At 39.1% G+C, this 72,089-nt stretch overlaps 3 pseudogenes; all 3 read left to right on the top strand.

Moving 5' to 3' along the window:
- Vmn2r-ps37 (vomeronasal 2, receptor, pseudogene 37) lies at positions 18,300 to 21,518 on the top strand (annotated as a pseudogene).
- On the top strand, positions 48,685 to 54,992 carry Gm7651 (predicted gene 7651; annotated as a pseudogene).
- The window catches only part of Gm7648 (predicted gene 7648), an 11,130-nt pseudogene continuing 6,266 nt past the window's right edge, over positions 67,226 to 72,089 (top strand).

Here is a 72,089-nt window from a genome sequence, read left to right as displayed (position 1 = left end):
CAGAAACCAAGCCCAGTCACCATCATCAGAACCCAGCACTCCCAACTTGCACAGTCCTGGGGATCCCAAAACACCTGAAAAGCTAGACCTGGATTTAAAAGCGTATCCCATGATGATGGTAGAGTACATCTAGAAAGACTTTAATAACTCACTAAAGAAATACAGGAGAACACTGCTAAAGAGTTACAAATCCTTAAAGAAAAACAGGAAAACACAACCAAACAGGTGATGGATTTGAACAAAACCAAACTAGACCTAAAAAGGGAACTAGACATAATAAAGAAAACCCAAAGTGAGGCAACGCTGGAGATAGAAACCCTAGGAAAGAGATCTGGAACCATAGATGCAAGCATCAGTAACAGAATACAAGAGAAGGAAGAGAGAATCTCAGGTGCAAAAGATTCCATAGAGAACATCGGCACAACAATCAAAGAAATTACAAAATGCAAAAAGATCCTAACTCAAAACATCCAGGAAATCCAGGACACAATGAGAAGACCAAACCTACGGATAATAGGAGTAGATGAGAATGAAGATTTTCAATTTAAAGGGCCAGCAAATATCTTCAACATAATTATAGAAGAGAACTTCACAAACCAAAAGAAAGAGATGACCATGAAAATACAAGAAGCCTACAAAACTCCAAATAGACTGGACCAGAAAAGAAATTCCTCCCGACACATAATAATCAGAACAACAAATGCACTAAATAAAGATATAATCTTAAAAGCAGTAAGGGGAAAAGGTGAAGTAACATATAAAGGCAAGCCTATCAGAATTATACCAGAATTTTCACCAGAGACTATGAAAGCCAGAAGACCCTGGACAGATGTTATACGGACACTAAGAGAACACAAAAGCCACCCCAGACTACTATACCCAGCCAAACTTTCAATTACCATAGATGGATAAACCAAAGTATTCCACTAGAAAACCAAATTCACATATTCTTTCCACGAATCCAGCCCTTCAAAGAATAATAACAGAAAAAAAAAATAAGGATGAAAGCCAAGCCCTAGAAAAGCAAGAAAGTAATCCTTCAACAAACCTAAAAGAAGACAGCCACAAGAAAAGAATGCCAACTCTAAAAAAAAAATAATACGAAGCAACATTTACTTTTCTTTAATATCTCCTAATATCAATGCACTCAATTCCCCAATAAAAAGACATAGACTAACAGACTTATCCCGAGCTTTTGTCCCCGCCGACAAGAACACACTCAGGACAACCGGAATCTTCTGCTGCAAAGCTTTTATTGCTTACTTATTAGGAGGGAAGACCCCGAACCGGGAAAATGGCGCTGCTTATATAGCCCGCAGCATGACGTTTCAGCACCTGATGTGGCGTGACAGCTCCTGATTCGTTGCTCACCCATCAACCCATTACTAGCCGCGAGATGGGCAGTGACTAGGCGTGATTTCACTCTTGCACTTGCGCATAAGGCTTATTTACTAGTTAGGCACAGTGGAAGCCAGCACCATCTTATAATGGTGATTGCTCACAGCATGCACGCAATTGCTCAAGGCACAGCTCTCCACACAGACTGACTAAACAAACAGGACCCAAAATTTTGCTGCTTACAGGAAACCCATCTCAGGGAAAAAGACAGAAACTACATCAGAATGAAAGGCTGGAAAACAAATTTGCAAGCAAATGGTCTGAAGAAACAAGCTGGAGTAGCCATTCTAATATCTAAAAATAACAACTTCCAACCCAAAGTTATCAAAAAAGACAAGGAGGGGCACTTCATACACATCAAAGATAAAATCTTACAAAAGGAACTATCAATTCTGAATATTTATGCTCCAAATGCAAAGGCAGCCACATTCATTAAAGAAACTTTAGTAAAGCTCAAAGCACACATTGCACCTCACACAATAATATTGAGAGACTTCAGCACACCACTTTCATCACTGGACAGATTGTGGAAACAGAAACTAAACAGGGACACAGTGAAACTAACAGAAGTTATGAAACAAATGGATTTAACTGATACCTACAGAACATTTTGTCCTAAAACAAAATGATATACCTTCTTCTTAGCACCTCATGGTACCTTCTCCAAAACTCACCACATAATTGGTCACAAAAAAGGCCTCAACAGTTACAAAAATATTGAAATGGCCCCATGCATCCTATCAGATCACCATGGACTAAGGCTGATCTGCAATAACAACATAAATAATGGAAAGTCAATATTCACGTGTAAACCTAACAACACTCTTCTCAATGATAACTTGGTCAAGGAAGGAATAAAGAAAGAAATTAAAGACTTTTTAGAGTTTAATGAAAATGAGCCACAACATACCCAAACTTATGGGACAAAATGAAAGCATTTCTAAAAGGAAAACTCATAGTGTTGAGTGCCTCCAAAAAGAAACTAGAGTGAGCACACACTAAAGCTTAACAACACACCTAAAAGCTCTAGAACAAAAGAAAGCAAATTTACCCAAGAGGAGTAGATGGTAGGAAATAATCAAACTCAGGGGCGAAATCGACCAAGTGGAAACAAGAAGAACTACTCAAAGAATCAACCAAACCAGGAACTATTTCTTTGAGAAAAATAACAAGATAGATAAACCCTTAGCCAGACTCACTAGAGGGCACAGGGATAGCATCCTAATTAACAAAATCAGAAATGAAAAGGAAGACATAACAACAGATCCTGAAGAAACCCAAAACACCATCAGATCCTTCTACAAAAGGCTATACTCAACAAAACTGGAAAACCTGGACGAAATGGACAAATTTCTAGACAGATACCAGGTACCAAAGTTAAATCAGGATTAAATTAACGATCTAAACAGTCCCATATCCCCTAAAGAAATAGAAGCAGTCATTTACAAAAAAGCCAAAAAAAGTCCAGGACCAGATGGGTTAGTGCAGAGTTCTACCGGACCTTGAAAGGAGATCTAATTCCAGTTCTACACAAACTATTCCACAAAATAGAAATAGAAGGTACTCTACCCAACTCATTCTATGAAGCCACAATTACTCTGATACCTCAACCACAGAAATACCCAACAAAGATAGAGAATTTCAGACTAGTTTCCCTTATAAATATCAATGCAAAAATACTCAATAAAATCTCGCTACCTGAATCCAAGAACACATCAAAACAATCATCCATCCTGACCAAGTAGGTTTCATTTCAGGGATGCAGGAATGGTTTAATATATGGAAATCCATCAACGTAATCCATTATATGAACAAACTCAAAGACAAAAACCACATGATCATCTCCTTAGATGCTGAGAAAGCATTTGACAAAGTCCAATACACATTCATGATAAAAGTCTGGGAAAGATCAGGAATTCGAGGACCACACATAAACCTGATAAAAGCAATCTACAGCAAACCAGTAGCCAAAATCAAATAAATGGTGAGAAGCTGGAAGTAATCCTACTAAAATCAGGGACTACAAAAGGCTGCCCATTCTGACTGGTGTGAGGTGGAATCTCAGGGTTGTTTTGATTTGCATTTCCCTGATGATTAAGGATGTTGAACATTTTTTCAAGTGCTTCTCTGCCATTCGGTATTCCTCAGGTGAGAATTCTTTGTTCAGTTCTGAGCCCCATTTTTTAATGGGGTTATTTGATTTTCTGAAGTCCACCTTCTTGAGTTCTTTATATATGTTGGATATTAGTCCCCTATCTGATTTAGGATAGGTAAAGATCCTTTCCCAATCTGTTGGTGGTCTTTTTGTCTTATTGACGGTGTCTTTTGCCTTGCAGAAACTTTGGAGTTTCATTAGGTCCCATTTGTCGATTCTCGATCTTACAGCACAAGCCATTGCTGTTCTGTTCAGGAATTTTTCCCCTGTGCCCATATCTTCAAGGCTTTTCCCCACTTTCTCCTCTATAAGTTTCAGTGTCTCTGGTTTTATGTGAAGTTCCTTGATCCACTTAGATTTGACCTTAGTACAAGGAGATAAGTATGGATCGATTCCCATTCTTCTACACGATAACAACCAGTTGTGCCAGCACCAATTGTTGAAAATGCTGTCTTTCTTCCACTGGATGGTTTTAGCTCCCTTGTCGAAGATCAAGTGACCATAGGTGTGTGGGTTCATTTCTGGATCTTCAATTCTATTCCATTGGTCTACTTGTCTGTCTCTATACCAGTACCATGCAGTTTTTATTACAATTGCTCTGTAGTAAAGCTTTAGGTCTGGCATGGTGATTCCGCCAGAAGTTCTTTTATCCTTGAGAAGACTTTTTGCTATCCTAGGTTTTTTGTTATTCCAGACAAATTTGCAAATTGCTCCTTCCAATTCGTTGAAGAATTGAGTTGGAATTTTGATGGGGATTGCATTGAATCTGTAGATTGCTTTTGGCAAGATAGCCATTTTTACAATGTTGATCCTGCCAATCCATGAGCATGGGAGATCTTTCCATCTTCTGAGATCTTCTTTAATTTCTTTCTTCAGAGATTTGAAGTTTTTATCATACAGATCTTTCACCTCCTTAGTTAGAGTCACGCCAAGATATTTTATATTATTTGTGACTATTGAGAAGGGTGTTGTTTCCCTAATTTCTTTCTCAGCCTGTTTATTCTTTGTATAGAGAAAGGCCATTGACTTGTTTGAGTTTATTTTATATCCAGCTACTTCACCGAAGCTGTTTATCAGGTTTAGGAGTTCTCTGGTAGAATTTTTAGGGTCACTTATATATACTATCATATCATCTGCAAAAAGTGATATTTTGACTTCCTCTTTTCCAATTTGTATCCCCTTGATCTCCTTTTGTTGTCGAATTGCTCTGGCTAATACTTCAAGTACTATGTTGAAAAGGTAGGGAGAAAGTGGGCAGCCTTGTCTAGTCCCTGATTTTAGTGGGATTGCTTCCAGCTTCTCTCCATTTACTTTGATGTTGGCTACTGGTTTGCTGTAGATTGCTTTTATCATGTTTAGGTATGGGCCTTGAATTCCTGATCTTTCCAACACTTTTATCATGAATGGGTGTTGGATCTTGTCAAATGCTTTCTCAGCATCTAAGGAGATGATCATGTGGTTTTTGTCTTTGAGTTTGTTTATATAATGGATTACATTGATGGATTTTCGTATATTAAACCATCCCTGCATCCCTGGAATAAAACCTACTTGGTCAGGATGGATGATTGCTTTAATGTGTTCTTGGATTCGGTTAGCGAGAATTTTATTGAGGATTTTTGCATCGATATTCATAAGAGAAATTGGTCTGAAGTTCTCTATCTTTGTTGGATCTTTCTGTGGTTTAGGTATCAGAGTAATAGTGGCTTCATAAAATGAGTTGGGTAGAGTACCTTCTACTTCTATTTTGTGAAATAGTTTGTGCAGAATTGGAAGGAGTTACAGAGACGGAGTTTGGAGCTGAGATGAAAGGATGGACCATGTAGAGACTGCCATAGCCAGGGATCCACCCCGTAATCAGCATCCAAACGCTGACACCATTGCATACACTAGCAAGATTTTATTGAAAGGACGCAGATGTAGCTGTCTCTTGTGAGACTATGCCGGGGCCCAGCAAACACAGAAGTGGATGCTCACAGTCAGCTAATGGATGGATCATAGGGCTCCCAATGGAGGAGCTAGAGAAAGTAGCCAAGGAGCTAAAGGGATCTGCAACCCTATAGGTGGAACAACATTATGAGCTAACCAGTACTCCGGAGCTCTTGACTCCAGCTGCATATATATCTAAAGATGGCCTAGTCGGCCATCACTGGAAAGAGAGGCCCATTGGACTTGCAAACTTTATATGCCCCAGTACAGGGGAATACCAGGGCCAAAAAGGGGGAGTGGGTGGGCAGGGGAGTGGGGGTGGGTGGATATGGGGGACTTTTGGTATAGCATTGGAAATGTAAATGAGTTAAATACCTAATAAAAAATGGAAAAAAAAAAAAAAAGGCTGCCCACTTTCTCCCTACCTATTCAATATAGTACTTGAAGTCCTAGGCAGGGCAATTCGACAACAAAGGAGACCAAGGGGATACAAATTGCAAAGAAAGAAGTGAAAATATCACTTTTTGCAGAACATATGATAGTATATATAAATCACCCTAAAAATTCAACCAGGGGACTCCTAAGCCTGATAAACAGCTTCAGTGAAGTAGCTGGATATAAAATTAACTCAAACAAGTCTATGGCCTTTCTCTACACAAAGGAAAAACAGGCTGAAAAAGAATTTAGAGGCACAATACACTTCACAATAGTCAAATAATATAAAATACCTTGGTGTGATGCTAACTAAGGAAATGAAAGATCTGTATGATAACAACTTCAAGTCTCTAAAGAAAGAAATTAAAGAAGTTCTCAGAAGATAGAAAGATCTCCCATGCTCATGGATTGGCAGGATCAACATAGTAAAAATGGCTATCTTGCCAAAAGCAATCTACAGATTCAATGCAATCCCCATCAAAATTCCAACTCATTTCTTCAACGAATTAGAAAGGGCAATCTGCAAATTCATCTGGAATAACAAATAAACTAAGATAGCAAAAACTCTTCTCAATGATAAAAAAAAAAAAAACCCTCTGGTGGAATCACTATGCCTGACCTAACCTAAAGCTGTACTACAGAGCAATTGTGATAAAAACTGCATGACACTGGTATAGCGACAGACAAGTAGACCAAAGGAATAGAATTGAAGACCCAGAAATGAACCAACACACCTATGGTCACTTGATCTTTGAGAAGGAAGCTAAAACCATCCAATGGAAAAAAGACAGCATTGTCAACAAATGGTGCTGGCACAACTGGCAGTTATATTGTGGAAGAATACGGATTGATCCATTCCTATCTCCTCGTACTGATATCAAATATAAGTGGATCAAGGAACTCCACATAAAACCAGACACACAGAAACTTATAGAGGAGAAAGTAGGGAAAAGCCTCGAAGATATGGGTACAGGGGGAAAATTCCTGAATAGAACAGCAATGGCTTGTGCTGTAAGATTGAGAATCGATAAATGGGACCTCATAAAATTGCAAAGCTTCTGCAAGGCAAAAGACACCGTCAATAAGACAAAAAGACCACCAACAGATTGGGAAAGGATCTTTACCTACCCCAAATCAGATAGGGGACTAATATCCAATAAATATATATATATAAATAAAGAACTCAAGAAGGTAGACTCAATAAAATTAAATAACCCCATTAAAAAATGGGGATCAGAACTGAACAAAGATTTCTCACTCGAGGAATACCGAATGGCAGAGAAGCACCTGAAAACATGTTCAACATCCTTAAACATCAAGGAAATGCAAATCAAAACAACCCTGAGATTCCACCTCACACCAGTCAGAATGGCTAAGATGAAAAATTCAGGTGACAACAGATGCTGGTGAGGATGTGGAGAAAGAGGAATGCTCCTCCATTGTTGGTGTGATTGCAAGCTTATACAACCACTCTGGAAATCAGTCTGGCAGTTCCTCAGAAAATTGGACATAGTACTACCGGAGGATCCAGCAATACCTCTTCTGGGCATATATCCAGAAGATGTCCCAACCGGTAAGAAGGACACATGCTCCACTATGTTCATAGCAGCCTTATTTCTAATAGTCAGAAGCTGGAAAGAACCAGGTTGCCCCTCAACAGAGGAATGGATACAGAAAATGTGGTATATTTACACACTGGAGTACTACTCAGCTATTAAAAAGAATGAATTTATGAAATTCCTAGGCAAATGGATGGACCTGGAGGGCATCATCCTGAGTGAGGTAACCCAATCACAAAGGAACTCTCACAATATGTACTCACTGATAAGTGGATATTAGCCCAGAAACTTAGGATACCCAAGATATAAGATAAAATTTGCTAAACACATTAAACTCAAGAAGAACAAATACCAAAGTGTGGACACTTTGCCTCTTCTTAGAATATGAAACAAAACACCCATGGAAGGAGTTACAGAGACAAAATTTGGAAGTGTGACGAAAGGATGGACCATCTAGTGATTGCCATATCCAGAGATCCATCCCATGATCAGCTTCCAAACACTGACACCATTGAATACACTAGCAAGATTTTGCTGTCTCTTGTGAGACTATGCCAGGGCCTAGCAAACACAGAAGTGGATGCTCACAGTCAGCTATTGAATGGACCACAGGGTCCTCAATGGAGGAGCTAGAGAAAGCACCCAAGGAACTAAAGGGAACTGCAACCCTATAGGTGGAACAACAATATGAACTAACCAATACCCCGGAGCTCTTGTCTCTAGCTGCATATGTATCAAAAGATGGCCTAATAGGCCATCACTTGAAAGAGAGGCCCATTGGATTTGCAAACTTTATATGCCCTAGAACAGGGGAACGCCAGGGTCAAAAAGGTGGAGTGGGTGGGTAGGGGAGTGGGGGGGAGTGGGTATGGGGGAATTTTGGTATAGCGTTGGAAATGTAAATGAGCTAAATACCTAATGAAAATGGAAGAAAAAAAAAGAAATTGAGGGACCCAATAGACCCACCATCCCTGTGTACACCATCTTATTAGAATTACAAAACTTGTTGGAATAGGAAAAGTAAATTTTTTATCCAGCATATTCCGGTTCATTCTACTCTGCCAGGCCCTATGACTGAAAGGAATACCCTGGTAGATGCAAGTACTCATATGGAATTCATTTTTCATTTTACTCCATTAGAGCTTGCAAAAGGTTTTCATCAATTGTATAATGTCTCCACTGCAACATTGCAGCAAAAATTTAATATTTTCAGGGCCTCAGCCCGAACTGTTGTATTGCAATGCCCACAATTCGTGCACTTTCATCACCCTCCCCATGTTGGGATTAACCCTCGTGGATTGATACCTCTAAAAATACGGCAAATGGATGTTACACGTGTTCCAGCCTTTGGAAATTTTAAATATGTCCATGTTTCTATTGACACCTGTTCAGGTATCATGTATGCCTCCCCTATGTCTGGTGAAAAAACCTGCAATGTTATTAGCCATTGCATAGACGCATGGGCAGCTTGGGGAAAACCATCTAATTTAAAAACTGATAATGGACCTGCATATAAATCAACATCCTTCCAAGTCTTCTGCGAAACTATGGACGTTAGTCATACCACAGCCCTTCCCTATAACCCACAAGGCCAAGATATTGTGGAAAGAGCACATAGCACCTTGAAAGAACTGTTACAAAAACAAAAGGAGGGAATTGCCTATGGACGAGCACCCAAAGAACAATTATCTTTAGCTTTATTTACCTTAATTTTTTTAATTTTCTTTTTTTTTCCCAATTCTTTTATTTTTCCATTTTTTATTAGGTATTTAGCTCATTTACATTTCCAATGCTATACGAAAAGTTACCCATACCCACCCACCCCCACTCCGCTACCCACCCACTCCCCCATTTTGGCCCTGGCGTTCCCCTGTACTGGGGCATACAAAGTTTGCGTTTCCAATGGACCTCTCTTTCCAGTGATGGCCGACTAGGCCATCTTCTGATACATATGCAGCTAGAGTCAAGAGCTCCGGGGTACTGGTTAGTTCATAATGTTGTTCCACCTATAGGGTTGCAGATCCCTTTAGCTCCTTGGGTACTTTCTCTAGCTCCTCCATTGGGAGCCCTGTGATCCATCCACTAGCTGACTGTGAGCATCCACTTCTGTGTTTGCTAGGCCCTGGCATAGTCTCACAAGAGACAGCAAAATCTTGCTAGTGTATTCAATGGTGTCAGTGTTTGGAAGCTGATCATGGGATGGATCTCTGGATATGGCAATCACTAGATGGTCCATCCTTTCGTCACACTTCCAAATTTTGTCTCTGTAACTCCTTCCATGGGTGTTTTGTTTCCTATTCTAAGAAGAGGCAAAGTGTCCACACTTTGGTATTTGTTCTTCTTGAGTTTAATGTGTTTAGCAAATTTTATCTTATATCTTGGGTATCCTAAGTTTCTGGGCTAATATCCACTTATCAGTGAGTACATATTGTGTGAGTTCCTTTGTGAATGTGTTACCTCACTCAGGATGATGCCCTCCAGGTCCATCCATTTGGCTAGGAATTTCATAAATTCATTCTTTTTAATAGCTGAGTAGTACTCCATTGTGTAGATGTACCACATTTTCTGTATCCATTCCTCTGTTGAGGGGCATCTGGGTTCCCTCCAGCTTCTGGCTATTATAAATAAGGCTGCTATGAACATAGTGGAGCATGTGTCCTTCTTACCAGTTGGGGCATCTTCTGGATATATGCCCAGGAGAGGTATTGCTGGATCCTCCGGTAGTACTATGTCCAATTTTCTGAGGAACCGCCAGACTGATTTCCAGAGTGGTTGTACAAGCCTGCAATCCCACCAACAATGGAGGAGTGTTCCTCTTTCTCCACATCCACGCCAGCATCTGCTGTCACCTGAATTTTTGATCTTAGACATTCTGACTGGTGTGAGGTGGAATCTCAGGGTTGTTTTGATTTGCATTTCCCTGATGATTAAGGATGTTGAACATTATTTTCAGGTGCTTCTCTGCCATTCGGTATTCCTCAGGTGAGAATTCTTTGTTCAGTTCTCAGCCCCAGTTTTTAATGGGGTTGTTCGATTTTCTGAAGTCCACCTTCTTGAGTTCCTTATATATGTTGGATATTAGTCCCCTATCTGATTTAGGATAGGTAAAGATCCTTTCCCAATCTGTTGGTGGTCTTTTTGTCTTATTGACGGTGTCTTTTGCCTTGCAGAAACTTTGGAGTTTCATTAGGTTCCATTGTCAATTCTCGATCTTACAGCACATGCCATTGCTGTTCTGTTCAGGAATTTTTCCCCTGTGCCCATATATTCAAGGTTTTTCCCCACTTTCTCCTCTATAAGTTTCGGTGTCTCTGGTTTTATGTGAAGTTCCTTGATCCACTTAGATTTGACCTTAGTACAAGGAGATAAGTATGCATCGATTCGCATTCTTCTACATGGTAACAACCAGTTGTGCCAGCACCAATTGTTGAAAATGCTGTCTTTCTTCCACTGGATGGTTTTAGCTCCCTTGTCGAAGATCAAGTGACCATAGGTGTGTGGGTTCATTTCTGGGTCTTCAATTCTATTCCATTGGTCTACTTGTCTGTCTCTATACCAGTACCATGCAGTTTTTATCACAATTGCTCAGTAGTAAAGCGTTAGGTCAGGCATGGTGATTCCACCAGAGGTTTTTTATCCTTGAGAAGACTTTTTGCTATCCTAGGTTTTTTGTTATTTCAGATGAATTTGCAAATTGCTCCTTCTAATTCGTTGAAGAATTGAGTTGGAATTTTGATGGGGATTGCATTGAATCTGTAGATTCCTTTTAGCAAGATAGCCATTTTTACAATGTTGATCCTGCCAATCCATGAGCATGGGAGATCTTTCCATCTTCTGAGATCTTCTTTTATTTCTTTCTTCAGAGATTTGAAGTTTTTATCATACAGATCTTTCACCTCCTTAGTTAGAGTCACGCCAAGATATTTTATACTATTTGTGACTATTGAGAAGGGTGTTGTTTCCCTAAATTCTTTCTCAGCCTGTTTATTCTTTGTATAGAAAAAGGTCATTGACTTGTTTGAGTTTATTTTATATCCAGCTACTTCACCGAAGCTGTTTATCAGGTTTAGGAGTTCTCTGGTAGAATTTTTAGGGTCACTTATATATACTATCATATCATCTGCAAAAAGTGATATTTTGACTTCCTCTTTTCCAATTTGTATCCCCTTGATCTCCTTTTGTTGTCGAATTGCTCTGGCTAATACTTCAAGTACTATGTTGAAAAGGTAGGGAGAAAGTGGGCAGCCTTGTCTAGTCCCTGATTTTAGTGGGATTGCTTCCAGCTTCTCTCCATTTACTTTGATGTTGGCTACTGGCTTGCTGTAGATTGCTTTTATCATGTTTAGGTATGGGCCTTGAATTCCTGATCTTTCCAAAACTTTTATCATGAATGGGTGTTGAATCTTGTCAAATGCTTTTTCTGCATCTAACGAGATGATCATGTCGTTTTTGTCTTTGAGTTTGTTTATATAATGGATTACATTGATGGATTTTCGTATATTAAACCATCCCTGCATTCCTGGAATAAAACCTACTTGGTCAGGATGGATGATTGCTTTAATATGTTCTTGGATTCGGTTAGCAAGAATTTTATTGAGGATTTTTGCATCGATATTCATAAGAGAAATTGGTCTGAAGTTCTCTATCTTTGTTGAGTCTTTCTTTGGTTTAGGTATCAGAGTAATAGTGGCTTCATAAAATGAGTTGGGTAAAGTACCTTCTACTTCTATTTTGTGAAATAGTTTCTACAGAACTGGAATTAGATCTTCTTTGAAGGTCTGATAGAACTCTGCACTAAACCCGTCTGGTCTTGGGCTTTTTTTAGCTGGGAGACTATTAATAACTGCTTCTATTTCTTTAGGTGATATGGGACTGTTTAGATGGTCAACCTGATCCTGACTCAACTTTGGTACCTGGTATCTGTCCAGAAATTTGTCCATTTCGTCCAGGTTTTCCAGTTTTGTTGAGTATAACCTTTTGTAGAAGGATCTGATAGTGTTTTGGATTTCTTCAGGATCTGTTGTTATGTCTCCCTTTTCATTTCTGATTTTGTTAATTAGTATTTTGTCCCTGTGCCCTTTAGTGAGTCTAGCTATGGGTTTATCTATCTTGTTGATTTTCTCAAAGGACCAACTCCTCGTTTGGTTAATTCTTTGAATAGTTCTTCTTGTTTCCACTTGGTTGATTTCACACCTGAGTTTGATTATTTCCTGCCGTCTACTCCTCTTGGGTGAATTTGCTTCCTTTTTTTCTAGAGCTTTTAGATGTGTTGTCAAGCTGCTAATATGTACTCTCTCCCATTTCTTCTTGGAGGCACTCAGAGCTATGAGTTTCCCTCTTAGAAATGCTTTCATTGTGTCCCATAGGTTTGGGTACGTTGTGGCTTCATTTTCATTAAACTCTAAAAAGTTTTTAATTTCTTTCTTTATTCCTTCCTTGACCAAGGTATCATTGAGAAGAGTGTTGTTCAGTTTCCACGTGTATTTTGGCTTTCTATTATTTATGTTGTTATTGAAGATCAGTCTTTGCCCATGGTGGTCTGATAGGATACATGGGACAATTTCAATATTTTGGTATCTGTTGAGGCCTGTTTTGTGACCAATTATATGGTCAATTTTGGAGAAGGTCCCGTGAGGTGCTGAGAAGAAGGTATATCCTTTTGTTTTAGGATAAAATGTTCTGTAGATATCTGTCAGGTCCATTTGTTTCATAACTTCTGTTAGTTTCACTGTGTCCCTGTTTAGTTTCTGTTTCCACGATCTGTCCATTGATGAAAGTGGTGTGTTGAAGTCTCCCACTATTATTGTGTGAGGTGCAATGTATGCTTTGAGCTTTACTAAAGTGTCTTTAATGAATGTGGCTGCCCTTGCATTTGGAGTGTAGATATTCAGAATTGAGAGTTCCTCTTGGAGGATTTTACCTTTGATGAGTATGAAGTGTCCCTCCTTGTCTTTTTTGATAACTTTGGGTTGGAAGTCGATTTTATCCGATATTAGAATGAATACTCCAGCTTGTTTCTTCAGACCATTTGCTTGGAAAATTGTTTTCCAGCCTTTCACTCTGAGGTAGTGACTGTCTTTTTCCCTGAGATGGGTTTCCTGTAAGCAGCAGAATGTGGGTCCTGTTTGTGTAGCCAGTCTGTTAGTCTATGTCTTTTTATTGGGGAATTGAGTCCATTGATATTAAGAGATATTAAGGAAAAGTAATTGTTGCTTCCTTTTATTTTTGTTGTTTGAGTTGGCATTCTGTTCTTGTGGCAGTCTTCTTTTTGGTTTGTTGAGGGATTACTTTCTTGCTTGTTCTAGGGCTTGATTTCCGTCCTTGTATTGCTTCTTTTCTGTTATTATCCTTTGAAGGGCTGGATTCGTGGAAAGATATTGTGTGAATTTGGATTTGTCGTGGAATACTTTGGTTTCTCCATCTATGGTAATTGAGAGTTTGGCTGGGTATAGTAGCCTGTGCTGGAATTTGTGTTCTCTTAGTGTCTGTATAACATCTGTCCAGGCTCTTCTGGCTTTCATAGTCTCTGGTGAAAAATCTGGTGTAATTCTGATAGGCTTGTTTTTATATGTTACTTGACCTTTTTCCCTTACTGCTTTTAGTATTCTGTCTTTATTTAGTGCACTTGTTGTTCTGATTATTATGTGTCGGGAGGAATTTCTTTTCTGGTCCAGTCTATTTGGAGTTCTGTAGGCTTCTTGTATGTTCATGGGTATCTCTTTCTTTAGATTTGGGAAGTTTTCTTCAATAATCTTGTTGAAGATGTTTGCTGGTCCTTTGAGTTGAAAATCTTCATTCTCATCCACTCCTATTATCCGTAGGTTCGGTCTTCTCATTGTGTCCTGGATTTCCTGGATGTTTTGAGTTAGGATCTTTTTGCATTTTCCATTTTCTTTGATTGTTGTGCCGATGTTCTCTATGGAATCTTCTGCACCTGAGATTCTCTCTTCCATATCTTGTATTCTGTTGCTGATGCTTGCATCTATGGTTCCAGATTTCTTTCCTAGTGTTTCTATCTCCACTGTTGCCTCACTTTGGATTTTCTTTATTGTGTCTACTCCCCGTTTTAGGTCTTGGATGGTTTTATTCAATTCCATCACCTGTTTGGTTGTGTTTTCCTGCAATTCTTTAAGGGATTTTTGTGTTTCCTCTTTAATGTCTTCTACCTGTTTGGTTATGTTTTCCTGTAATTCTTTAAGGGATTTTTGTGTTTCCTCTTTAATGGTAGACAGGATTTTTGAGGTTTCTGAGATGAGACCAATTCTCCGTTTTGTTTGCTAATATATTAGAGTTAATATTCCTCAAAAACTGCTGATACTCGTGGATTGCTCATTCTTTCCCTACTTTGGATTTTTGTCAACTTCCTATCATTCACTCAGAAAATAATTATTTTTGGAGTTGTGCTTCTTATAACATATTTAGGAAGTACTACTTGACCATAAATGAGAGTTAGATACCCCTAATATGTGTCCATGTGTCACACTGCATGGACATATAAGCATCATTTATCAGAGTATACTTTAATATCTTATATGGAGAAACAGTAAGTAAATAGCAAGTTTAATATAGAGAAATTTATTATTTTTAACTTTGTGCCTGATATATAGTAGGACTTTTGTAAAAAAAAAAAAAATTGCATTTATATACCTAACATTCAACTGGTATACTTTTTAAAGAAGGCTAAAGGCAAAAACAAACCTAGTTTTATTATCAGGATTAATTTTCAAGTTTTATATCCTAACTCTTTCTTTATTTTGCACATTTAAAACATCATTGCATGACCTACTCCAGGCAATGTAGGAATGGGGAATTATCTTTTGACATCATTCTCCAGACATTCTGAGCTCTTATTCTGAGGTTTCTCTACCTGAATCATCACAAAGTTTTTATCAGGTCGTCTTAAGTGGTGCTTTATGCTTAAGTCTTACTTCCCTATTGGACTTTTTCCCTTCAAGGTCACATTATAGTAGAGTGGTGCTCTAAAGAATGGTGATCTTGAGTTTTGTTACAAACTTCTATGTTAATTGTCAGCAAATGAACACATTAAGATTCATGTTTAAATAAGAAAGTTATAAAAATTAGTATTTTATAGCTCTATTCATGATGTAAAATTAGGTTAACAATTTTCAATAAGCATGACAATAGTCTGAATATAATACTATAAACTAACATGTTTATAAGAGCATATAAACTGATTATCGTTTGGCTCTTAAAAAACATTGATGCCTTTTGTTTTGTTTTTTGGTTTTTGTTTTGGGTTTTTGTTTTGTTTTGATTTTTTTTTTTTTTTGAGACAGGGTTTCATTGTATAGTCCTGGCTGACCTGGAATTCAGTCTGTAGATCATGCTGGCCATAAAATATGAAATCTGCCTGCCTCTTCTTCCCAAATGCCTCGGTTAAAGGCATGAACCACCACTGCCCAGCTGCCTTTAGCTTAATACAAGTATGACAAGTAAAGCCTTACTAATTAAAACTGCTTTTATATTACAGTTGTTTATTATATTATTAGGGTTGAAGATTGAAATATACTCCCATTTTATGGTGATTTTGTATTTGTGGATTTTTTCAATTTTATAAATTGGAGATTTCACTTATTTACATTTCAAATTTTGTCCCCTTTCACTATTTCCCTTCTGCAAATCCACTATGCCATCCCCCCTTACCCTGCTTCTATGAGGGTGCTCCCCTACCCACATACCCACTCTTGCTTCAGCACCCAAGCATTCATCTACACTGGGTAATCAAGCCTTCAGAGGACCAAGGGACTCCCCTCCCATTGATGACAGATAGGGAGCTTTAACTACTTCAGTCCGTCCCCTAACACCTTCATTGCAGTCCCTGTGTTCAGTCCAATGGTTGACTGTGAACATCCACATCTGTATTGGTCAGGATCTGGCAGAGCCTCCTAGGAGACAGCTGTATCAGTCTCCTGTCCACAAGCACTTCTTGCCATCCACAATAGTGTCTGGGTTTGGTATCTGCATTTGTGATGGATCTTCAGGTGGGGTAGGCTGTGTGTGTCCTTTAATTCAGTCTCTGATCTTCTCTTTGTCCCATTATTTCCAATAGATACGAACAATTCTGAGTTAAAATTTTGTAGATGTGTGGGTGGTCCTATCCCTCAACTGGGAGCCATGCCTAACCTCTGGCTATTGTCTCGACAGATTCTCCTTCCCGATTCTGGGATATTTCAGCTAATATCATCTCTGTACATCCTGGGATGCTCTTGATTTCCTGGCATCTGGGACTTTCTGGTTGCTACAAACAGTTCCCCATCCCTAGTTGCTACACACCTCTGTTCAATTTCCTGACCTCTGTACAGATCTTCCACATTCTCTCATACCTGATTCTTCTCTTATTTTTCCCCTCCCACTATTCTCTTCCTCCAGGGAGAATTTATTCCAGGAATGCAAGTATAGTTCAATATCTGTAGATCCATTAAGAGTAGTACACCACAAAATGTGGAATTACATTATTTTACAAAAACCTTCAGAAATGACTCTTAACCAAGTCTAACATTCATTTAGAGATAAAGAAACAAAATAGTGATAGAACAGAAGGAACACTTATTGATATAAGAACACTTTCTTTCACAAAACTATTGACAATACTATAATACATGAAGAGAAAGTTATTATCCATGAAAATCAGAAATAATATCAGGTTGTTTTTGTGATTCATGTTTTATCCAAGCACTTTAGAGGCAGAGATCTGGAAATCTCTGTCTATTTCTTGACAGTCTGCCCTATATTGTGAGTACGAACCAGCCATGTGTGATATGAAACACTACCTTAAAATAAATTAACATAAAGTACAAACGTATGCCCACATTCCTTACTCTAACTCAAAATAGTCTTTCAAATATTACAAAGGGTTAACATACATTTAAAGAAAATGATGGGAGAAAAGAGAAAATGTGCCTTCATCTTCATTGGTAATGTTAGTGTACTTCATGGTAAGATCCTGTTTCAACAAAACCAAAGATATAGAAAGAATGCTTCAAATCTTCAATTAAACTTAAACAATCTAATTTTTATCTGGATTTTTCCAGCATTTGAAGCCACTGTAGAGCATTTTGACATCATGGAACACTGCATATTCAAAGTCATTACACATTAACATATCATTTCCAACCATATTAAACCAGTGTCTGCATAGTCCACTGTTTTTTATATACAGTTTCTCATGCTTTGCAATAGTAATTTATTTGATGCCATATTTGTTATCTGTGACTTAAGGACATGTTTTTCCTGTTTCAAATTTTTTCAAATACTAACTTGCTTCTCTGCTGCTTTAATCAAACTTTGATAATAAGCATAGTGAGAAGGAAGGTTTGATTTGAGATATGGCTTATAGTCCTAGAAAGACAAGTGTGGATATCTGGAAACGGGAACTAAATAATAGATCTTAAAAGAAGACTACTTACTGGCCCAACTGCCCACAGTGAGATGGGCACTCCTATATCAGTTACCAATTAAGAAAATGCTTCAAAGATATGAGGACAGGCTAGTGTTGGCTGAGAGAATATCTCAGTTGAGTTCCCTCTGTCTGTTCAGAGCACTTTGTACTAAAATGAACACAATTAACTAAAAAAAAAACAGGTTGCTACTTCTGTAGTTTTTACACACAGCTCAAAAATCAGCTGTTTTTCCTGAATTACTAGACACTCAGAAACTATACAACATTTCTTCAATGCATTTCCAATATTCATATCTGGCCATTAAATAATGGACATAGGGAAATGTCAATCAGATAGTGTGCAAAAAAGGAGCTTATTGAAATCTTAAAGTACTAATATAAAACATAAAAGAAATATATAAGACTCATTATCAGTATATGTCTAATTTTTTCTCAGATGCCATCCTCTGTGTGCAGTGCGGAATGTAGTCCTGGATTCAGAAGATTGTGGAAGGAGGGAATGGCAGCCTGCTGTTTTGTTTGCAGCCCCTGCCCTGAAAATGAAATTTCTAATGAGACAAGTGAGTTTTTGCTGCTCTGATAAATACTACAAATATGGATTTCTCTTGGTCCACACTGGGATAATGAAGTCAACTCAAAGGAAACTGCAGATATAAAATATATTAGTTATCAAATTTACTAGTTGTAGATATAAAAATCCTTAACAAAATCTTGCAAAAACAAACAAACATATCTTGTGGCTTAACCCTCATATTGACTTATTGCAAATTCATGGAAGATTATATCTCACAAAGAAATACTTTAGAAAATATAATTGCAATTTGCAGGAATTCTGCACAAGAATTTCCAAATAAATAATCTATTGTAAAACTACATTTACATTAGATTTTAGTCACAATAGGAGCCCATGAAGAACTGAATATAATATCTAATCTACTGGATTAGCTTATGAGACTGCTAGGGGCAAAGTCTATTTTCTCTGTAAGATTAATATAGAAGACAAAAAATTGCAAATATATGAGAAAATGCTAACTATGCACTATTAAGAGGACCATGAAGGATCTTTTAGCACAAAGTATCTACAGAGATAATTTTTTCCTTCTGTGCTAAAATTAGTGCATCTCATGAACAATAACCAGAACTTTGATTAATTATTGCCAGATGAGCAAACTTCTTAGGGCTTATTTCATTAACATTTCCTGCTATTCAAACATAAGCATTATATTTCCTCTCTATTCAAACTTCTTCACATGACTTGTTACAGGAATCACTTAAATTCAATAATGCAAGTGCTACTTTAGCATGAACACACACATATCAGTATTTACACATACACACAGCCGATCTGTTTAATTTAGTGTAGTTTCTATGTCAAGGAGTTTGAGCTTGTGAATTCTTGAGTAGCTATTATACTTGTCCCAGTAAAGGGCAGAGTTTCAATGTGTCACAGGGAATAAATTTATAAAATAGTCAGTGGTCTCAAAAAACAGTGAGTGTAGGGTTTTGAAGTTCTAAAATAGACCCGACCACATTGTGGTTTATGAATGTATCTTCTCTGAATTAAATAATCTACTTGATATCAAAATAGAAACAAAAATGGCTTAGGAAATTTTTGCTTTCTGATAACATTATTTTTTATTTTTTACATTCCATATTCTATTCCCCACGCTCCCATACCCCATCCAATATGTCACATTCCACACCTCTTCCCCACCCCAACTGTCTTCATGTTGATCCCCCCATCCTCCAACCCACCTGACCTCTAAACTCCCTGTGACCTCCAGGCTTTTGAGTATTAGGTGCATCATTTCAGTATGATCACAGACATGGAAGTCCTCTACTGTATATGAATTGAGGGACCCATATCAGCTGGTGTATGCTGTCTGTTTGATGCTCCTGTGTCTGAGAGATCTCTGCAGTCCAGATTAATTGAGAGAGCTGGTCTTTCTGCAAAATCGCCTTTCCCCTCAGCTACTTTCAGCCTTCCCTAATCCAGGGGTTAGTTGCTTCTCTCCATTATTTGGTTGCAAATAACTGTATTTAGGAGGGCAGTCATGATAGATCCTTTTTGTGAGTGCTCCATAGCCTCAGTAAAATGTGAGGCCATAGGACCTCCTCTTGACCTAGATCCCACTTTGGTCCTGTCATTGGACCTTCTTTTCCTGAGGCTCCTCTCCATTTCATCCTTGCATTCAGACAAGAATAAATATGGGTCAGAGATGTGACTATGGGATGGGAATCCCATCACTCACTTGATGTCCTGTCTTACCGCTGGAGGTGGGCTCTGTACATTCCCTCTATCTACTGTAGTACATTTCATCTAGGGTCTCTGACCTCCCAAGTCTCTGGTGCATTTTGGTGGGTCCACCCACCCTCCTATTACCTGAGGTTACCTGTTTATATTCTTTATGCTGGTCCTCAGGGCTTGGTTCCCCTGTCACGCCCCCACTCCACAAACCCTTTTCTAATAACATCATAAATGATACAAAATGTTAACTAGACAAAGAAAAAATTGCTTGGTTTTATTTCCTTTAAATCTTTATGGACATTATGGATTGAAAGCAATGCTCAGCAGCAATATCCTTCACATTACATTCTCAGCATCAAAGACAGCATTGCAAGGCTTCTCTCATTACCCTTACTTGAAATACCTTGTCAATAAAATTTCTAAATCAGACCTAACTAAGCTTTCCTTTGAAAATCAGATATGGATCAATGTGTGAATTGTCCAGAACACCAATATGCCAATACAGAACAGAACAAATGTATTCAGAAAGGTGTCACCTTCCTAAGCTATGAAGACCCTTTGGGGATGGCACTTGCCTTAATGGCCTTCTGTTTCTCTGCATTCACAGCTGTGGTACTTTGTGTCTTTGTGAAGCATCATGACACTCCTATTGTGAAGGCCAATAACAGAAGCCTCAGCTACCTATTACTCATGTCACTCATGTCCTGTTTTCTGTGCTCCTTTCTCTTCATTGGCCTTCCAAACAGAGCCATCTGTGTCTTACAGCAAATCACATTTGGAATTGTATTCACTGTGGCTGTTTCCACAGTTCTGGCCAAAACAGTCACTGTGGTTCTCGCTTTCAAAGTCACAGACCCAGGGAGAAGATTGAGAAACTTCCTGGTATCAGGGACACCCAACTACATTATTCCCATATGTTCCCTACTCCAGTGTATTCTATGTGCAATCTGGCTAGCAGTGTCTCCTCCCTTTGTTGATATTGATGAACATACTCTCCATGGCCATATCATCATTGTGTGCAACAAGGGCTCAGTTACTGCATTCTACTGTGTCCTTGAATACTTGGCCCGCCTGGCACTGGGAAGCTTCACTTTGGCTTTCTTGGCCAAGAATCTGCCTGACACATTCAATGAAGCCAAGTTCTTGACCTTCAGCATGCTAGTGTTCTTCAGTGTCTGGGTCACCTTCCTCTCTGTCTACCATAGCACCAAGGGCAAGGTCATGGTTGCTGTGGAGATCTTCTCCATCTTGGCATCCAGTGCAGGAATGCTTGGATGTATTTTTGCACCCAAGATTTGTATCATTTTAATGAGACCAGAGAGAAATTCTACCCAAAAGATCAAAGAGAGAAATTCTACCCAAAAGATCAAAGAAAAATCATATTTCTGAACGAATAATTCAGGAATTGTGTCAAATGTAAAATTGGTACATACCCACAAAATATTGGGTTATAGTGAATGTGCCTAGTTTTAGAATCACTCTCACTGGTTGCTCTAGTGATATCATGAAGTATCATATCTACTGAACTTCTGTATAGAGTCCACAAATCTTGCACTCATTCACTTGCTTCATTTCCTCTTACAGAACTAAACTCTCTAATTATTACAATTTTATTCATCATTTTGCTTTCATGGAGATTTCCCCATGGTAACTTCCAAAAAAAAGTTTGATAAGGCAGTTGAACTCATCACTTTGTGTAGAAAAATGAGATCCAAGACACACAGGGTTACACATGGAAACCATCTACCAAATCATATAATCAATTAGAAACACAGACTAACTAAATAATCAGCAAAGATGAAATCAGAATATATTTTCTGATTTCCAGTAGGAGCACACACATAACAACATACTGCCTATTTTTTCAGCTGTTCTTCAAGCTATTGGCCAATAGTCTAAGGAGGAAATGTTCCTTTTCTTCTGTCAAATACAAATATATTATATCCAACACTGGACATCAGCCAGGGGCCCCTGTGGATGAATTGGGAATAGTTGCAAGAAGCAGAGGAGGAGGACAACCCATAGATACACCAGCAGTCTCATCAAACCTGGACAAGCAAGATCTCTCAGACATTGAGCCTCTAACCAGAGATCATACACTAGCTGATGTGAAGCCCCCAACAAATATGCAGCATAAGACTGCCTGGTCTAGCATCAGTGGGAGAGACACACCTAACCCCAGTGAGACTTAAGTCCCCAGGGATTGGGAAGGGCTTGGCGTTGGGGAGGTAGAGATATCATCTTGGAGATGGGGGAGGAGTTGTTAGATGAGGAAGTGTCAGGGGGCAAACCAGGAGGGGGATAACCACTAGACTGTAAAAAAATATTGAGTAATAATAAATAAAAAATGAAATGAAATAAGCTTGTAGCTATGTCAACATGCTATTCATATTGTAGTTATGGAAGGGATAGGTAAAACTACTGACATTTGCATGAACCTAATTTCTTTCAGAGATTTCCCTCTGTGTGCAGTTCTGATTGAGGTCCTGGACTCAGAAAATTCTGGAAAACAGAATGAGAGCCAGGTGCTTTAATTATGCTGCTTTCTAGAAAACAACATTTTCAAAAGGACAATTGAGTGTTTGCAGCTACACTAAATATTTCACATTTATCAATTCTCTTCCCATAAAGGGAACCAAATGGGTCTAAAATGCATTACCAAAAACAGCCACTTCCCTCAGTCAGTCTTCATGGAAATATGATCATTAGCACTGTCCCTTTAAGGAACACATTCTTCATTAACATCCACATTTTACTTATTGAAAATTCGTGGAAGATGGCATTGTTTCAAAGAAAGATTTGATATTCACACTACAGTTTAATGGAATTCTTCACGAATTTATTCTTTTTTAATTTTTTATTTTTTAATTAGATATTTTCTTTATTTGCATTTCAAATGCTATCCCAAAAGTCCCCTGTACCCTCCCCCGCCCTGCTCCCCAACCCATCCACTCCTGCTTCCTGACCCTGGCATTTTCCTCTACTAGGGAATATAATCTTCATAAGACCAAGAGCCTCTCCTCCCAATGATGGTTGAGTAGCCCATCTTCTGCTAAATATGCAGCTAAAGACATGAGCTCTGCAGGTACTGGTTAGTTCATACAGTTGTTCCTCCTATAGAGTTGCAGACCCATTTAGTTCCTTGGGTACATTCTCTAGCTCCTCCATTGGGAGCCCTATGTTCCATCCAATAGATGACACTGAGCATCCACTTCTGGATTTGCCAGGCACTGGTAGAGCCTCACAAGAGACAGCTATATCAGGGTCCTGTCAGAAACTGTTGCTAGCATAGGCAATAGTGTCTTATTAAAATTTACTATCTTATATGATATACATAAATATTTAATATAAAAATTATATAAATATATACTTCTATAATTATATAATTATAATATATAATATATAAAATTATAATATACAAATAATATAAAATATATATTAATGTATAAAGTCATATATACAATATATATATATACTAAAGTCTTATATACTATATATACACATTTAATATAAAAATAATATGAATATATAATTACATAATATATAATATGTACCCTATTTAAAGTATGATATAGAAATAATATAAATATATAATATTAATATATAGTGTAAAATATATAAATATATGTTTATATATATAATAAATAGTGTCTTATAAAACCATAAAAAAACACTAAAACTTGTAGTGGAGAATGTGGGGAAAAACCTCGAAGATATGGGTCCAGGGGAAAAATTCCTGAACAGAACAGCGGTGGCTTATGCTGTAACATCAAGAATTGACAAATGAGACCTCATAAAACTGCAAAGCTTCTGTTAGGCAAAGTATGTTAGTAAGACAAAACAGCAACAAACAGATTGGGTGTCAGAGACCATCCCGTGAGAAAGTGAGCCCTTCACAATCTCCCTAACAGGCCAAATGGCCTTGTACTAAGAGCTGGAAGTGACTTAAGACTTCTTTCATGATTTGGACACCTCCATTTCTAAAATTCACATGACTTGATATCTAAAATTTGGGGATAATTTTTGATACATGACATATAGAATGTGATGAATGCTGTATTTGGTATTAATAAACACATCCAGTTTATTTCACTGCATTGTAATGGGTGGAAATATTATTGCACATTTATTCAAATTGTGTTGTAAACTACAAAACCAATATTACCCTAAAGATTTTTGTTTACCTTTGGCTACATATAAATGAGAGACTGATAGATTTAGCCTGTAATCATTTGTAATGAAATCAATGTCTTTAAAGGACATTTGTGGCCAGTATGATTGATAAGGTGTTAAATCCCTTAACATTAAATATGATGACCTGAGTCCTTCCTCAGGTTATTATACAACTGTTATAAAATTATTACATTTTTATTAGATATTTTCTTTATTTACATTTCAAATATTATCCCTATCCTAGCTTACACTCCAAAAATTCCCTATACACTCCTATCTCCCCCTGCTTCCCATCCCACCCATCCATACTTCCTGGCCCAGGCATTCCCCTACACTGGGGCAAAGAACCTTCCCAGGACCATGAGACTCTCCTCCCATGGATGACTGAACAGGACATCCTCTGCTACATATGCACACACGAATCCTTCCCTGTGTTTTCTTTCATTGGTGGTTTGTCCCAGGGAGCAGTGGGGTTACTGGTTAGTTCATATTGTTGTTCCTTCTAGGGGGCTGTAAACCTCTTCAGCTCCTTGGGTACTAACTCTGGCTACTATAATTATGAACCCTGTGCTCTGTCTAATGGAAGACTGTGAACACCCACTTCTGTATTAGTCAGGCACTGGCAGAGCCTCTCAGAGGACAGCTATATCAGGCACCTGTCAGCAAGAACTTGTTGGAATCTGCCATAGTGTCTGGCATAAGTGGTTGTTTATGGGATAGATCCGCAGGTGGGGCAGTATCTGGATGGTATCCGATTCAAACTATGTCTCTGTAACTCCTCCCATGAGTATTTTGTTCCACATTCTAAGAAGGATCAAAGTATCCACGCTTTGTTCTTCCGTCTTCCTGAATTTCATATGTATAGCAAATTGTATCTTGGGGATTGTGAGCTTCTGGGATAATAGCCACTTATCAGTGAGTTCATATCAAGTGAGTTCTTTTGAGATATGGTTACCTCACTGAAGATGATATCCTCCAAAGCCATCCATTTGTCTGAGAATTATAGGAATTCATTGTTTTTAATAGCTGAGTAGTACTCCATTATGTAAATGTACCACATTTTCTGTATCCATTCCTCTGTTGAGGGGCATCCGGGTTATTTCCATCTTCTGGCTATAATAAATAAGGCTGCTATGAACACAGTGGAGGATGTGTCCTTATTACAAGTTAGAACATCTTCTAGGTATATGCCCAGGGGAGGTATTAATGGATCCTCTGATAGTACTATGTCTGCCAATTTTCTGAGGAACTACCAGACTGATTTCCAGAGTGGTTATACCAGCTCGCAATCCCATCAGCAATGAAGGAGTGTTCCTCTTTTACTGCATCCTCGCCAGCATCTGCTATCACCTGAATTTTTGATCTTAGCCATTCTGACAAGTGTGATGTGGAATCTCAGGGTTATTTTGATTTGCATTTCCCTGGGGATTAAGGATGGTGAACATTTTTTACCTGCTTCTCAGCCATTCGGTATTCTTTACTTGAGAATTCTTTGTTTAGCTCTGTCTATACTCCATTTTTTATTGGGGTTATTTGGTTTTCTGGAGTCCAGCTTCTAGAGTTCTTTATATATATTGGATATTAGCCCCCTATCAGATTTAAGATTGGAAAGATCTTTTCCCAATCTGTTTGTTGCTGTTTTATCTTACTGACATACTTTGCCTAACAAAAGCTTTGCAATTTTATGAGGTCTCACATGTCAATTCTGGATCTTACAGCACAAGCCATTTCTGTTGTTCAGGATTTTCCCCCTGTGCCAATATGTTCGAGACTCTTCCCTACTTTCTCCTCTATAAGGTCATTGTCTCTGATTTTATATGTAGTTCCTTGATTCACTTAGACTTGATCTTTGTACAAAGAGATAAAAATGGATTAATTCACATTCTTCTACATGACAACTTACGGTTGTACCAGTGCCATTTGTTCAAAACGCTGTCTTATTTCCACTGAATGACTGTAGCTCCTTTGTTAAAGATTAAGTAACCATAGATGTGTGAGTTCATTTCTGTGTCTTCTATTCTATTCCACTTATCTACATGTCTATTTTGAGACCAGTACCATGCAGTTTTTAATCACAATTGCTCTGTAGTACAGCTTGAGGTCACTCATGGTGATTCCACAAGAGGTTCTTTTATAGTTGAAAATAGTTTTTGCTGTCCTCATTTGTTTGGTTGTTTGTTTGTTTGTCTTTGTTTTGTTTTGTTTTGTTTTTGTTATTCCAGATGAATTTGCAATTTCCCTTTCTAACTCTGAAGAATTGAGTTGGAACTTGATGTGAATTGCATTGAATCTGTAAATTGCTATTGACAAGATAGCCATTTTTAGTATATCAATCCTGCCAATTCATGAACATGGAAGATCTCCATCTTCTGAGATCATCTTTGATTTCCTTCTTCACAGACTTGAAGTTCGTATCATGCAGATCTTGTGTTCCTTAAGTAGAGTCACACAAAGGTATTTTATATTATTTGTGACTATTTTGAAGGGTGTTGTTTCCCTACTTTCTTTCTCAGCCTATTTATCTTTTGTGTAGAAAAAGGCCACTGATTTGTTTGAGTTAATTTTAGATCTAGCTACTTCACTGAAATTGTTTATCAGCTTTAGGCGTTCTCCAGTTGAATTTTGGGGGTCATTTATAAATGCGATCATGTCATCTGCAAACAGTGATATTTTGACTTCCTCCTTTCCCAATTGTACCCCTTTAATATCCTTTTGCCGTCCAATTGCTCTGGCCTGGACTTCAAGTGCTATATTGAATAGGTAGGGAGAGAGTGAACAGCCTTGTCTAGTGATTGATTTTAGTGGGATTGCTTCAAGTTTCTCTCCACTTAGTTTGATGTTGACTACTGGTTTGCTCTATAATACTTTTATTATGTTTAGGGATGAGCGTTGAATTCCTGATATTTCCAAGACATTTATCATGAATGAATGTGTGTTGGATTTTGTCAAATACATCTCAGCATCTAATGAGCTGATAATGTTGTTTTTGTCTTAGAGTTTGTTTATATCACAGGTTACACTGATGGATTTCTGTATATTGAATCATCCCTGCATCACTGGGATGAAGCCTAATTGATCATGATGTATGATCATTTTGATGTGTACTTGGATTCTGTTTGCAAGAATTTTATTGAGTAATTTTGCATTGATATTCATATGGAAAATTGGTGTGATGTTCCCTTTCTTTGTTTTGTCTCCGTGTGGTTTAGGTATCAGAGTAATTGTGGCTTCATAGAATGAATTGGATGGAGTACCATGAAATTAGGTCCATTTTGAAAGTATGATACAACTCTGCACTAAACCCATCATGTCCTTGGTTTTATTTTCCCTGGGAGACTAATGAGTGTTTCTATTTCTTTTGGTGATATGGGAACATTTATATTGTTAATTTGATCCTCATTTAACTTTGGTATCTGGTATGTATCTATAAAATTGTCCATTTCATCCAAGTTTTCCAGTATTGTTGAGTATAAGCTTTTGTAGAAGGATCTGATGAATTTTTTTTTGATTTCCTCAGATTCTGTTATTATGTCTCCCTTTTCATTTCTGATTCTCTCAATTAGGATACTGTCCTCTGCCCTCTAGTTAGTCTGGCTAATGGTTTATATATGTTGTTGATTTTCTCTAAGAATTATCTTCTGGTTTCTTGATTCTGTGTATTGTTCTGCTAGTTTCTATGGAGTTGATTTCAGCCCGATTTTGATTATTTTCTGATGTCTGTTCCTCTTGGGTGAATTTGCTTCCTTTTGTTCTAGAGTTTTTAGGAGTTCTTTTTTGCTCTCTGCAGTTTTTTTTTCCCCAGCACTCAGAGCTATTAGTTTTTCTCTTAGGATTTCTTTCATTGTGTCTGATAAGTTTGGATATGTTGTGGTTTCCTTTTCCATTAGACTCTAAATATATTAATTTCTTACTTTATTTCTTCCTTGACAAAGTTATCATTGAGTAGAGTGTTGTTCAGCTTCCATGATGATGTTTGATTTCTATTATTTATGCTGTTATTGCAGATCAGCCTTTTTCTATAGTGATCTGATAGGATGCATGAGATTATTTCAAAATATTTTATATACTGAGGCCCATTTGGTGACTGATTATATGGTCAGTGTTGCAGAAAGTACCATGAGGTGTTGAGAAAAGGCTATATCCTGATGTTTTAGGATAAAATGTTCTGTAGATATCAGTTAAATCCATTTGTTTCATAACGTCTGTTAGTTTCACTGTGTCTCTGTTTAGTTTCTGTTTCCAGGATCTGTACATTGATGAGAGTGGGTATTGAAGTCTCCCACTATTATTGTGTGTGGTGCAATGTGTATTTTGAGCTTTACCAAAGTTTCTTTAATGAATGTGGATGCCCTTGCATTTGGAGCACAGATGTTCAAAATTGAGAGTTCATCTTGGTAAATTTTACCTTTGATGTGTATGAAGTGTCCCTCCTTATCTTTTTTGATGATGTTAGGATGAAAGTCCACTTTATTCGATATTAGAGTGGGAACTCAAGCTTGTTTCTTCAGACCGCTTGCATGGAAAATAGTTTCCAGCCTTTTACACTGAGGTAGTGTCTGTCTTTGTCACTGAGGAAGATTTCCTGTATGCAGCAAAATGTTGGGTCCTGTTTGTGTAACCAGTCTGTTAGTCTACATCTTTTTATTAGGGAACTAAGTCCATTGATATTAAGAGATAAAGAGGAAAAGGCATTGTTCCTTCCTGTTTTTATTGTTGTTAAAGTTGAGATTCTGTTCTTGTGGCTGTTTTCTTTTAGGTTTGTTGAAAGATTATTTTCTTGCTTTTTCTAGAGAATAGTTTCCCTTCTTGTGTTGGGATTTTCCCTTTATTGTCCTTGAAAATGTTGGATTTGTGGAAAAATATTGTGTAATTTTTTTTTGGTCATGGAATACCTTGGCTTCTTCATCTATGATAGTTGAGAGTTTTGCTGGTCATAGTAACCTGGGGCTGGCATCTGTGCTCCTTTAGGTTCTGTATGAAAGCTGCCCAGGATCTTCTAGCTTTAATAATTTCTGGGGAGAAGTCAGGTGTAATTCTGATTGGTCTACCTTTATATGTTGACCTTTTTCCCTTACTGCTTTTAATATTCTTTCTTTGTTTTGTGCACTTGGTGTTTTGATTATTATGTGAAAAGAGGAATTTATTTTCGGGTCCATTCTATTTGGTGTTCTGTAGGCTTCTTGTATGTTCATAGGATCTTTTCCTTTGTGTTGGGGAAGTTTTCTTTTATAATTTTGTTGAAGATATTTACTGGCCCTTTAAGTTGGAAATCTTCCTTCTCATCTATACCTATTATCCTTAGGTTTGGTCTTCTCATTGTGTCCTAATTTCCTGGATGTTTTGGGTTAGGACCTTTTTGCTTTTCTCATTTTATTAGATTGTCATGTCAATGTTTTCTATGGTATCTTCTGTACCTGAGGTTCTCTCTTCTATCTCTTGTATTCTGTTTTCCTTGCATCTATGGCTCCTGAATTGTTTTCTTATGTTCTGTTTCCAGAGTTGTCACTCATTGTGATTTCTTTATTGTTTCTACTTCCGTGTTTAGGTACTGGATGGTTTGGTTCAATTCTTTCACCCATTTGGATGTATTCTCTTGTATTAATTTAAGGGAGTTATTTATGTCCTTGTTATAGTCCTCCATCATCACCATGAAAAGTGACTTTAGATCCATATCTGGCTTTTCTGCTGTGATGGTTTTTACAGGATTTGCTATGGTGGCAGTGTTGGGTTCTGATGATGCAAAGTAACGTTGGTTTCTCTTACTTCTATTATTATGCTTGCCTCCTGCCATCTGATTATCTCAGGTGCTCCATGACTTGGATATATATGATTGCTGCCTGTCCTTCCTGTAATCCCAATTAAGTCAGAACTTCTCAGAATCCAGGTTTCTTTGTGGTTTTGTGATTCTGGGATCTGGTGATGCTGACATTCTGGGTGTGTCAGAGTTCTTGGCAGTCCAAATTCCTCTGATACCCTGAGATCCTGGTGTATCCAATCTCCTTGGATCTTAAAATCCTGGGCATGTTAGAGTGCCTGGAAGTGGTACATCCTCTGGGGACCAGACCTGGGGGCTGTCTTCTGAGTTTGAAACCAAGGGAGACCAGCACACACAGGAAGGAACCCTAGCAACTGGTCAGGCAGGGTTCCTGTGTTTGTGCTCCAGCTGTCCTCAGGCACCCTTGGTTCTATTGGAACAGATGTTGTGTTCCACTCTCCAGTGATCCTAAGATCCTTGGCATGCTAGGGCCCCTGGGGAAGTGGAGAGTCCTCTGGAGACTATGGGACAGTCTGCTGAAATTGGGCCCAAGTTGGCCTGGTTCTGGTGTCAACCAGAAGGCATAAAATAATTCCTAATAAAACAACTAAGAATCACACCTATTTAGAAGATAAATACAATAAAATTTTAACAAAAATCATTTTAATATTGTACATATGTTTTCTATTTGATTTGATTTTATTCAATTCCTTCACCTGTTTTAATGTGTTTTCCTGAATTTAGAGTATTTATTTGTTTCTTCTTTAATAGTTTCTACCTATTTACCTGTACCTCTTTCAGTGACTTATTTTTACCCTCCTGAAAGGACTCTATTTTCTTCATGAGATAGGATTTTAGGTCTGCATCATGGTTTTGAGGTGTGTTGGGATATTCAAAACTTGCTGTGATGGGAGAACTAGGTTGTAATGGTACCAAGTTATATTGGCTTCTATTGCTTACGGTCTTGTGCTCACCTCTCGCCATCTAGTAATCTCTGGTGTTAACTGGCCTGGGCATGAATGCCTGGAGCTTGCCTCCTGTGTCCCTGCTTGCTTCAGGTCTCCTGGGAGACCTGTGGCCCTTGCTAAAGCAGATTTCCTTTGAGGCCTTCAGACTATGTGTCTGTTAGCTGGCTGTAGCAGATCTCCCGGGAGGACTTCAGACTGTGTGGTCTACAGAGGAAGAGACAAGCTGATGATCTGCCCTTGTGGAAGGAGCAGATAGGAAGTGAGGTAGATTGAGAGGATGGGATAGGTCTACATTTGTATGTGCATAATGGGAGATTCAGAAGGTTTCATATTCTTCAGGTCTGGAGTAAGAAAGGTTTAGATGAAGCCAAGAATGTTATGTGTGTGCTGGAATTCAAATTCTAAGCATCTTGGTTCCTAAATAGACATTAAGGATTTTCTGCTTACCTAACTTCTAGGCCCTGGGACAATTGATACTCTTTTTGCTTAAGGTCCCACTGACCATTGTGTTTGGCACAGAGCAGCAAAAAGAAAGTGGACAGATGGACTCTGTCAAACATGTTGAACATAGAGAGTCTCTCCTTTCAAACAGCTAAATTACATGAGGCTTTCTGTCTTACTTATGGTTTCCATTCCTCCGAAGAGACATCGTGACAAAGGGAAGTCTTATAAATAGGAAACAATTAATCCTGGCTGGCTTACACGTTCAGAGGTTCAGTCCATTATCATTATGGTGGGGAGCATGGCAGCATCTAGGCAGTCATGGTGCTATAATAAGATCTGAGAGCTCCACATTTTGATGCAAAGGCAGCAGCAGGATAGTCTCTTTTTCAGGCAGCTAGGAAGAGGGTCTCTTCTGCACTTTAGTGTAGATTGAGCACAGGCTCTCAATGCCAGCCTCCACAGTGACACATTTTTGCCAACAAGGCCACACCTATTCTAACAACTACATGACTCTGAATAGTGTCACTCAGTGTGGACTAAGCTTTCAAACACATAAGTATATGGGGGCTCAAACCTATTCAAACCATTATAGTGTCTTTGCATTTAAAGGAACCTATGATAAAACAAGGCTCTGAATAACCAAAGACCACCCAGGTCCTCCCTCATATGTGCAGGCTGATATAGCTGTTATATTTTCCTCAATCCTCAGTGAGGCACTGTGTGCTTTCAAACAAGGCAACAAACTCTTCCACGCTATCCTATGGAATATGGGGATTAAAAAATGTTACCCCTCCTCCTAAAGAAATATTAATGTGTCAAACTCATTCTTACCTGTCATGAACTTGGTAAGTGAGAGAAAAAGATAAATAAAAAGAAAAGGGCATGACTGCTGTTAGATATGGTGGAGGGAAAGTTTTATTGTAGACATGAGGGAGAGAAGAGTCAGAGGCAGACACATCTGGGAGAGTGCAGTGTGCATATAACCCTGAGCAGCAGGGTCCTTCCATAGGGGAAGGAGGTCATTCTTCCTCTCTGTAGGCTGAGAAGGCACAAATAGTCTACTCTAACTGCTTGGCTTATCTTCCTTTTTTCCACAGTGATGGCCATGAAGGACTACCAATAGCTAGGTCTCCTAGAAATAGTCACTCCTGAATCCACCAGTCAGAACTACAGAGCACAGGAGTCCATAACAGTGGAAGAAGTCCTTTTCTCTCGCTCCATTTCTCTCAAGCCCTGTTACAGGACATTTGATTACAAGACACAGAAATCCTACTTATTCACAAAATATAGAAGGCTTAAATAGATGTCAGGTGCAGTAAGGTGTGTCCTGAAGAGATGAAGTTTGAGTGTGCCTCTAAAAGCCTCCATAGATAAAGATGTTAAAGAACGGAAATTGTTTTTGGAGGGGTCATATGTTCTTTGCATATGACTCAAGCCAAAGTCAGCTGGATGGGCTTGAAGGTGAAATGGTTTGGCTCTACTTACTTGGCTTGTAGCCCCCACTAGGAAGGTCACATGGTTCAGCCTGCCAAAGGGTGGAGGGCAGGAGCTAGAGCCTTTGCTAGCAATTGGACTTTTGGGAGCTCTCTTGCTCTCTCTTTTGGCCTGGAATCCAAGTAAAAAATAGGGGTTCTCTCTCTGGGCTTTTCAGAAACCAAAGAGAAGCAGATGGCAGGACACAGGTAAGACAGTATTCTAGGAAAGAGAGCTAAGGTGTCCTCTTGGGTTTGGAGTAGCTAAAGAGACCAGTAGACTAGCTGGGTAGAATGATATAGATAGAATGAGATTTTTAAAGAGCCAGCAGTTTAATTATAAAATCAGGCTTTAAAATGGATATTTTGTATATAGTTAAGAAAATAAAGTTACCTTACTGTGCTTGCAGGTATTTAACTTCAGCTCCTGACTCCTGTGTCTTTATGAGTATAAATATTAAACGAATTCAAAAGGATAAATAGTCAAAGCCCAACTAAAACAAACAAACAAAATTTGTATTTTGCCATTTAATTTTATTTTCTATATACGAGTGTCAGCTTGCATATACGCATAAGCATCGAATATATGGAGTATTAATGGAGGACAGAAAAAGGCATCAGATGCCATGGAATAAGAGTGACAAATGGTGTGTGCCACAAGGGGAAACTGAACCTGGGTCCTCTGGAAAAGCAGCAAATGGAACTGGGTTTGGCTGTGGTGGTGAACACCTTTAATTCCTGCATTCTTAAGGCAGAGGCAAAAAAAAATTAAAGAAATGAAATGACCTAGCTGGATGTGGCAGCTTACCTCTTTAACACAAACACATAAGCTAGGTGTGGTAGCTCACCTCTGTACCACAAGCACCTAAGCTGGGTGTGGCAACTCACTTCTATACCACTAGCACCCTGGAATCTCTCTCTCTCTCTCACATACACACACACACACACACACACACACACACACACACACAACACACACACACACACACACACACACACACACACACACAGGATCCCAAACAAATGTCAAAAAACTATACCCCACCAGATCTGAACTCAATGCTAACCTGGTCTACAGACAGAGTTTCATGGACAGCCAGGGAGGGCTACATGGAGAGATCCTACCTCAAACAACAACAAAAACAACACAACATCAAACAAAAATACAATGATGGTCAGAAGACATAACACTCTAGCACAGTGGTTCTCCACCTGTGGGTCATGATCTCTTAGGGGATATGTAAGACCATCAGGAAACACAAATATTTACACTAAGGTTCATGACAGTAGTGAAACTACAGTTATGAAGTAGAAATGATAATTTATGGCTGCGGATCATCATAACTAGAGGAACTGTGATAAAGGGTCTTAGGATTAGAAAGTGTGAGCACCACTGCTCTTGCACATGGTTGCCTAAAGTGGAAATTCAGCATAAGTGATATGATAAGAGGGAAAGCAGCTACATAAATTTAATCATCTGAATCGACATGGTAGGTGAAAAAAAGTGACTTTTCCAAATTGTACTCTGACTTGCATAAGTGTAGGGACATACACACGCGCACACCTTTTTTAGGTGAGTAAGAACTCATGAATTTATTGTCTTCATTACAAAATCAGCATAGAACTAAATCATTTTGCATTGGTGTTGGCTACATCTCTGTCTCCATCTGTCTCTCTGTCTCTCTCTGTCTCTCTGGTTTGTTTGTTTGCTTGCTTGGTTTTTGAGACAGGGTTCCTCTGTGTACTCTGGCTGTCCTGAAACTCACTCTGTAGTCCAGACTGTCCTTGAACTCCAACATATGTCTGCTATATGTACCAATGCCAGACGGCCGCAAACACCATCTTCATAAGAGTAAAATTAATAAATAAAATGGGACTGCCATTCGGTATTCCTCAGGTGAGTATTCTTTGTTCAGCTCTGAGCCCCATTTTTTAATGGGATTATTTGATTTTCTGGAGTCCACCTTCTTGAGTTCTTTATATATATTGGATATTAGTCCCCTATCCGATTTGGGAAAGGTAAAGAGCCTTTCCCAATTTATTGGTGGCCTTTTTGTCTTATTAACGGTGTCTTTTGCCTTGCAGAAGCTTTGCAATTTTATGAGGTCCCATTTATAGATTCTTGATCTTACAGCACAAGCCATTGCTGTTCTATTCAGGAATTTTTCCCCTGTACCCATATCTTCGAGGCTTTTCCCTACTTTCTCCTCTATAAGTTTCAGTGTCTCTGGTTTTATGTGGAGTTCCTTAATCCACTTAGATTTGACCTTAGTACAAGGAGATAGAGATGGATCAATTCGCATTCTTCTACATGATAACCGCCAGTTGTGCGAGCACCATTCGTTGAAAATGCTGTCTTTTTTCCACTGGATGGGTTTAGCTCCCTTGTCAAAGATCAAGTGACCATAGGTGTGTGGATTCATCTCTGGGTCTTCAATTCTGCTCCATTGGTCTACTTGATTGTCACTATACCAGTACCATGCAGTTTTGATCACAATTGCTCTGTAGTACAGCTTGAGGTCCGGCATGGTGATTCCACCAGAGGTTCTTTTATCCTTGAGAAGAGTTTTTGCTATCCTAGGTTTTTTGTTATTCCAGATGAATCTGCCGATTGCCCTTTCTAATTCGTTGAAGAATTGAGTTGGAATTTTGATGGGGATTGCATTGAATCTGTAGATTGCTTTTGGCAAGATAGCCATTTTTACAATGTTGATCCTGCCAATCCATGAGCATGGGAGATCTTTCCATCTTCTGAGATCTTCTTTAATTTCTTTCTTTAGAGACTTGAAGTTCTTATCATACAGATCTTTCACTTCCTTAGTTAGAGTCACGCCAAGGTATTTTATATTATTTGTGACTATTGAGAAGGGTGTTGTTTCCCTAATTTCTTTCTCAGCCTGTTTATCCTTTGTGTACAGAAAGGCCATTGACTTGTTTGAGTTAATTTTATATCCAGCTACTTCATTGAAGCTGTTTATCAGGCTTAGGAGTTCTCTGGTGGAATTTTTAGGGTCACTTATATATACTATCATATCATCTGCAAAAAGTGATATTTTGACTTCTTCCTTTTCTATTTGTATCCCCTTGATCTCCTTTTGTCGTCTAATTGCTCTGGCTAGGACTTCAAGTACAATGTTGAATAGGTAGGGAGAGAGTGGACAGCCTTGTCTAGTCCCTGATTTTAGTGGGATTGCTTCCAGCTTCTCACCATTTACTTTGATGTTGGCTATTGGTTTGCTGTAGATTGCTTTTATCATGTTTAGGTATGGGCCTTGAATTCCTGATCTTTCCAAGGTTTTTATCATGAATGGGTGTTGGATTTTGTCAAATGCTTTCTCAGCATCTAACTAGATGATCATGTGGTTTTTGTCTTTGAGTTTGTTCAGAATAATTGTGGCTTCATAGAATGAGTTGGGTAGAGTACCTTCCGTTTCTATTTTGTGGAATAGTTTGTGAAGAACTGGAATTAGGTCTTCTTTGAAGGTCTGATAGAACTCTGCACTAAACCCGTCTGGTCCTGGGCTTTTTTTGGCTGGGAGACTATTAATGACTGCTTCTATTTCTTTCGGGGATACAGGAATGCTGAGATCATTAACCTGATCTTGATTTAGCTTTAGTACCTGGTATCTGTCTAGAAACTTGTCCATTTCATTCAGGTTTTCCAGTTTTGTTGAGTATAGCCTTTTGTAGAAGGATCTGATGGTGTTTTGGATTTCTTCAGGATCTGTTGTTATGTTTCCCTTCTCATTTCTGATTTTGTTAATTAGGATGCTTTCCCTGTGCCTTCTAGTGAGTGTGGCTAATGGTTTATCTATCTTGTTGATTTTCTCAAAGAACCAGCTCCTTGATTGGTTGATTCTTTAAATAGTTCTGTAGATATCTGTTATGTCCATTTGTTTCATCACTTCTGTTAGTTTCACTGTGTCCCTGTTTAGTTTCTGTTTCCATGATTGGTCCATTGGTAAAAGTGGTGTGTTGAAGTCTCCCACTATTATTGTGTGAGGTGCAATGTGTGCTTTGAGCTTTACTAAAGTTTCTTTAATGAATGTGGCTGCCCTTGAATTTGGAGCATAGATATTCAGAATTGAGAGTTCCTCTTGAAGGATTTTACCTTTGATGAGTATGAAGTGCCCCTCCTTGTCTTTTTTGATTATTTTGGGTTGGAAGTCGATTTTGTTAGATATTAGAATGGCTACTCCATCTTGTTTCTTCAGACCATTTGCTTGGAAAATTGTTTTCCAGCCTTTCATTCTGAGGTAGTGTCTATCTTTTTCTCTGAGATGAGTTTCCTGTAAGCAGCAAAATGTTGGGTCTTGTTTGTGTAGCCAGTTTGTTAGTCTATGTCTTTTTATTGGGGTGTTGAGTCCATTGATATTAAGAGATATTAAGGAAAAGTAATTGTTGCTTCCTGTTATTTTTGTTGTTAAAGTTGGCATTCTTTTCTTGTGGCTGTCTTCTTTTAGTTTTGTTGAGGGATTACCTTCTTGTTTTTTCTAGGGCGTGATTCCCGTCCTTGTATTGGTTTTTTTCTGTTATTATCCTTTGAAGGGCTGGATTCGTGGAGAGATAATGGGTGAATTTAGTTTTGTCGTGGAATACTTTGGTTTCTCCATCTATGGTAATTGAGAGTTTGGCTGGGTATAGTAGCCTGGGCTGGAATTTGTGTTCTCTTAGTGTCTGTATAACATCTGTCCAGGCTCTTCTGGCTTTCATAGTCTCTGGTGAAAAGTCTGGTATAATTCTGATAGGCTTGCCTTTATATGTTACTTGACATTTTTCCCTTACTGCTTTTAGGATTCTATCTTTATTTAGTGCATTTGATGTTCTGATTATTATGTGTCGGGAGGAATTTCTTTTCTGGTCCAGTCTATTTGGAGTTCTGTAGGCTTCTTGTATGTTCATGGGCATCTCTTTCTTTAAATTTTGGAAGTTTTCTTCAATAATTTTGTTGAAGATGTTTGCTGGTCCTTTGAGTTGAAAATCTTCATTCTCATACACTCCTATTATCCGTAGGTTTGGTCTTCTCACTGTGTCCTGGATTTCCTGGATGTTTTGAGTTAGGATCTTTTTGCATTTTCCATTTTCTTTTATTGTTGTGCCGATGTTCTCTATGGAATTTTCTGCACCTGAGATTCTCTCTTCCATCTCTTGTATTCTGTTGCTGATGCTGGCATCTATGGTTCCAGATTTCTTTCCTAGTGTTTCTATCTCCACTGTTGCCTCACTTTGGGTTTTCTTTATTGTGTCTACTTCCCTTTTTAGGTCTAGTATGGTTTTGTTCATTTCCATCACCTGTTTGGATGTGTTTTCCTGTTTTTCTATAAGGACTTCTACCTGTTTGGTTGTGTTTTCCTGTTTTTCTTTAAGGACTTGTAACTCTTCATCAGTGTTCTCCTGTATTTCTTTAAGTGAGTTATTAAATTCCTTCTTTATGTCCTCTACCATCATCATGAGATATGCTTATATTAATTTTAAAATAAGGATCTGTTTTATAGTTTGATCTATAATGTCAAGTAACTTGTTTAACACATTACTTTAATACTCTAATTTCTAACCTTTTCTACTTTTTTTTCTCAGTCCTGGAGAGAGATGTATTAAACTTTCACTGTCATTATATACTTCTGTTTTGTTTCCTTGTAGGTTAATCAATAACTGAGTTCTATATTTTTGTCTTACACTATTAGGGACAGATGAATATTGATTATTTTTTATTTTACTAATTATTGGCTCTGTTATCATTATGAAATGTACTATATTATCATGTAAACTATTGTGGTCCTTAAGTTTCCCCTTTTTTATAATATGGATGTGAGGGAAACTTTCCTCCAAGTATTTGTATTCATATCATTTTTACTTAATATCTATTCTATGTGCTTATAATTTGGACAATTTTGTAGGAACCATAAAATAGTTGACCTTTCATTTGGGGTATTTAGTTTATTTATTTAATATCACTTCTGATGTGATTAGTTGTATATTTATCTCTTAACTACATTTTAAAAAACTGTTGGTCATACCTGAATCTATGTTCATTTTCCTTTTCTTGTTTTATCCACAAAGTAGGCTTACTTATTCTATTATTTTTCCTTGTTTACTTTGGTAGTTTTGTATTTTTCATAGTGTAAGAAATATTAAGAAACCATTTTAAATTTGTTAAAAGCTAACATGAAAGATGGTTTATTTACCAAACAAATTGAGAACTTTGAGTGCATTATAAAATGCTTGTGTTTTATTTTAAATTTTCTCATGTTAATTGCTGCTGTATTTTTAAGTCTTGTAATATAATATTGTAGTCTCCCCTCCCCCAGCCTGAAACCTGCTTGCTCGGGGTGGAGCTTCCTGCTCATTCGTTCTGCCACGCCCACTGCTGGAACCTGAGAAGCCACACACGTGCACCTTTCTACTGGACCCGAGATTATTCGGCGGGAATCGGGTCCCCTCCCCCTTCCTTCATAACTAGTGTCCCAACAATAAAATTTGAGCTTTGATCAGAATGAATTTGTCTTAGCTCCGTTTCTTCTTTCATCCCGTCTAGAACATTTTGGCGCCAGAACTGGGAACTGAAGAATGGCAGAGAGATGCTAAGAGGAACGCTGCTGTGGAGCTCCATAGGAAAGGATCTTCGTATCGGACATTGGAGCAACGGACAGGTACACATGCTAGCGCTAGCTTAAAATTCCAGTTTTGTAAAGTGTTGCTGAGGATGCGGTAGGATACGAATTAAGCTTGAATCAGTGCTAACCCAACGCTGGTTCTGCTTGGGTCAGCAGCGTGTTAATTGGAACTAGAAACGGAAACAGGCAGGTTAGCCGCAGCTTTTTAGGAAGCGCTTAGGTGGAAGAAGAAAGGGTTTAAAGTCATGGATCAGGCGGTTGCCCATAGTTTTCAGGAGTTGTTTCAGGCCAGAGGAGTAAGGCTTGAAGTACAATTAGTAAAAAAATTTTTAGGTAAGATAGATAGCTGTTGCCCATGGTTCAAGGAAGAAGAAACACTAGATTGTGGAACCTGGGAGAAAGTTGGTGAGGCCTTAAAAATCACTCAGGCAGATAATTTTACCCTAGGCCTCTGGGCGCTCGTAAATGATGCAATAAAAGATGCCACTTCCCCAGGGCTAAGTTGCCCCCAGGCGGAGCTTGTGGTATCTCAGGAGGAGTGCCTGTCAGAGAGGGCCTCCTCAGAAAAAGATCTTCTTAACTCAAAAATTGATAAATGTGGAAACTCGGATGAAAAACTGATTTTTAACAAAAATCACTCAGATAGAGGAGCTGCCCATTACCTTAATGAGAATTGGTCCTCTTGTGAATCTCCCGCTCCACCTGTAGTCCCCACTTCGGGAGGTGCCACTCATAGGGACACACGACTAAGCGAGTTAGAGTTTGAGATTAAGCTTCAGAGGCTGACTAATGAGCTTCGGGAACTAAAAAAGATGTCAGAAGCGGAGAAGAGTAACTCTTCTGTAGTTCACCAGGTGCCGCTAGAAAAGGTTGTGAGTCAGGCTCATGGGAAAGGACAGAATATGTCTAATACGCTAGCCTTTCCTGTGGTCGAGGTAGTTGATCAGCAAGATACTAGGGGCAGACATTACCAGACCTTAGATTTCAAGTTGATAAAAGAGTTAAAGGCGGCTGTTGTGCAATATGGCCCTTCAGCCCCATTCACTCAAGCATTACTGGACACAGTTGTGGAGTCACACTTAACCCCTTTAGATTGGAAGACTCTTTCTAAGGCTACCCTGTCAGGAGGAGATTTTTTGCTTTGGGATTCTGAATGGCGAGACGCCAGTAAGAAAACTGCTGCTTCTAACGCTCAGGCTGGTAATTCAGGCTGGCATAGCAACATGCTTTTAGGAGAGGGTCCATATGAGGGACAGACAAATCAGATTGATTTTCCTGTTGCAGTGTACGCACAAATTGCGAGGGCCGCGCGCCGAGCTTGGGGAAGGTTGCCAGTCAAAGGAGAGATTGGTGGAAGTTTAGCTAGCATTCGGCAGAGTTCTGATGAACCATATCAGGATTTTGTGGACAGGCTATTGATTTCAGCTAGTAGAATCCTTGGAAATCCGGACACGGGAAGTCCTTTCGTTATGCAATTGGCTTATGAGAATGCTAACGCAATTTGCCGAGCTGCGATTCAACCGCATAAGGGAACGACAGATTTGGCGGGATATCGGGCCTTCCTGCGAGATCTTGCAGGGAACCCACGAGCAAGCAATGTTCTCAAGGAAACGAGGGAGAAATGTATGCTTTAAGTGTGGAAGTTTAGATCATTTTAGAATTGATTGTCCTCAGAACAAGGGTGCCCCAGGAATATGTCCCCGATGTGGGAAGGGCCGCCACTGGGCAAAGGATTGTAAGCATAAAACAAGGGTTTTGAGCCGCCCGGTGCCGGGAAACGAGGAAAGGGGTCAGCCCCAGGCCCCGAGTTACTCAAAGAAGACAGCTTATGGGGCTATAAATCTGCTGCCCAGCCAACAAGATCAGTTCTTGAGCTTGTCAGGTCAAACCCAGGAAATGCAAGACTGGACCTCTGTTCCACTGTCCATGTAGCATTAACCCCAGAAGTGGGAGTCCAAACTCTGCCTACCGGAGTCTTTGGACCGCTACCTGTAGGAACCTGTGGTTTTCTCTTAGGACGAAGCAGTTCTATTGTAGAAGGCCTGCAGATTTATCCAGGTGTTATTAGTAATGATTATGAGGGAGAAATTAAAATCATAGCCGCTTGCCCTCGTGGTGCTATAACTATACCCGCTAATCAGAAAATTGCTCAACTTACTTTGATCCCTTTGCGCTGGTCACTATCTAAATTCTTTGAAAATGAAGAAGGACAGAATGACTTTGACTCCTCTGGCGTAAATTGGGTGAAATCTATCACTAATCAGAGACCTAACCTTAAATTGATTCTTGATGGAAAAAGCTTTGAAGGATTAATAGATACCGGGGCCGATGTAATGATTATAAGAGGGCAGGACTGGCCCTCAAACTGGCCCCTGTCTGTTTCCTTGACTCACCTTCAAGGAATTGGTTATGCCAGTAACCCAAAACGTATTTCCAAATTGCTAACCTGGAGAGATGAGGATGGAAAATCAGGAAATATTCAGCTGTATGTTATGCCAAATTTGCCTGTAACCCTGTGGGGAAGAGATCTGTTGTCACAGATGGGCGTTATCCTGTGCAGTTCTAAGGAGATGGTGACTGAACAGACGTACAGGCAGGGACCCCTGCCTGATCGTTGACTAATAAAGAAGGGAGAGAAAATTAAGACTTTTGAGGATCTTAAACCCCACTCTAACGTGAGAGGTTTAAAGTATTTTCAGTAGCGGCCACTGTCTTGCCTGCATCCCATGCCGAAAAAATTCAATGGCATAATGATATTCCGGTGTGGGTAGATCAGTGGTCTTTACCTAAAGAGAAAATAGAGGCCGCTTCTTTGCTAGTGCAGGAGCAGTTAGAAGCAGGACATTTGGTGGAGTCTCACTCTCCCTGGAATACACCCATTTTCATTATCAGGAAGAAATCGGGAAAATGGAGACTGTTGCAAGATTTAAGAAAGGTTAATGAAACCATGGTACTTATGGGAACTTTACAACCGGGGCTCCCCTCCCCAGTAGCCATTCCTAAGGGATATTATAAGATTGTTATAGATTTGAAAGATTGTTTCTTTACCATCCCTTTGCATCCAAAGGATTGTGAGAGATTTGCTTTTAGTGTTCCTTCTGTAAATTTCAAGGAACCCATGAAAAGATATCAATGGACAGTTCTTCCGCAGGGGATGGCTAATAGTCCCACCTTATGTCAAAGGTTTGTGACAAAGGCAATTCAGCCTGTTAGACAACAATGGCCAAATATTTACATCATTCATTTCACAGATGATGTTTTGATGGTGGGAAAGGACCCCCAAGATTTGCTTTTGTGTTATGGAGACTTAGGAAAGGCCCTGGCTGATAAGGGATTACAAATTGCTTCTGAAAAGATACAAACTCAGGATCCTTATAATTATTTGGGTTTTAGACTCACTGATCAAGCTGTTTTTCCCCAGAAAATTGTTATTCGTAGAGATAACTTAAGGACCTTAAATGATTTTCAAAAATTGTTAGGTGATATAAATTGGCTTCGCCCCTATCTAAAGCTTACTACAGGGGAGTTGAAACCTTTATTTGATATTCTTAAAGGGAGTTCTGATCCCACTTCCCCTAGATCCCTAACCTCAGAAGGATTACTGGCCTTACAGCTAGTGGAAAAGGCTATTGAAGAACAGTTCGTCACTTACATAGATTACTCCCTGCCGCTGCACCTGTTAATTTTTAATACGACTCATGTGCCTACGGGATTGCTATGGCAAAAATTTCCTATAATGTGGATACATTCGAGGATTTCTCCCAAACGTAATATCTTGCCATATCACGAAGCAGTGGCTCAGATGATTATCACTGGAAGAAGGCAGGCATTGACTTATTTTGGAAAGGAGCCAGATATCATTGTCCAGCCTTACAGCGTGAGTCAGGACACTTGGCTGAAACAGCATAGTACATATTGGTTGCTTGCACAATTAGGGTTTGAAGGAACTATAGATAGCCACTACCCCCAAGATAGGTTGATAAAATTCTTAAATGTACATGATATTATATTTCCTAAGATGACTTCCTTACAGCCTTTAAATAATGCTCTATTGATTTTTACTGATGGCTCCTCTAAAGGGCGAGCTGGATATCTTATTAGTAATCAACAGGTTATCGTAGAGACTCCTGGTCTCTCGGCTCAGCTCGCCGAATTAACAGCAGTACTGAAGGTTTTTCAGTCTGTACATGAGGCTTTTAATATTTTTACTGACAGTTTATATGTTGCTCAGTCAGTACCCTTATTGGAAACCTGTGGTACGTTTAATTTCAATACGCCGTCAGGATCTTTATTTTCAGAATTACAAAACATCATTCTCGCCCGGAAAAATCCGTTTTATATTGGCCACATACGGTCTCACTCTGGTCTTCCTGGACCTCTGGCAGAGGGTAATGATCGCATTGACAGAGCTCTAATAGGAGAAGCCTTAGTTTCAGATCGGGTTGCTTTGGCCCAACGTGATCATGAAAGGTTTCATCTCTCTAGCCATACCCTAAGGCTCCGACATAAGATCACAAAGGAGCAAGCGAGAATGATTGTAAAACAATGTCCTAAATGTATTACTTTATCTCCAGTGCCGCATCTAGGAGTTAATCCTAGAGGCCTTATGCCTAATCATATTTGGCAAATGGATATAACCCATTATGCAGAATTTGGAAAACTAAAATATATACATGTTTGCATTGATACTTGTTCAGGATTTCTTTTTGCTTCTCTGCATACAGGAGAAGCTTCAAAAAATGTAATTGACCATTGCCTACAAGCATTTAATGCCATGGGATTGCCTAAACTTATTAAGACAGACAATGGGCCATCTTATTCCAGTAAAAACTTTATTTCATTCTGTAAAGAATTCGGTATTAAACATAAAACTGGAATTCCTTACAACCCCATGGGACAAGGAATAGTTGAACGTGCTCATCGCACCTTAAAGAATTGGCTTTTTAAAACAAAAGAGGGGCAGCTATATCCCCCAAGGTCACCAAAGGCCCACCTTGCCTTCACCTTATTTGTCCTAAATTTCTTGCACACCGATATCAAGGGCCAGTCTGCAGCGGATCGCCACTGGCATCCAGTTACTTCTAATTCTTATGGATTGGTAAAATGGAAGGACCCCCTGACTAATGAATGGAAGGGTCCAGATCCAGTTCTAATTTGGGGTAGGGGCTCAGTTTGTGTTTTTTCACGAGATGAAGATGGAGCGCGGTGGCTGCCAGAGAGATTAATTCGTCAGATGAACACAGATTCTGACTCTTCTGGTAAGTATCATTCTAAAGACTAAAATTCCTTTTGTGCTTAGAATTCAGCTGAGAGCGAAAGCTCCCAAAGCTGTTTTCCAGCTACTCTCTGAGCCAGCTCCCAACAGGAGGCCGGAGACTAGCCTCAGCTTTACAATTTGCATTTGAATAAAGTACCTAGACTTCCCCGAAAGAAGTTCTGCTTTCCTACTTTCTCACTGTCGAGATTTTGTCTTTCAAGCAGGTAAATCAGCATTCTCAAAGTGGACCAGCGGATGTGCATCCCCGCCCCCCTAGAGCACACAGGTAGCTGCTGTTATCTCCTTTCCAAGGACATTTCCAGCACGTGGCTTTCAGTCTGAGTTAAAAATTAGGTTTACCAAGAGGGCTAGAAGAGTAGATATTTCTATATTAATAAAGATTGGTTTTTATTTTGATAGACAGGCTTAGTCCCTTAGCTGACCTCTGGCTTTTCACCCTTGCTGTTACTGCAAGGTGTCCTTAGGCTGTGGAAAAAACAGGGATGAGGAGGAACGACTTCCAGCTCCTATTTTAGCCACAAGTCGTGGTGTTACTAATGACATAATTCTTGCCTAGGTCTTGCTAAATCTGAGGTTGATAATTCTCCTTTAGGAGCTGCACAGCACTCAGAACTGTGCATACTGGTTTGTGATTGTACAAATTCAGTATGGGCATCGCTTGGTGCAGAGGCACTGCAGGGGAAGGTCCAGCTTGACAATTTCTGAATTTCCTGTGAGATAAACCCGGTTTAAAAGAGGTTGGTATCATATTTTGGTTAAAAATCAAAAATATTTTTCGGCTCTGCCTCACCTCCCCAAAAGATACCCAGAGCCACAGGTGTGGGTCTTATCAGTACCCACGGGAGGAATCGGGTCAATGTCCACCCAAGCCAAGGTTAAAAGCCCACTCATCTACGGATGAGAAAATCATTTGATCACCTCAGTTAAGCATTGCCTTATTTTAACTTAATTAATAGGGGGGAGAGAGATTGGAGACGTACTATTGAAAGGGCAAGCCCTTCACTGCCTTCCACCCAAATAAAAAAGCCAATTGGCCTTGTACTACAAGAGCCGGTCGAACTCCTTCTCCCTGTTTCCCACCTATCATCCAAAAATGCGGAGGTCAACTAGAAAGTTACCTACCAAGTACTAATTAGCATCTTAAAGTCAGAGCCTGCAGCTCCAGGCCTTTCAGTTAGTTGTTTACTAAGAAAGGACAGTCTTAAGCCAGATACAGTTTACCATAAGAAAAGTTAAAGAATCCCAGTGAAGCAAGTTTTTTCTTTAGCCCTAGATTCCAGGCAGAACTATTGAGCATAGATAATTTTCCCCCCTCAGGCCAGCTTTTTCTTTTTTTTAAATTTTGTTAATAAAAGGGAGAAGATGTAGTCTCCCCTCCCCCAGCCTGAAACCTGCTTGCTCGGGGTGGAGCTTCCTGCTCATTCGTTCTGCCACGCCCACTGCTGGAACCTGAGGAGCCACACACGTGCACCTTTCTACTGGACCCGAGATTATTCGGCGGGAATCGGGTCCCCTCCCCCTTCCTTCATAACTAGTGTCCCAACAATAAAATTTGAGCTTTGATCAGAATGAATTTGTCTTAGCTCCGTTTCTTCTTTCGCCCCGTCTAGATTCCTCTCTTACAGCTCGAGTAGCCTTCTCAGTCGATCCGTTCATGTTGCGAGCTGCTGGCGGCCGCAACATAATATCACCATTATTGTTTACTATAGTAAATATTTATTCAAATCTCTGTTTGTCTTTATAATATCCTTTCTCATGCCTATCTTTGTTTTCTGGGAATTTATGGTTTTACTTAGCATCATTTTTCTTCTTCTCGGGATATTTCCTTTAGTTTTCCACCTAGTACATACTCCTTAAGATTTTGGTTATATTAAGTGTATCATTTTAAAAAGATGTATGCTAGATGCTCACAGTCATCTATCTATAAGATGGAACACAGGGTCCCAAATGGAGAAGCTAGAGAAAGCACCCAAGGAGCTGAAGGGGTCTGCTACCCTATAGGTGGAACAACAATATGAACCCCAGAGCTCATGTCTTTAGCTGCATATGTAGCAGAAAATGGCCTAGTTGGCCATCACTGGGAAGAGAGGCCCCTTGATCTTGCAAACTTTATATGCCCCAGTACAGGGGAATGCCAGGGCCAAGAAGAGGGAGTGGGTGGGTAGGGAAGCAGGGGGTGGGGAAGGTATAGGAACTTTCAGTATAGCATTTGAAATGGATATAAAGAAAATATCTAATAAAAAAATAAAAGCTTATGTTATTTTTAAAAAAAAATAAAACGGGACTGTAAGACTGGATCACTATCAGGGACATCAGCCCTCTGCCTGGGCTTAGGACCCACACACCAGGGTGCTACAACAACCAGGTAAACTAAGGATTCTCTGCCACCCATCCAGCAACACAGGCCAGCAGACAGGGATGTGCAGAGAGGCACATGGATAGGGGCGTTTGTACCCAAGGCTTAGACCAGTTATACCGTGGTGATGCAGACTTCAGACCTGTCTCAGCTCCAGGGGAAAACCTTCTCTCCCTCTCCCTCTCCCTCTCCCTCTCCCTCTCCCTCTCCCTCTCCCTCTCCCTCTCCCTCTCCCTCTCCCTCTCCCTCTCCCTCTCCCTCTCCCTTTCTTTCTTTCCTTTGAGTCAGGGTTTCTCTGTGTAGAATTGGCTGCACTAGATGGTAGACCAAGCTAGCCACAAACTCAGATATCCACTAGGATTATATGTACGCACGCACTAACAACTCCCACCACTCTTCCTGCCTTTCTGCACACAGTGGGTTCTGGTTAATGTAGTTCAGACAGTTAGCCGTGGATACCAGGGCAGTTGCAGAGATGGACAGTGGAGAAGCAGTGTTAAGGAGTTAACAGGACTCCCTGCAGACTAGATCACAGTACATATGCTCCAGTGTTCCCTTTCCCCGGGAAGCTGCTTCTCGTCTTTCCTTTGAAGTGAAGTGCATCCTCAGTGCCACACCAAAGTCATTTTCTGAGCTGAATCCCGTAATGCATCCCCAAATTTCTCTTAGCATGGGAATGCATAATAGAAAAGTTATTCATGATGACCTCCTGTCTGATGTGTATAACTGAGAAGAGTTTGAATTCTTGAGATCAGTGGTGAAAGGATACTCGATTCCAAATATGTCCTTTCTTTCTTCCTCTATGGTAATTTCCTAACTTTTCTTTGCAAGAAGACCTGTCAAGTATCATTCACACAAAGACCTATAACCTGTTGGGTCTTAAATCCAAGGCAAAAATGTTGAACTAAAGTGTCCATTAACATATCAAACTGGACAGTGGCCTCAGCATCCCTCTGTCCCTTGCTGGCATGCCTCCCTACCTGCAGCCACCCATGCCCCACACTCCCCAGTAAAGGTGATCCCCTGGGCTTTCCTCCTTCCAGCTCCTCTGACCCCTATATAACTCAGTCACTTTTAGCTGTGCTAGTCTCTTGGCTCAGGTGGTCCCTCTAGGTTGGTGGCCCCTGTTTCTCTTTTCAGATCTCCTCTCCTCACATGGCCCAGCTTAGGGTCATGTTCACTCTATAAGGTTTTCTGTCTGGTCTGGAACTCACTGTGACAGGCTAATTTCTAATCCCAAACATCAACTTGCCTCTGCCAGCAGTTCTGTAATTTAGGAGTGTTTCAGCAAGCCCGGCTTTTGGAGCTCAAGGAAATATTGACACATCTATAATCACAACACTCTCCCTGACAGATTGAGTGTAAGGCTCCATCTGGGGAGGTGTGTCCACTTCCTGGCGCTTGATCACGTCTGAACTACATTGTCCAGAAGACATTGCACCGAAAAAAGCCAATGAAAATAGGCGCGTTAGTGACAACAAAAGGACGCTGGGCGGGACTTTCAGCTTTGCATGCAGGAGGTTCTTTGAAACTTTCTGGATCTGTCAGTCTGCTTCACAGAAAACTAGTTTTATCAGTATTGGTCATGGCAGAAAAACGGTAGAGTTGAGGCGTTTTTCCTCCGTCATGGAGACGGAGCTGAGGTTTTCGACAGCCCGTGTGATCTAATTCAAGCTTCGAGGAGGGATGGCCACATCCCAGGGACCGGCTGGCCAGTGGAGCCCAATGGTGATTGTGGAGACTGCGGGTGGAGCCCTGCCCCAGGTGAGTGCCTAGTGATCGCCCACCTACCTGAGTTCTAGAGCGCTGAGATCTGGGTCAGGAGCCAACAGGGTAGACTCCCATGTCCCCGACTGTTGGGCAACGGTGGACGAAATTATGGTAGTTGGGTTGTTTTGTTTTGGTGTGGTTTGGTTTTGTCATCTGTGTGCTTGAGCCATCCCCTCTGACTCAGTGTGGTGGACTGTACCTCTCAAGGCTTGTGGGAGGGCCTGAGCTCTACTGGCATTAGATGAGGGAAAGGGCTCAGTGAACCTAAGGACCTGACTTTTGTATAGAGAGATTCTGGTGGCCAAGAAGATTTGAACAGGTGAGAGATTCCATCTAGTCAGTTTTCCGAGCATGGGGTGGGGGTAATATGGGTGTAGGCAGAGACCTGTGAATCCTTGGGTAAATCCTGTGCACTCATGTTTGAGTTGGAATGCAAGCTGTAGCAGGGGTGGGGGAGTTTTAGGGTGGGTGATGGTGGCGTTCAGATCTTTGATGGAGTTATTTTATTCTCTCTGTATGCCCCTCTCCCCCACCTCCTTCCCTCCTCCACCGCCCCCAGGAGGCCTGGTGGACTCCTGCTCTCCCTCCCTTCCTCTCCCCTTTCCACTCTCTCCTCTTCCCTCTTCCTTAACCCCTCTCCCTATTCCTTTGCCTCTCTCCCTCCCCCTCCCCCTCTCCCTTTCCCCTCCTTCTACCTCAGACTGGGCCTCTCTATGTAGTCAAGGCTGTCCTGTCTCTCTATGTACTAGGGTGTCTTCAAACTCAGAGAGATTCTTCTATCTCTAACTCACAAGTGATGAGATTAAAGCACCTTTTGTTATATTTTTACTTTATTTATTTTCTTTTGATCTAGGCTCAAACTCACTGTTTACACCACACTAGCCTCAAATTCACAGAGATTTGCTTTCTTGTGGGTTAGGGTTGCCTTTGGTAAGGGCTGCCAACTGAACTCTGGTTCATGGTGGAAGAGCCCTAATCGGAGCCAACCACTCCTACCTTTCCAATGAGTTTTAAAAACTCAGCCATCAGGATGTGCTGCTGAACTAAGTGTAGCTGTGAGGGAAAATTAAATTAAAAATAATTTTATTTTTTAAATAATATTACTAAGTTATATTAGTAATTAAAATTAATATTACTAATTTTTAAATACTACTGAAAGATTTTACAATTCTATGATTGCATTCAGCATTTGAGTAGTCTGCCTTGTTATTAGCTCTCCTCCCTCTCCCCATTGACACTACCCATGACTCTAGCTGGCCTATATACATCGTGTTGGCCTCAGATGCACAAAAGTCTGCCTGCTTCTGCCTTGCAAATGATGTGTAAAGGCTAATTCCAAAGTCTTAATTCAATGTGGGTAGAGAAAACTACATTTTGAAATCATATGTACCCATTTGTGAAACTTTTGAAAGAAGCATTAGTCATGTGCTCAGGAAGAGCCTGTACCAAACACTTGACACATAGGACTGAGGTGGAGACTGTGATTCTCTTTTGTTTGTTTTTTAAAAATTCATTTATTTTATGTATATAAGTACACAGTTGCTATCTTCAGAAACACCAAAAGAGGGTGATCTCTCCAGAACAATGAGTCTCTTTTTGGAATAGGAAGGTATGTTAGTTTTAATGAGAACAGTTTCCATAGGCTTAGATATTTGAATGCTTAGTCCCCAGGGTGTGGAACTGTTTGAGAAGAATTGGGAGGATTAGGAGGTAAGATATTGTTGGAGGAAGGGCGTGGCTGGGAGTGAACTTGTAGGTTTCAGAAGCCCACACCTACTCCAGTGTGCGCGCGCGTGTGTGTGTGTGTGTGTGTGTGTGTGTGTGTGTGTGTGTGTGTGTTTGTGTCTGCTGCCTGTAGATCAGAATGTAAAGACTTCAGGTATTGCCCTGGCCTCTCTTCTCCCCACCAAGCTAGTTCTGGACGAACACTCTGAAACTGTTAGCTAGCACCCAGTTAAATGCTTTCTTTTAATTGTAAGAATTGCCTTGGCCAAGGTGTCTCTTCAGGGCAATAAAACAGTAAATGAGACAGGCTGCCCTGCTTATCTTCAGGTAACAAACTGAAGAGATTGATTCTTTGTCCAAGGTCACCCAGTAAGAGACACCATTAAGGGATGGAGCGCAGTGGGTACCTGACTGCATGTATGAGAGGGGACTTGGGTGAACCTTTGGGATACCAACACTCTTGCTTATTACTCACAACCTTGTTTTTCTATAGGTTTCCCAGTATTCAGTGAAACCTGCTAACCAGAAAAAGTGGAGGGTGACCAGGAATCACATCCTCACTTAACACATAAGTGACCTCTGGGACTGTGGTGTCCTGGGACTCTGTGCTGGAATTGTCTCTGTCCTTCCATTGGATTTCCCTGGCACATGCTCAGAATGAAGGGTCGCCACGTCCACAGCAGGGATTACATGGACAGGCTTCCCTTTATGGTAACTATTGGCTGAAGATTCAAAGGTCTTAAAGCTCCAGTGATGACATTAGACCACGCCTGGAAGTTAGATAAGCTGGGGATAATTAGAAATGCTCAGGCATGCATGAGGTCCGCTGGCTTTAGTGGAAGGTAGGAATTGTGGTAGCACAACAGTTGTGGGCTAAGTCTGCATACTGGGATTGAATGGAAGCTCAGTGTGAAGACTGAAGTGTGTGTCATGAGGTCTTGTACACATATGTTCCTGGGCTTTGTGCCAGGGACAGAGTGGACAACAGTGCCCCAAATGTAGTCTGTGTGAAACAGATGATTGGGTGGAATCCATGATAGTGTCTGGTTGGAAGGAGTCCATGTGAATTCTCAGATTGAAAGGAGGGACATTCTTCTAGCTTTGATTGACTCCAGCTGTGATGGTTTCAATGAACTCACCCTCCAGAAAGTCATAGACTTGCATACTTGTTCCTTATTGGTGGAACACTTTAGAGATAATAATGATGTATAGCCTTGTTGGAGGAGGTGTGTCACTGGGGGTGGGCTAGTAGGTCTCAAAAGCTCTTGCCATTCCCAGTTAACTCTCTCTGCCTGGTACTGTACTATGGATCAGGATGTAAGCTCTCAGCAACTGTTCCAATGCTGTGTGTGCCTGTATTCATCCTCCCTGACATGGAGGTTACAGATTGACCCTCTGAGGTGTAAGCCCCAATAAACTCCTTGTTATCATAAGTTGCCTTGGTCATGGTGTCTCTTCACAGTAATAGAAAAGTAATTAAGCCACTATGTCAACTGTTGTTGCTGAGTGATGAGCACAGTAGTCGGTGGGACCTCAAGGGCAGACTAGCTATCAGTAGAATAGGTTCACAACCTGGTACCCTCTGAGGTAGGAAGCTCAGTGGGAATGACATAAGGATACTAGGAATACCTGACAAGGAGGATTCATATAAATTCAACTTTTTCCACTGTTCAGGACTATTTATCCTTTGAGGATGTGGGTGGGTACTTCTCCTGGGAGGAATGAACACTGCTTAATGACTCTCAAAGAATCCTGCACCAGACTGTGATGTCAGAGATCTGAAAACTCATGTCTTTGATGGGAAAGACCCTACCATCATTTAAGAGCATGTCTAGGCTTTCTTTGGTTTTTGGGGTTTTTTTTGGTTTTGTTTGTTTGTTTGTTTGTTTGTTTGTTAGAGAGAGCTGTATCTTTCTCAAAGCTGGCCTATAAATACCAAGGCTTTCCCCCACAGTCTTGGAGTATAAAATACAGGTTAAAAACAAGTCAAGTTTCACAACAGCTCTGTTTCTCTCAATTGCAGCAAAGGCACACAGGAATTAATTTGGATTTAGAAATTTTTTGGGTGTAGTTTGAGACATCAGTCTATCTTTAGAATCCTACCTGTGCTAGATGTGCTTTGTAGACCTGGCTGTCCTCTGACTTTCCAAGGTCTTTTTGCTCCGTTCTTTGAGAGTTGCAATTAATGGACTTCACAAACACGTCTGGTCTGGGGTTAGGATACTTAACACTGACAGATTCCCTGTGACCTGATGACACTCTAAATATTTGGGATGTTTTTGACTCAAGTACTTCTGGTGACATGCCTTATGTTTGATTGTAGCAGGAATTTGGCACTGGTAAGTTAAGTTTATTTTATTTTATTTTATTTTACTTTACTTTATTTTATATTTTTGCAAGACACCCTTAACAGGATTACTCTCACTAGGCTTTATTCTTCTCTCCTGTATGGGTTGCATCACTTAGTACAGAAATGTCATTTTTTGTATCATGTCCTTTAGGACTTATACCTTCTGGGATCCATGGGATTACTCAGCTGGAGTCTTGGGGAGAGCCCTCTGTGCCTGCGTTGAGATTCCTGACTCCAGGTATGTTATAGGTACATAGCGTGTGGTGGTTTTTGATGTTTGAAGGTATTAATTCTGAACCAGAACTGTCCCTTGGGTGTCAGTCTTGAATGTTTTGCCTGTTGCCTTGCAACCCTGTGATACACAGCTGTTCCTGTATTGTGATGGTGTGCACTGTAAATGTAACTCCTATTTGCCTGATGTAATTGTCATCTCAGAGGCAGTGAGCTTCCAACTGGTAAGCAAGGCCTAATCTTGGAAGCTTCTAGCCTATGTGCAATCTAATCAAGGACTAGAGTGGTTTCAACCCCCGAGACTTACTATTGAATAAGTTCACCTGTTCTACCTTATTTCTGAACACTGGCAGGATGGTCAACACAGCTATTTTGGCTCAAACTCCTTTGATTCAAACTGGCTTCTTTTACAGTGTGACTGAATTGCTCTGTTTGGTCTCAAAGTAACTCTTGCAAGTTGTTCTAATCTTCTGGCTTCTCATTCTCTGGTTCATTCTGTCTTCACCTGTATCTAGCTTGTTCTCTCTGCAAGCTGCCTATCAAAATATTCAGGTCAAAACTTCATCTGAACACTCTGTCTGCTCTGACTTAGACTCACTTTCCTGTCTTATAGCTCATTCATTTAGTCAAATATTTCTCTGATTCATCCCTTTGCCTACCTCTCAATTAGATGTCACTTTCCAACATGGCTGCTTCTTCTACCAACTAACTCTAGTTGGTAGAACAATGTTTTGGTAAACGTGTGTACTATAGGAATGTCAGTATTCTAACCAGAGCAGCATGTTGGATTATAATTCATCAACCATGCACTATACCTTGGCAGTACTTAAATTCAGGTTCTTTAGGTACCATGCCATACAGCTATACACAGCCTTCTGTACTGTGTCTTGAATCCCCATTAGATGAAGATTGCAGAAAGCTATTGGCGAGGAAAGAGTTTGTTACTGTACCTAGCACTCATCCCTGTCACTTATTTCATGCTTGTGTTTTTGCTGTTCCTAAGGTCCATACAACATAAGATATTGACAAATTCAGCATGGTATTGGACCCTAGCCCCTTTGTTCAGTGAGAAGCCTCAGATCATCATTAGTAATAGATGCTGTCTCTCTGTCTGTCAGTCTGTCTGTCACTTGATAGTCTACATGCCACTCATCAGGACTTCTCTGTGTCCAGGTTGTTGGATCAAAGAGGAGAGTGAAATGTCACCCTTTGAGCAGAGTCTGTCTGCAGAAGGTGCCAGTCCATCCACACTGCAATAGCACATGCTGTGCTGTGCTGAGACACTTGTGCTAAGCATGGACAATGTGATTATCCTCCCGACCTCCTCGGGTCTTCTAAGGCATCAAGTGACTTACACTATTGGGGATGCCCCCACGAACACTGAGAGTAGAGAGGCCATTCAGAGTGAGAAGAAGAACTGCATACACAGCGACAGTGGCAAAAAACTTTTACTAGCTCATCCCACCTCAATCAACACAGGATGATACACACTGGAAAAAAGCCTTTTCGGTGCAGGGAGTGTGGGATGTCCTTTACCCAAAAAGCCTTTCTCGTTAAGCATTTTCAGAATTCACTCTGGAAAGAAGCATTTCAGGTGAAGTGAGTGTTGCAAAACCTTCAAGGACAACTGCTTCCTTGTTGCTTATCAGCGAGTTCACACAGAAGAGACACTGTTACATGGACTAAACGTGGCAAGTCATACATTAACAGATCCAGTATTTCAACTGCACATATATATGAATACTAAGTGCATAACTAGTGCCTATGAGAGACCCCCTCCCCCAAATGCATTGGATTCCTGGAACAGGAGATACATATGGGTATGAAGCAGTCTGTTTCCTGGAAATGGAACCCTGGTCCTCTACCATAGCAGAATATGGACTTACACGCTGAACCCTCTCTAAAATCCATGTTTTACACTTTTAAGAAGTTACTAGATTTTGTTCTAAAAGGCTGTGTGTTTCAGTTTTCCTCCTGTTGCACACCAGATACCAGTTTGTCACATCCTGACATTTTCCAAGTCGTGAGGTATTCACTTTAACAATTTTAGTAACTATGGTGGCTCAGGCATGATGGTGCAGGCTTTAATCCCAGCACTCAGGAGGCAGAGGCAGCTGTAGTCAGTGAGTTCAAGGTCGTCATGGTCTAGGAGTCCCAGATCCTTGTATACCTTTAAGTGAATGCTGGGAATTGAACCAAAGTTATCTGCAATAAGAGTAAGTACTGTTATCCAGTGAACCATTTTCCTGACCCTGTATCTATGTTTCCTTTTTTGTTTATATACAGTCTTACCATGTTGGTTTGGCTAGCTTGTTTCTCTCTGTATCACAAGTTGTCCTAGAACTCATAGACCTACCATATTCTGGGTTCTGAGTGCTGGTATTAAAGACACACCCCTCTGGGAGATCAAAATAAACTGGTGCTTTCCTGTCTTAGACATTGCCCTGAGTAGATTTCGGGTGCTAGGTCTGCACCCAACCACACAACACCCAGAGGATGCTGGACTCCCAGGTGTTCTAATACACCCATGATCATAGGATCACAGGTTCTTTGGAGTTTGATCATGCCAGGGTTTCAGGATCCTACAGGCACCTTGACTCCTAGGCACTCTTACATGGAGAATTTCAGGATCAATGGATCACAGAGACAGCTGGACTCTGAGGAGCTCTGATACAACCAGGAAAACAAGATGGACAAGCTCCAGTCAGAGACATTGATTGCAGGTAGCACTAGAGATACCCAGATGGAGAGAGGCAAGATCAAGAACATAAGCATCAGAAACCAAGTTTACTTGGCATCATCAGAGCCTAGTTCTCCCATTATAGCAAGTCCTGGATATCACATCACACCAGAACTGTACAAAGAATCAATAAACCCAAGAGCTGGTTCATTGAGAAAAATCAACAAGATAGATAAACCCTTAGCCAGAGTGATGAGAGGACATGGAGACAGTATCCAAATTAATAAAATTATAACTGAAAGTGGAGACATAACAACAGAAACCATGGAAGTCCTAAAAATTATCAGATCCTAATACAAAAGCCTATACTCAGCAAAATGGAAAATATGGATGAAATGGACAATTTTCTAGGCACATACCAGGTACCAAAGTTAAATAAGGATCAGATAAGCCATCTAAACAGCCCCATAACTTCTAAAGAAATAGAAGCAATGATTAATAGTTTCCCAACTGAAAAAAGCCCAGGTCCAAATGTGTTTAGTGCAGAGTTCTATCAGACTTTCTAAGAAGAGCTAATACCAATTCTGTTCTAACTATTTCACAAAATAGAAACAGAAGGACACTATTCAATTCATTTTATGAAGCAACAATTACACTTATACCTAAACCTTACAAAGATGCAAAAAAACAAGATAACTTCAGACCAATTTCCCTTATGAACATTGATGCAAAAATACTGAATAAAATTCTCACAGACTGTAAGAACATAAGAAAACAATCAACCATTATGATGAAGTATTATTTATCCCAGGAATGAAGGGATGGTTCAATATACAGAAATCAAAGTAACCCACTATATAAATAAAAGCAAAGGAAAAAAAACCACATGATCATCTCATTCAAAGTTGAGAAAGTATTTGACAGAACTCAGCATCCCTTCATTCTAAAAGTCTTGGAAAGATCAGGAGTTCAAAACCCATACCTAAACATAATAAAAGCAAAATATAGCAAACCAGAAGACAACAACAAACTAAATGGAGAAAAACTTGGAAAAATCCCACTAAAATCAGAAACTAGATGAGGCAGCCCACTCTTCCCCTACCATTTCAATATAGTACTTGAAATCCTAGCCAGAGCAATCTGATAACAAAAGGAGGTGAAAGGGAAAAAAATGGAGAGGAAGAAGTCAAAATATCAGTATATGGAGATGATATGATAGTATACGTAAGTGACCCCAAAATCCCACCAGAGAACTCCTAAACCTGAAAAACAACTTCAACAATGTGGCTGGATATAAAATCAACTCAAACAAATCAGTAGATTTCCACTACTTAAGGGATAACCGGGCTAAGAAAGAAATTAGGAAAATGATATCCTTCACAATACTCACAAATAATATAACATACCTTGATGAGGCTCTAACCAAGGAAGTGAAAGATATGTATGACAAGAACTTCAAGTCTCTGAAGAAAGAAATCAAAGAAGATCTCAGAAGTTGGAAAGATCTCCCATGCTGATGAATTGACAGGACTAATAAAGTAAAAATGGCCATCTTGGCAAAAGCAATCTACAGTTTCAGTGCAATCCCCACCAAAATTCCAACTTAATTCTTCAAAGAGTTAGAGCAATTTGCAAATTCATATGGGATAACTAAAAAATGCAGGATCTCAAAAAATATTCTCAGCAATAAAAGAACTTCTGTGGGAATCATCATCCCTGACCTTAAGCTGTACTACAGAGCAATTGTGATTAAAAACTGCATGCTCGTGGTATAGCAACATACAGGTAGATCAATGGAGTAAAACAGAAAATGCAGAAATGAACCCGCATATCTATGGTCACATAATCTTTGACAATGAAGTAAAACCCATCCAATGGAAATAACAAGACTGCATTTTCAAAGGTGTTGGATCAACTAGTGGTTAGCATGTAGGGAATGGTATATACAATATAGTGCAATGCTTGTATTTTATGTAAACTCCTTTATGAGAAAGGCCCACCTTATGAGTCCGCTTGGGGGCAAAGTAATTATGAAACATGGAGTGATACTGCAGGAAGACTATGACATTTTTCACTTTGGGAATCTCTCACAACGCCTTGGGATTAAGGCTAGTCTCCCTAGTCTGCTGGTAGAGAATAGCAGAATCACGAGAGGAACAAGCTCTAACCAGAGACAACTATAACAACTGACTCCAGAGTTTACCAGATGGCGAAAGGCAGATGAAAGTATCTTACTTACAAAAACGATGACCACTCACAACCATAAAAACCCAGTAATTCCACCTCATCCAGTCCAGGGCACCCGAACAGACCCGTAAACCTAGACCTGGATTTAAACGCATATCTCATGATGATGATAGAAGACATCAAGAAGGTCTTTAATAACAGACTTAAAGAAATACAGGAGAACACTGCTAAAGAGTTGCAAGTCCTTATACAAAAACATGAAAACACATCCAAACAGATGATGGAACTGAAAAAAAAAAACATACTACACCTAATAAACCCCAAAGTGAGGCAACGCTGGAGATAGAAAACCTAGGAAAGAAATCTGGAACCATAAATGTGAGCATCAGCAACAGAATACAAGAGATGGAAGAGAGAATCTCAGGTGCAAAAGATTCCATAGAGAACATTGACACAACAATCAAAGAAAATACACAATGCAAAAAGACCCTAACTCAAAATATTGAGGAAATCCAGGACACAATGAGAAGACCAACGCTACAGATAATAGGAGTAGATGAGAATGAAGATTCTCAACTCAAAGGGACAGCAAATATCTTCAACAAAATTATAGAAGAAAATTTCCCAAACCTAAAGAAAGAGATGCCCATGAACACACAAGAAGCCTACTAAACTCCAAATAGACTGGACCAGAAAAGAAATTTGTCCCAACACATAATAATCAGAACAACAAATGCACTAAAGATAGAATATTAAAAGCAGTCAGGGAAAAGGTCAAGAAACATATAAAGGGAGGCCTATCAGAATTACAGCAGACTTTTCACCAGAGACTATGAAAGCCAGAAGATCCTGGAGAGATATTATACAGACACTAAGAGAACACAAATGCCAGCCCAGGTTACTATACCCAGCCAAACTTTCAATTACCATAGATAGAGACCCCAAAGTATACCACAAGAAAATCAAATTCACACATTATCTTTCCACAAATCCAGCCCTTCAATAATAACAGAAAAGCAAAAACAATACAAGGATGGAAAACACGTCCTATAAAAAGCAAGATAGTAATCCTTCAACAAACCTAAAATAAGACAGCCACGTGAACAGAATGCCAACTTTAACAACAAAAAAATAGGAAACAAACTTACTTTTCCTTACTATCTCTTAATATCAATGGACTCAACGTCCCAATAAAAAGACATAGACTAGCAGACTTACTACACAAACACGACCCAATATTTTGCTGCTTACAGGAAACCTATCTAAGGGATAAAGACAGACACTACCTCAGAATGAAAGGCTGGAAAACAATTTTCCAAGAAAATGGTCTGAAGAAACAAGCTGGAGTAGCCATTCTAATATCTAATAAAATCGACTTCCAACCCAAAGTCACCAAAAAAGACAAGGAGGGGCACTTCATACTCATCAAAGGTAAAATCTTCCAAGAAGTACTCTCAATTCTTAATATCTATGCTCCAAATACAAGGGCAGTCACATTCATTAAAGAAACTTTAGTAAAGCTCAAAGCACACATAGCAACTCACACAATAATATTGGGAGACTTCAACACACCACTTTCACCAATTGACAGATCATAGAAACAGAACCTAAACAGGGACACAGTGAAACTAACAGAAGTTAAGAAACAAATGGATCTAACAGATATCTACAGAACATTTTATCCTAAAACAAAGGATATACCTTCTTCTCAGCACCTCATGATACCTTCTCCAAAATTGAACTCAAAATTGATCGCAAAAAAGTCTCAATAGATACAAATATATTGAAATTGTCCCATGCATCCTATCAGATCACCATGGATTAAGGCTGATCTTCAATAACAAGATAAATAATAGAAAGCCAACATTCACGTGGGAACTAAACAACAATCTCCTCAGTGATACCTTGGTCAAGGAAAGAATAAAGATAGAAATTAAGGGCTTTTTAGAGTTTAATGAAAATGAAGCCACAAAATACCCAAACTTATGGGATACAATGAAAGCATTTCTAAGAGCAAAACTCATAGCTCTGAGTGCCTCCAAAAAAGAAACTAGGGAGAGCACAAACTAGCAGCTTGCCAGCACACCTAATAGCTCTTAAAAAAAAAGGAAGCAAATTCACACAAGAGGAATAGAAGGCAGGAAATAATCACACTCAGGGGTGAAATCACCCAAGTGGAAACAAGAACTATTCAAAGAATCAACCAAAGGAGGAGCTGGTTCTTTGAGAAAATCAACAAGATAGTTAAACCATTAGCCAGACGAAATAGAGGTCACAGGGACAGCATACTAATTAACAAAATCAGAAATGAAAAGGGAGACATAACAACAGGTCCTGAAGAAATCCAAAACACCATCAGATCCTTCTACAAAAGGCCATACTCAACAAAACTGGAGAACCTGGATGAAATATACAAGTTTCTTGTCAGATACCATGTACCAATGTTAAATCAAGATCAGGTTAATTATCTAAACAGTCTTATTTCCCTAAAGAAATAGATGCAGTCATTAATACTCTCCCAATCAAAAAAAAAAAAAAAAAAAAAAAAAAAGCCCACGCCAGATGTGTTTAGTGCAGAGTTCTATCAGACCTTCAAAGAAGATCTAATCCCAGTTCTTCACAAACTATTCCACAAAATAGAAGCAGGAGGTACTCTACCCAACTCATACTATAAAGCCACAATTACTCTGATACCTAAACCACAAAAGACCCAGCAAAGTTAGAGAACTTCAGACCAATTTCCCTTATGAATATCAATGCAAAACTCCTCAATAAAGTTCTTGGAAACAGAATCCAAGAACACATTAAAGGAATCATCCATCCTGACCAAGTAGGTTTCATTCGAGAGATGCAAATGAAATCCATCAATGTAATCCAGTATATATACAAACTCAAAGGAAAAAACCACATGATCAACTTGTTAGATGCAGAGAAAGCATATGACAAAATCCTACACCCATTTATAATAAAAGTCTTGGAAAGATCAGGAATTCAAGGCCCTTACCTAAACATGCTAAAAGCAATCTACAGCAAACCAGTAGCCAACATCAAAGTAAATGGTGAGAAGCTGGACACAATCCCACTAAAATCAGGGACTAGACAAGGCTGCCCACTTTCTCCCTACCTATTCAACATTGTACTTGAAGTCCTAGCCAGAGCAATTCCACAACAAAAGGAGATCAAGGGGACACAAATAGGAAAGGAAGAAGTCAAAATATCACTTTTTGCAGATGATATTATAGTATATATAAGTGATCCTAAAAATTCCAACAGAGAAATCCTAAGCCGGATAAAAAGCTTCAATGAAGTAGCTGGATATAAAATTAACTCAAACAAGTCAATGGCCTTTCTCTACACAAAGAATAAACAGGCTGAGAAAGAAATTAGGGAAACAACACTCTTCTCAATAGTCACAAATAATATAAAATATCTTGGCATGACTCTAACTAAGGAAGTGAAAGATCTGTATGATAAGAACTTCAAGTCTCTGAAGAAAGAAATTAAAGAAGATTTCAGAAGATGGAAATATCTCCCATGCTCATGGATGGGCAGGATCAGTATAGGAAAAATAGCTATATTATGAAAAGCAATCTTCAGATTCAATGCAATCCCCATCAAAATTCCAACTCAATTTTTCAACGAATTAAAAAGGACATTCTGCAAATTCATCTGGGATAACAAAAAACCTAGGATAGCAAAAACTCTTCTCAAGGATAAAAGAACCTCTGGTGGAATCACCATGCCTGACTTAAAGCTGTACTAGAGAGCAATTGTGATAAAAACTGCATGGTACTGGTGTATCGACAGACAATTAGACCAATGGAATAGAATTAAAGACCCAGAAATGAATCCACACACCTATGGTCACTTGATCTTTGTCAAGGGAACAAAAACCATCCAGTTGAAAAAAAGACAGCATTTCAACAAATGGTGCAAGCAAAACTGGTAGTTATCATGTAGAAGAATGCAAATTGATCCATTCCTATCTCCTTGTACTAAGGTCAAATCTAAGTGGATTAAGGAACTCCACATAAAACCAGAGACACTGAAATTTGAAGAGGAGAAAGTAAGGAAAAAGCCTCGAATATATGAGCACAGGGGGAAAATTCCTGAATAAAACAATAATGGATTGTGCTGTAAGATCTAGAATTGACAAATGGGACACCATAAAATTTCAAAGCTTCTGCAATGCAAAAGACACCTTCAGTAAGAAAAAAAGGCCACCAACAAATTGGGAAAGGATCTTTACCTATCTAAAATCAGATAGGGGACTAATATCCAACATACATAAATAATCAAGAAGGTGGACTCAATGAAATCAAATAACCCCATTAAAAATGGGGTTTACAGCTGAACAAAGAATTCTCACCTGAGGAATACCGAATGGCTGAGAAGCAACTGAAAAAATGTTGAACAGCCTTAATCATCAGCGAAATGCAAATCAAAACAACCTTGATATTCCATCTCACACCAATCAAAATGGCTAAGATCAAAAATTCACGTGACAGCACATGAAGGAGAGGATGTGGAGAAAAAGGAACACTCCTCCATTGTGGGATTACAAGCTTATGAAATGACTCTGGAAATCAGTCTGGAGGTTCCTCAGAAAATTGGACATAGTATTATCAGAGGATCCCGCAATACCACTCCTGAGCATATATCCAGAAGATATTCCAACCGGCAAGAAGGACACATGCTCCACTATGTTCCAAGCAGCCTTATTTATAATAGCCAGAAGCTGGAAAGAACCCAGATGCCCCTCAACAGAAGAATGGAAAAATAAAATGTGGTACATTTACACAAAGGAGTACTAAACAGCTAATAAGAAAATGAATTTATGAAATTTCTAGGCAAATGGATGGACCTGGAGTACATATCCTGAGTGAGGTAAACCAATCACAAAAGAACTCACACAATATGTACTCACTGATAAGTGCATATTAGCCCACAAACTTAGAATACCCAAGATATAAGATAAAATTTGCTAAACACATTAAACTCAAGAAGAAAGAAGACCAAAGTGTGGACACTTCGCCCCTTCTTAGAATTAGGAACAAAACACCCATGGAAGGAGTTACAGAGACATAGTTTGGAGCTGAGAAGAAAGGATGGACCATCTAGAGACTGCCATATCCAGGGATCCTTCCCATAGTCAGCCTCCAAATGCAGACACCATTGCATACACTAGCAAGATTTTGCTGAAAGGACCCAGATATAGCTGACTTTTGTGATATTATGCCAGGGTCTAGCAAACACAGAAGTGGATGCTCACAGTAAGCTATTGGATGGATCACATTGCCCCCAAAGTAGGAGCTAGAGAAAGTATCCAAGGAGTTGGTGGAATCTGCAACCCTATAGGTGGAACAACAATAAGGAACTACTGAGTACCCCCCAGAGCTCGTGTCTCTAGCTGTATATGTATCATAAGATGGCCTAGTCTAGTCGGCCATCAGTGGAAAGAGAGGCCCATTGGTCTTGAAAACTTTATCTGCCTCAATACAGGGGAACACCAGGGCCAAGAAGTGGGAGTGGGTATGTTGGGGAGTCAGTGGGTGAGCAGACAGGGGACTTTTGTGATAGCACTGGAAATGTAAATGAAATAAACACGTAATTTTTTAAAAAGCACCTAAAGAAATGTTCAACATCCTCAGTCATCAAGGAAATGCAAATCAAAATGATCCTGTGATTCTACCTCATACCAGACAGAATGGCTAAGATCAAATACTCAGGTGACCGCAGGCACTGGTGAGGATGTGTAGAATGAGGAACACTCCTCCATTTCTCTAAGATTGTAAGCAGGTACAACCACTCTGGAAATCGTTCTGATGCTTCCTCAGGCAATTGGAAGTATTCCTACTTGAGGACCCTGCCATAGCACTCCTGGGCATATAACCAAAAGATGCTCCTAAATATAACAAGGACACATCCTATACAAATAACAAGGACACATGCTCCACTATGTTCATAGCAGCCTTATTTATAACAGCCAGAAGCTGGAAACAAACAAGATGTCCCTCAAAAGAGGGATAGATACAGAATATGTGGTACATTTCACAGTGAAGTACTACAGAGCTACTAAAAACAATGGATTCATGAAATTCACAGGCAAATGGATGGAACTAGAAAATGTCATCCTGAATGAGGTAACAAAATCACAAAAGAACACACATGGTATATACTCACTGATAAGTGGGTATTATGTAAAAAGATTGAAATGCCCATGATAGAACTCACAGACTATGCAAAGCACAAGAAGTAGGAAGACCAAATGTGGATTCTTTAGTCCTATCTAGTAGTGGGAGCAAAATAATCACAGGAGGTACAGAGTGAAAAGGATTTGGGAGAAAGAGAGAAGGTGAGAAGAAAAAAGGGGCAGGATCAAGTGTGAGGGGAGATGGGGGAAATATATGAAGGGTCAATAAATTAAAGAGAGGTGGGTAGCAAGGGGAGGTGGGAAACTGGGGGTAGCCAACAGAAAGTCCCTGATGCCAGGAAAGCAAAAGGCTCTCAAGACAAAACTGTGATGACATTAGCTGAAATGCCCAACCAAGGGGAGAGATCAGTAGAGACCAAATCCAGAGGTTAGGAATGGCCACCAGTTGAGGGTTGGATCCACCCCACCCCTTCTCAAAATTTAGCCCAGAATTTCTTCTGTCTAAAGGAAATGCAGTGAAAAGAGTAGAGCAGAAACTGAAGGAAAAGCCATCCAGAGACTCTCCGACCTGGGGATCCATTTTATATGCAGTCAACAATCCCAGTCACTATTGCTGATGTCAAGAAGTGCTTGCTCACAGGAAACAGTTATGGATGTCTTCTGAAAGACACAATGAGATCCTGACAGATACAGTTGCAAATGTTTGCAGGCAACCATTGGATGAGTACAGGAACCCCAGTGGGGGAGTTGAAGAAATACCAAAGGAGCTGAAGGGGTTTGCAACCCCATAGGAAGAGCAATGATATCAACCAACTAGACACCCCAGAACTCACAGGAACAAAATCACCAACCAAAGAATACACATGGAGAGACCCATGGCTCCAGCTGCATATTTAACAGTGGGGGGCCTTATCCAGCATCAACGGGAGGGGAGGAACTAAGTTCTGTGAAGGCTTGATGCCATTCCTTAAGAAAATTTAGAGCAGTAAGGTGGCAGGATGGGTGGGCATACACCCTCATAAAATCAGAAGGGAGGGAATTGTGATATGGAGGTTTGAAGGGGAAACTTGGAATGACGATAACATTTGAAATGCAAAGAATTAAAATAAGCAATAATTATTAATAAAACATGCATAGAAATAAAATAAATGAATAGATCTAAAAGTAAAAATCTGAAGAAAGTGAAAAATTATTTGACTAAAAAAGCATAAAAGAATTGGGAAGGAATAAAGGAATAAAGGAAATATGAAGCTTATGTCAGAATATTGAAAGAAAAATATCTTTCTTGAGTTGCAAATTGAGCATGACAAGAATGTCTTGAAGGGAGAAGAAGGTGGATTGAACTGAGGAATGAGTCAGTGGCCAGATGGGTGACAGACATGGGCCATGGAGGTACAGATACCAGCAAAGTACATGCTACATTTGTGTCAATGTGCTACAATGAAACCCTCAATAATGTACGGTAATGTACAGGAAATCATAATTATTAAACAAAATGATTTAACAAAATTGAACTACTGAAAATTTCATTTGCACACTTGACAAACAAATTTCCTCTGTATTCTTATGAAAGACAGCTCCATTATCATTCCTCTAGATAAAAAGTCTCTGTACTCTGAATTTATCAGAGATTCAGCAGTCATACACAGGAAAACCAGTGACTTTTACATAATGCAGAAATATACAATGCAAAACACTAAACTTGTTTGTGTCACTCTGAATTAAAATGGAGTTTATCATTCCACATACTGATGAACTGCCTATATAACCTTTTCTTGATTCCAGTCCAAATCCAATGGAACAGGTTCATGAGTGTATAATATTTAGTAAACACTCAGATTGTCACTGTTGACTCTAGACTGCAACCAAATATACATGGGTAGAGAATGTACAAGAAAAGTTTATACACTGAACCACAGTGTCCCGTCACAGTCACTACTTGTTTCTAAGATATTTAATAGCTATTTGTAAATAAGATTCCTTAACAGCCACTACCTCAATGTAAAATGACAAAAAACAATATAGGAAAACAAATATGATGTAGAATAGATGCATCAGCCTAGGATATTAAGTTGAAAAAAATTGAGAACGTGGGAGGGAGATAATGGTTTGGAACTCAAATATTAACGTGATTTTTTTTTTCATTACTAATTAATTTTTGGAAAGTGAAGTGACTTTTTGTATTATTGGAAATAAAGAACAAAGCATGGCATATTTTCTGGGTCTTGTTGAGCCTTTAAATCTCAATCTTTACCATGTAAATTAACTGTGGATATGTGAAGAAATGTATGATTTCAGATAGAGCTTGATTACCTATACTTGGGATTTGATCTGTTTATAGATTCTCAAGATAATGGAAGCACAGGTCTTGTTTATATATTTCTATCACTTAGTGACATAGGCCACACTCTACATGATCTGTGGATCTCAGTGACTGTAAACATGAGTCTGCCTCTGCATGACTTGGACTGTGTAATAAAGTGTCCTGTGAGTCCTCAGTAGCTCCAGTTTTGCTATTACTGGATGTCTCACTGTGAATAATGTGATTCAATCCACTGACATCATTTCTGACTGTGTTCACATAATCAGATTGTTGAAACTTTCCAAGGACTAAATTTGAACACAGGGGCTTCCTTCTACAGATTCACAATCATGAATGATATCATGGAGACTGAGAATGATTCATACTCCTAAGTATTTACATACAAGTGTTTATTACATGGACTGTGGACACCAGTTGCAGAGCCCCAGGGAAGAAAGTATTTAAGTTTCTTCCAGAGCTCAGGAGAAACCTAAAAATAAAATGAGTCATGAATATGCAATAAACCTCACCTTTGCACAAAGAAATAAATGCTGGTAGAAATCTGATGTGCTGATATGCATGGCACTTCACAATCAATACTGCCCAGGTTTAAGGCAGGAAAAAGATGTTCATTTTCATGGGAGTTTTCTTCCTCCTTAATATTACACTTCTCATGGCCAATTTCATTGATCCCAGGTGCTTTTGGAGAATAAATTTGGATGAAATAATGGATGAATATTTGGAATTAACTTGTGCTTTCATCCTGGCAGCAGTTCAGACACCCACTGAAAAAGATTATTTCAACAAGACTCTTAATTTTCTGTAAGTAAATTTGTATTTTAAATTGAAATGAGAACATCAATATTTCTTGAGTGCTCTGAGGATGAAGATTAGGCAAATTCTTGAGTCTTCTGTCCTGGTGCTAATTCTGAACTCCGAGAAACAACCTTAATTCCTTTACAGATTTAATCCTATATTCTTCATTTAATTAATCCACTTGAGGTTTTGGTTTTCCTCCAGGTTTCTTCTAAATTAAAAATTGGAAGCTTTGGAATAAAGGAATATCTACATTGATCTTTAACATAAAGCCCTCCTTTTGACCCTTTATATTGCACTGTAGACAGAGATGACTTATTGAAATTGATCCTGTAATATTGCATTATGTTTTATCCAAAGTACATGTAAATAAATGGTCATAAATTCTGCTGACAGTCCTTCCATAAGTGTGTTGTTCCTAGAGCATATTATGGTTCCAGTAATATTCATGGCACATATAGTTGTCAAAAACTTTACGTACATACAAACTTACTATCTCAAAGTCATTGCATGTCGTCACTTATTGACTTCTAAAGCTTCATCAGGTTTGGAAAGAGAAGATACTTACACTCAGAAATTCCTACTTCATATGAATGCCTGGATGGATATCTTTGTATGTATATGAGCAAGAAATATTTAGCTCATTAGGGGTCAAAACATTGAAGTGTTTTAAAAGATAAAATCCAAAAGCACTGTGGCTTCGTACCTCAGACTATTTATGTACAATCACTGGCTTTTATGTTTTGCAAAGTTCAATTGGGCACTCTCTCTTTAGAGTAAACTATATATGGAACATACGGAATCCAATGATATGATTACATTTTTTGAATAGGCAGGCTATCAACAGTGGTGACTGCTTATGTCCCTTATCACTGGCATGGGTGACAATTGTATTGTGGGATAGTTGTAACGTTTGAGGACAGTGATACAGGAGCTTTCTATTAGTTTTTTGTCATTATTTAAGACAAATGTCTTCTCCATTCATGTATGAGTTGGTTAATCTCTGACCCTTTTAAAATATCTAAATCTTGTGGGACTTATTTCAATAATTTTAGTAAATATTAGTGCATATGTTACCAACTTGGTATCAACACCAATTTTTGTGGATTGCTGATCATTGTTTTAAAACACAGCCTTTAGACAACTAGGCTACACAGACATATTATAACTGATGTTTCCTAAATTTCAGTTATAGGTAGTAGTTTGAGCATTGCACAACGTCTACTCTCAAATTTATTTTGTATAGTAGTAAAACTTTAATTAAGATTTGTGTGTGTGTGTGTGTGTGTGTGTGTGTGTGTGTGTGGTAATAAATAATATTAAAATGACCTATTTTACAGGATATAGAATGAAAACACAATAGTTGTATAAGTTTTAGTGAAAGACTGTATTTACTGCATTCTAATCATTAAATATGTAGGTGTACATAGAGTGTTCATTGATAAAATTATATGAAATGACAAGGATAAAACAGGAGATATTATTCTTTTCATAAAAATAAACAAAAGCAATGGTATTATCCCATTCCCATGATCTAGTGGTCCACTTTTTTTTTTACAAAAACAGTGAATATATCATATAAATTTACACAAAAAAATCTCTTCTATATGATAAGCATATAATACTGGCATATAGAAATATCACAGATATTTCCTTATTTTCCTAGTTCTCAGTAGGATACTAGTAATGTTTTAGTGTAATGATAAGGGTTGTCAAAGATGTTTCCTAGAAATTAATTTATAATGAATAAAATACCCAGAGTGAATATATCACATTTGTTTGTAAATAGGAAGTAGAAGAATGATACATTAGTGGTGGGACAAGCCCTTAATCTCTGCACTAAACACCTGCCACTGCTGCATAATTGTGCATTTGAATTGAGGATAGTCTACAGGAAAGTATCTTATAAAACATTTGGATGTATTGCAATCTTATAACCTAAATAGTACTTGCTCAAATACATACAAACTTAAATATTGGCATGTATCAATTTCCAAATTCATGTTTGATATTTGAATTTAATTAAAAATAAATCTTTGGAGAATATTTTATTTCAATAAAAGATTGAAAAAATAACAGCATGAGGATAGATATGAAGGGATGTGTCAAGTATTTTGGCCACAAATTGTAAATGATTATAAGTACAGGAATCAAATGTTGCTGGAGAGAGAGAGACCATTATGCATTGATAAATCATGGTTTCATTTTTCTTTCTTTCTTTCTTTCTTTCTTTCTTTCTTTCTTTCTTTCTTTGCTTCTTTCTTCTTTACTTCTTTCTTTCTTTCTTTCTTTCTTTCTTTTTTCTTTTTTCTTCCACCTTCGTCTGCACCCCAAATGCTGGTAGTAAAGGCCTGTGACAACACTCCTGGCTATGGTTTCATTTCCTTAACCAATTCAGTTAATTTCACAAGAAAATATCATAAACTCAGTGGCTCTAATAACGAATTTATTTCTTGCTCAATAATTTCAAAATGAAGACATGATCAGAATTACTGTTTTGTCAATATCTGTGGTTTTCTCTTTACCTTCTGGTCAAGCACTCAAAAACAAAAATGGAAATTATCTCTGTGGATGAGGTCAATACCATCTCTTATTTAAGGGAGCAACACGATCACGAACTTTTAAAGTACTTACTATTTTCCAGGTCCACCTGTCAATCCAATCTTATAACAAAAGCCATTTGTTCCAATCTTTAGATGTGAGATGCAGAAACTTCCAGTATAGCATAGTAGTTCTATTGAGTACAAATGTTCATGTATAATCATCTGTCTATAATAAACACTGTACTTTTTTACAGAAAAACAACTACAAACCACAAATATGCTTTGGCATTGGTGTTTGCAATGGATGAAATCAACAGAAATCCTGATCTTTTACCAAATATGTCTTTGATTATAAGATACGCTTTGGGCCATTGTGATGGAAAAACTTTAACACCTACATCATATTTATTTCATAAAAAAAAAGCCCTATCCCTAATTATTTCTGTAATGAAGAGAGTATGTGCTCCTTTCTGATTTCAGGACCCAATTGGAAGGTATCTTTAAGTTTCTGGGATTACCTGGACAGCTTCTTATCTCCACGTGTGAGTTAACATTGTCCAGGAATTCTTAACATCATGTCTCTTTGGGGGACTTTGATAGCTATTAAGAAAGTTAAGGGATGTGGTTGGACTTATGCTTATGTCAATCTAGGTAGTCCCAGGATACTTACTATTCAGAAACATGTTAGATTTTCAACTAGGGATTAACACTAGAAGTTGACAGATAACTTCAAGGAGGAATAGAAGAGGCCATGGAGAATTGAGTCTGGCATGTTGGGAGGGAGAATCTTACAGCCTTGACTGACTGTCAGTCAGAATGCTTCATTATTTATACCAAGCTCAGCAAGCAGAGATTTATTCAAGCTGTTCCAAAACATAGAGCTTATTATTTCTGTCCCCAGATAGGAGTTATCTTCATCTTGGTCAAAAGATTAAATAATCATTAGTAAACTGTGAAATAACAGAATTACGGTGGTGTTAAAAGTTTAGTCATCAGAGATAAACTGGGATGGAACAGAAATAAATTTTACCAACATTTTCTTTATAACTCAGCTTTTAAATATATGAAGTATTTTTTTTTGTAAAGGCATGAAATACCATTCTTAATCTGGCAACTCATGGCATTTCAGTGGTATTAGAAAGGATGAAAAGCTGCAATCCAGTCTGTGGAGTTAGTAATTTGACTACCTGTGAGTGTATGACCAACTATTAATTGGACATGGTTCTACCGGAAGATCCCACAATACCTCTCCTGGGCATATATCCAGAAGATGTTCCAACTAGTAAGAAATACACATGCTCCACTATGTTCATAGCAGCCTTATTTATAATAGCCAGAAACTGGAAAGAACCCAGATGTCCCTCAACAGAGGAATGAATACAAAAAATGTGGTACATTTACACAATAGAGTACTACTCAGCTGTTAAAAAGAATGAATTTATAAAATTCCTAGGCAATGGTGGACAAGTAGGGCATTATCTTGAGTTAGGTAAACCAATCACAAAAGAACTCAAATGTCAGAATATAAACTGACATAATAACCCTGGCAAAACTTTTACACCCATAGTGCTATACCTTTAATAAGTCATTTTCTTTAATAATATGGTGATATTATTATGTAATTAATTTAAATTATTATATCATTATCAGTATATAATATTATTATATACTCTGTAGAATTTATTGCTATGTTTTATCTTGTTTTTTTGTTTTTTTTGTTTTTTTTTTTTGCTTCCACATCGTAAGATACAAAATTAGAACTTCACAAGTGAACTTTTCTAAGAAAGAGGAGTTATGGGGTTCCATTACCTCGTTCTTCCATATTTTTCCAAATGAAGATTTTTGCATCATTATAAGACACTTTTTTTTTTGGTATGGTCGTTAATTTTTTTCTTTCTTTTTTTTATTAGGTATTTTCCTCATTTACATTTCCAATGCTATCCCAAAATCCCCCATACCCTCCCCCCCTTTCTCCCCTACCCACCAACTCCCACTTTTTGGCCCTGGCGTTCCCCTGTTCTGGAGCATATAAAGTTTGCAAGTCAAATTGGCCTTTCTTTCAAGTGATGGCCTCCTAGGCCATCTTCTGATACATATGCAGCTAGAGTCAAGAGCTCCGGGGTACTGGTT

This window comes from Mus musculus, chromosome 7 (assembly GCF_000001635.26).
Source record: "Mus musculus strain C57BL/6J chromosome 7, GRCm38.p6 C57BL/6J".
In the NCBI taxonomy this organism is placed as follows: Eukaryota; Metazoa; Chordata; class Mammalia; order Rodentia; family Muridae; genus Mus; species Mus musculus.
Note: the sequence above shows the minus strand (reverse complement) of the source record. Positions and strands in the feature narration are given on the sequence as shown.